General features: G+C 31.4%; 3 protein-coding genes across 3 annotated transcripts; 1 reads left to right on the plus strand and 2 right to left on the minus strand.

Annotated features, from left to right (window-relative positions):
- Positions 1-2,814: 2,814 nt before the first annotated feature.
- LOC134694498 (acetyl-coenzyme A synthetase, cytoplasmic-like) lies at positions 2,815-30,440 on the minus strand. The gene is made up of 16 exons (XM_063555514.1): positions 30,040-30,440; positions 23,230-23,327; positions 21,560-21,663; positions 20,949-21,021; positions 19,793-19,868; positions 18,712-18,841; positions 15,057-15,172; positions 13,590-13,782; positions 12,643-12,776; positions 11,975-12,107; positions 11,523-11,579; positions 11,094-11,177; positions 10,259-10,367; positions 9,374-9,573; positions 8,890-8,935; positions 2,815-8,143 (listed from the first exon to the last, which is right to left on the minus strand). Exons 1-16 carry the CDS (start codon positions 30,354-30,356, stop codon positions 7,944-7,946), a joined length of 2,070 nt encoding a protein of 689 aa, XP_063411584.1. The 5' UTR covers positions 30,357-30,440; the 3' UTR covers positions 2,815-7,943.
- Positions 30,441-37,600: 7,160 nt separating this feature from the next.
- On the plus strand, positions 37,601-47,926 carry LOC134694509 (RING finger and CHY zinc finger domain-containing protein 1-like). The gene is made up of 8 exons (XM_063555525.1): positions 37,601-37,781; positions 39,550-39,669; positions 41,582-41,700; positions 42,363-42,441; positions 44,154-44,257; positions 45,830-45,859; positions 46,647-46,791; positions 47,374-47,926. Exons 1-8 carry the CDS (start codon positions 37,707-37,709, stop codon positions 47,653-47,655), a joined length of 954 nt encoding a protein of 317 aa, XP_063411595.1. The 5' UTR covers positions 37,601-37,706; the 3' UTR covers positions 47,656-47,926.
- A 10,694-nt stretch (positions 47,927-58,620) lies between these two features.
- On the minus strand, positions 58,621-71,804 carry LOC134711525 (cytochrome P450 10-like). Its single transcript, XM_063572160.1, has 12 exons — positions 71,530-71,804; positions 69,169-69,292; positions 67,916-68,104; positions 67,211-67,407; positions 66,512-66,702; positions 65,868-66,088; positions 64,916-65,056; positions 63,899-64,065; positions 62,586-62,664; positions 61,040-61,199; positions 59,612-59,655; positions 58,621-59,042 (listed from the first exon to the last, which is right to left on the minus strand). The coding sequence occupies exons 2-12, from the start codon at positions 69,289-69,291 to the stop codon at positions 58,929-58,931; spliced, it is 1,626 nt and encodes a 541-aa protein (XP_063428230.1). The 5' UTR covers position 69,292; positions 71,530-71,804; the 3' UTR covers positions 58,621-58,928.
- Positions 71,805-72,089: the final 285 nt, after the last annotated feature.

Genomic DNA, 72,089 nt, shown 5'->3' on the forward strand with positions numbered 1-72,089 from the left:
TGCGATATTTCTATTCCATCTAATTTCATGTTTTCTTCTTTTAAATGGCTATCTTTTACCAAAAGAATAAAATACCAACAATCAATTTTAATGTATAAAATTGTAAATGGGCTAACACCTGATTACTTAGAAATTCTAAATATTGATGATGTGCAACGCCACAACTTACGATCTGTCTCTAATAATGATCTTTTTGTTCCAAGACCAAATACAAATTTTTATAAAAAATCTTTTCAATACTCTGCAACCAAAGTATGGAATAATTTACCACTCGAAATAAAAAAATGTCCTAATGTGGAATTATTCAAGAAACATAGTTATAATCATTTTCTTGAAAATTTTATGCAAGTCAAATAATTTGGTTTTCTCTAACAAAACTATATCAAATATTGTCATTTATTACCCTTTGTATATTTCAATGATTGAATTGTTGATGATGTATGGGTTTTTTCTGTCCGACTATCCTGTTTGGGTATTGCGGACTTTCTACTTATTGTCTGGTTCTGTTGACCGTTTTGCCTTTACTTTACTTCTAGGTGTGTGATAAGGCGTATCTGGCCGTTCTAGGATCAAAAGAGCTGATGTAACTGCCTCTGGAGATGGCATCAATAGTGGCGATGTGTGAGGTGGTGTTGTCCGGAGCAACTCGGGATCGTCTAGGTCGAATCCCTCGTCATAGTCGATCCGGCATCGCTTGCCCCTGTCTTTGGTTGGCTGGAGGTAGTATTGGCGATGGCATGCCTTCCTGGGGTTGTACGGACTGGTGACAGTGTCCGTCTTGATGCAAATGCCCTCAGGTTCCCCTTGATACTTTGTGGGTACTATCTCCCTGCTTCCATCTCTAGCTGTTGTGGCTTCTGTTTGTTGGTTCTGGTCTACCTTGGTGGTGTGTGGTAAGACCTCAGCCGATGTCGCAGCAGTGCTTTTGGCCTGCACCCACTGGTTGTAACGCTTGGCGTCCCTTCTTTTGGTGGATGGGGGTTTACTTTTCAGGGCCGGCTTGGCTTTACTGGAGGATACCTCTAGTTCCGTAGCCTTTGTCCACGTTAGCTGTACAGTCACCTGGTCAGTGCTTGCCGAGAACTTCCAGGCAGGTACCTTTCCAGTCAACTTCATGGCTGCTAACAAAGCATTCAATTCATCAGGTATTTCCATAATTATTGTCCAAAAAGTGAGTTAGTTGTGTTGAGCTGAGATCTGTACGAATACTTCAAAAATTGAATTGTTGTATATACTAGTAATATATATGGTAATTTAATGTATCGATGTTAACTGTGTGGTATGCATGTATTTTGTTTGAGGGCCTCAATGAAAATTAGACTATTTCTAATTGAGTTACCCTCTTTAAATAAAGAATTTATTATTATTATTATTATAAGCCAATGATCACACGGCACCCGCAAGCTAATGATCGCAAGGCACCAACAAGCTAATGATCACATGGCTCTCACAAGCGTATGATCACAAGGCATCAACAAGCTAATGATCACATGGCTCTCACAAGCGTATGATCACAAGGCATCAACAGGCCAAATGGCCACAAGTCGCCCACACAAGCTGATGGTCACAAGACAATACCCACAAGCTAATGATCTCAAGGCACACATCAACTGATGATCACAATGCTATCACAAGGCTCCGACAAGCTAATAATTACAAGGCACCCACAAGCTAAAGCCACATGACACCCACCAACTATTGATCACGAGGCTCCCACAAGCGGATTATCACAAGGCATCCACAAGCTAATAATTACAAGGCACCAACAAGCAAATGATCACAAGTTACCAACAAGCTGATGATCACAAGGCATCTACAAGCTGATAACAAAGCACCCTCAAGCTATAGATCAAAAGCTGATGGTCACAAGGCACCCGTAAACAGATGATCCCAAGGCACCCGTAAACAGATGATCACAAGGCACCCACAAGCTAATCATCACAAGGAACCCAAAATATGATGATCATAAGGAACCCTCAAGCTAATGATCACAAGGCATCCACAAGCTGATTATCACAAGGCATCCAAAAGCTATGGACCACAAGGCATCCACAAGCTAATGATCACAAGGCACCCACAAGCTAAATATCACAAGGCATCCACAAGCTGATGATCACAAGCCAATGATCACAAGGCACCCATGAGCCAATCATCACAAGGCATCCACAAGCCATTGATCACAAGCCAATGATCACAAGGCACCCATGAGCCAATCATCACAAGGCACACACAAGCTAATGATCACAAGGCATCCAAAAGCTATGGATCACAAGTCACCCACAAGCTAATGATCACAAGGCACCCACAAGCTAATTATCACAAGGCATCCACAAGCTAATGATCACAAGGCACCCACAAGCTAATTATCACAAGGCATCCACAAGCCATTGATCACAAGCCAATGATCACAAGGCACCCATGAGCCAATCATCACAAGGCACACACAAGCTGATGATCACAAGGCACCCACAGGTTAATGACCACAAGTCATCCACAAGTCAATAATCACAAGGCACCCACAAGCCAATGATCACAAGGCACCAAAAACCTGATGATTACGAGGCACCCACAAGCTGCTGTTCACATGGTAATCACAAGCTGCTGATCACAAGGCTCCCACAGGCTATTTCTAAGTTATGCTTGAATTATATGATACCCATGTCTATTGAAAAACTGGACAAATACTGCAGATACAAAATGGAAGATGATAGAAGTTCCTGGTGACATTTATATCCTGTGGAGAAATATTTAACATTGTGAATAAACTGGGACACACTATGCCAAGTGTCCTCTTTCAAGATAAAAGTAACACAATTCTTTGTCATAATTTATTTGCATAACTAAATAATCAAATATTAGTTCTTAACTAGGTGGAGACAAACAAATATGAACCTTTTTATTCAGGGACTAAACATACACTTTTGACAGCTTTTAATTCATCCCTCAGTCATTCTAACCATTTGTTAATTTTGAAACGGTCAAAATCTATATCTATCTAATCAATTGATGGTTGTACAGAATCAAACTAAAAACAATAAATAGCTGGTGTTAATTTCTACCAACCAAAAATTAATTGCAAGTTGCCACGATTATTACTTTTTCGAATTTATCAGTAAAGATCACTATATTTATTGCACTATTTAACATAAAACCAATAAAGATATGTAAGTGTAAGGTGTTAAATATGAATGCCAATTGACTCTTTATTGGGAATATTCATTGATTATTTTTTATTTCTAAAAACATTTTTTTTAAAGCTTCTTATTTTTGCAAAATGCCATTTGTATAGAATTATATGATTAACCTCATTTTGATATGTGGTACATGAATTAGATTTGCAATTGAATCAACAATTCCAAAGGGAAACAGATGTCTGCAAAAACTTGATGAACTCAAGACAGTAGAGTTGCTAATAAACTTTTTTTTTATCATCAACATATGGTTTTTGTTTTCGATTCAAGATGTATCAATATGAAACAAATTCAATATAGATAAATAAATAAAATGATGTCACATTCTTTACAAAGTGTTAATGTTATTTCACTAACAATATTTAATTAGATAGAACACTCTAAATGCCAACCTTATTCATTGCATATATATTCCAAGAGTCTATACAGTTTCAGATGAAATAAAACCTATTTTACATACCTTGTGTTTTAAAAATTAAAAATGCGTCTAAAAAATGATTTTTTTTGTCATTCCAATATGAAACTTTATTTAACAAGAATTTTTCTTCTTCTAAAACTGGTATTTTTTGGCAATACAATTAAATGGAAAACTCGAATTAAATTTGTTTCAGCAGAGGAACATAGAAGTACATGTTGGTAAAACTGGTTTGTTTTAAAAAAAAAATTTATTGAATTTTGGTATAACACGCCAAACATGTACTTTACCAACATTTCAAAAAAGAAAAAAATCTGCCAAAAAAAACTAATATATATTCCCAATTTCAATATAAATGCAAAACATTTCATTTGTACACAAGGGAGGATTAACTTTTACTTTTTAGCTTCTCTGTCTGTTGATTGAATAGGACAAGTTCTCACAAGCAAAAACCTTTAATAGTTATCTCCCTTGATAGTAGCAACAGGACATTAAACTTTAATAGTTATCTCCCTTTATAGTAGCAACAGGACGTTAAACTTTAATAGTTATCTCCCCTGAAACTGTATCAACTAACCTTTACATATTAAAACGCTTAACTGATATGTTACCCAAAAGCATAAATATCATTTAATGAAACCAAAGTACTGCACCCAACTCTAAAATTCAAAATAAATAAAAATCTAAAGTACTAATTGAAGCAAGTTATCAATTTAAGCTGTTATTCCTGTGCAATATATGTGCTGTTAACAGTAACAGAAGATAGATTTCACAGATTTCTTTACAATTTACTTCAAACCAGATAGACTGTATCAATGTAAAGATATCTTATCTTGTTTTAGAGAGATAGACTGTATCAATGTAAAGATATCTTATCTTGTTTTAGAGATACAATTGATCAGTAGACAAAGTGCCTTTATGCAAAGAATTCAGAAATACATATTTCATTTTATAATTTAGATTTGATTTGATAACATGCACTACCATTTTAATAAATAAAATTAATACATCAGTTCACAATTATTTCCACAATTAACTTTACCCTATCAATATATTAATGTCTAAATCCACTTTCTGAGATTTGCAAAAGAAGGTACATACAATTGGTAAAATCTATTTTCAAATTATTCAAAATGTCCTCCCTGTGTACTATATACCAGTATGTTTAGATTAAACAATCAAAATTATAATATATAAAAGGTGTCGATACAAAGTGAATATATAGTAAACACAAACATATATTGTTCAACACTAAACCATGTTTACAAGAAATACCCTATCCTCTAATGCAAGGTAAGATAAAAATCTGCATTAATCACAACCAAAATAAAACTGCTTTCAGAATCTGTACCCATTTCACAATTTCAATTCAATATTAATACCCATTATAGAATTGTGCAAATAGATCAACTGAGAGAAAAAAATCTAGGCAACACATTGTAATCTCTCAAAAAATTGCAGGATTTTCATCAAATAAATTATCATTTTTAAGGTATAAAAAGAACAGTCAAAACTGTTGTCCCAATGATTGCTTATAAGTATAATATACATTGTGTACAAAGAACTTCATGTCAAATAACAATTTCCAAGCCTTCAAAGTCTTTGGCTACCTCTAAATATGTATAGTAAAATAAATTGCACTGAACAAAAAAAAAGTACTTTGAAAAACAATCATTTATAACATAAGAATATAACAAAGAGCATAAAATTACAAAGATGAAGAAAATACTACAATGGAATAATTCTTTATAAATAATTGAGATTTTATCATAAGAAAGAAAAAAAGACAGACTGACATACCTAAATTGAACTTCATCTTCAAATAGATTTAAGTTTTGTTTGATTTTTTTCCCTATCAGTATAATTTTCCTCTAGTACCAGCATCTATTTAAAGCTGATAATTTATTGTGAAATTCTGGGAAATACATTTGTTTACTGTATAATAGGCTAGTGAGTTGGATAAATCTCTTTTCGCACTATAGTTAAAGATTAGATTTTAATTTTTTGGATTAAGCATGAATGCTAAAATCTTAACCTAAATTTAAGTAAAACTTGAGTGTTCAGTTCAGGGGGAGATAAATCATGCATAAATATATTCCATTCAGGGGAGATAAAAGTGGACGATATTGCATCCTGATTATTGTTATCAGTTCTGAATGAAAATGAAAAGAACATACCCTATGCCTTTTCCTTTTTGTTAATCCCTTCAAGTGATCTAACTTATAATCTACTGAAAAAAGTAATATCAATTAAAGTAAAATATTATTTTATTCACTGTTTTTATTGGACTAAAGTGACTTGGGTATACATTTGTACAAAAGAAAATTTAAATGCATAAACTCTTTCAAAGAGATTCAAAGAAAAGTCATTATTTATGATTATGATCATAATTTGTAATTCATAATTCATAATTTTGAAATTTCAATCTTTCTTGAATTAAAGATTAGATTAATAAGGTTTCAACATAAAACTATATAAAACAAATGGTTAAATATGTTGTGTAATATATTTGTAACAAAACAGTATATTATAATTTAGTGAGTAAATAAAGTTAAGATTGTGCAAAACTTAAAACAAAAATAATAAATATTAATTTCTTATATAGATATAGGTTCTAAAAACAAGCAAGGCACAAACTCAAATGACAGTTGTTTTATTCTGTTTTCACTTTATGTCTTCCAAACTTGAGCAGTAGAACAGTTTGAGATTCAAAAGAAACAATGCCATTTTATTTTGCTGTTCAATTTTCGTAAAGAAAATTAAAAACAAGAAAATTAAAAACCAACTTTAATTTCAGTCAAACTTTTTCCTAAAAAAACAAACCATTTCTTTTATATTTTGATATATGTTCATATATGATAAGAAAAAAAAATAATACACAATTAATAATAAATAACAAAATTTTAACAATAATAGGTGACTTTCCATTTTGATGTAATAACCCTTCACCTATTATAAAAAAAGGTTTCAGTACAATTTATTTTATAAGCCCTAGATAAAATTACCATGGAACAAATTTAGATACAATTTGATCAATTTCATGAGACAACATTACAATTATTATACTATACTCCACATTTATATGTACCTACAGCAAAAACCTTTCTGAAATAACGAAAATGCCAAGAATATTTTAGAATTCATAAAAGCACTTGTAAGTCCAAAAGAAGATTTCTGACAAAAATTTTCAACTACCTAAAGGTTTAAATTTTCAATACATCTGAAAAAGAAATTACATTTTCATGTATTTTTTTTTTTATCAGAAATATAGGCAAATATATTGATACGTGTACATATTCTAAATGTAACTCTGTATTAAAAAAAAACTCATAGAAAATAACTCTGACAAACATATCAAGAACATTACATAACCTATATCTAGCTTTTTTCTGGAGTATTTAGTACATTTTTCAAGTGTAAGTAAAATTTTAACTTTGGAACTTTTGACTCAAATAGAGGTTCTGATAAGATAAAGACTGGTCGCTCGTGTTGACCAATTGTCACTCTAGCTCTGTTGGAGATTTAGGAATAGTACATTTGTAATGCAAAAAACCTTGCCAGTTTAAAAAATGTATTGAGCAATATCTTATTGAAATTATCAAAACATGAACAATAATAATTTTTTAATGATAAGAATTTGAAACATTGAAATTATTCAATATATAAATAGATTCAATGATTTATATACCAAAAATGACACCATAGATGATAATATTGCACTAAAAAAAAGCGTTAACAAAAAGAATAACATTTAAAATACAAAGGCCATAAAAAATATATTTGCTTCTGACATGATTATTAGCACTTAATTAAACAATATCAAAAGATGTCAGACAAAAATATATTAACCAATTTATTACAATTCAAGAGACAATGTTGATAGAGATATTTCAATGTAAAAATACATTTTTGATAAAAAAAAAAGTAAATGGCAACAACTTTATTTCAGCAAAATTAAAACAAGTCACAACATTTCTGTTTGGAACTTAACCTTAACTAAACTTATAATACAATAACAGAAATTATAATGCACATATCTGAAGTAATTTTAAACCATCATTCAATTAGAATAGGTTATAAGACAAGTATTGACTGACATAAATGTGTCATGTTTTTGTGAAATAGAAATTTAATGTTATATGGTCTTACGGTCAATAAAGGTTGACAGTCTTTGAAATATTAGAATTCCTTCAATATATAAATGTTAAATTGTAAAAATATCAGCACTTGAACAAAATCAATGAGTCCTAATTCATTAAAAAATCAATTTACATAGATGTATTATGTCTATAATTGTTTTTGTTTATTTTAATTTTTCCATTCATAAATGAATAGTTTTATGCTTCCGGAGGACGGAGTTGGAATAGTTTATCTATGACAGTTTCATCAGCCATGGTTGTGATATCTCCCACATTTTTGTCTCCCACAGCTATTTTCCTGAGTACACGGCGCATGATTTTCCCTGATCTTGTTTTTGGCAGTCCAGGAGCATTCTGTACAAAATCTGGTTGAGCAAAAGGACCAATCTTCTTCCTCACTGAAAAATAAAGAAAAACAGATAATTTAGTGCTGAACAAATGAATGATTGATTGATTGTGGGTGTTTTGACGCCACTTTTAAGCACCATTTTTGGGCTATTTCCTGGTAGCCACTTTTGATTTGTGAAGAAAGCCAGAGTGCCCAGAGAAAACCACTGACTTTCCATAGGAAAACTGATTACCCTAATCAATTAAGATTGGAGTCAAGTGCACCCACATGAGCAGGGTTTGAACTCACAATATCAGTGTTGACTGACTAGTGATTATAGTAGTAACTATGAAAGAGATATGATGCAATTCATAATCAATATGGGATAAGGCTGTTGTCATAAGGAAGTACAAAGATACATAAACTGTTGACACATGAGATATGTCTAGCCTATTGGCATTCAGGATATGACAATCTGATGGACAACAACATTGCTTATTAATTCAATTGCTTGACCATGATCTTATAAGCAGGGCCTACAGATGGTAAATAAACTGAGATCTACAGACAGTATTGTAACTTTATAGAAAATATTGTTGTCTAATGTAAGTAGATCCTATCAATTTGAGCAGAAAAGTGAACATATAATTTGCTTTTAATTCAGTCATTGAACCTTTAGTTTTTCCAGTTTTAATTATAGTTTTGAAATAACAGTAGTGTATTCCATTCAAGCCTATAAATATTACATCATAGAAAATGTAATTCACTAATGAAATGACTTCTGAAATATTATATTTTCATTATTTATGGTCTTACCTCTATCCATGAGTTCTTTTACCAAAGCATCTGAAAACTCTTTACCCTGAAATATTTAGGATTCTAATGTTAATTTATTGTTCAATTGTAGGTAATGCTATCTTCATTAATTTAGTTCAACTTAAAGTTGTTTTCGTATGGCAACAATATGTTTGTTTTGAATTTTCTTTTCTTTAAATTGCTTTGCCAATGGTTTTCATTGGTGAAGTTACACTTAAAATTTAATTATTTTCCAAATACAAATTCATATATGCATGATAAAGAATTTGAAAACAATGAAATCAAGTATCTATTTCTTTTTCTCTCAATCCACTAAATTGAGTTAACATGAAAAATAATAAATTATTTCACAGTATAAGATTGTTTCTGTAGTTTGCCAGATACAGTTTAAATAGTATTGAAGTTATGTATTTCTTCATCTGGTTCTTTTAATGATAACTTAGTCTATCTCAGTCTATATTCCTTCACTCTAAGTAAAACATACCTCTTTCAAAGTGACAAAACAGTATGTACATTCTCCTTTGATCTTATGTGGATGAGAGACGACAGCAGCCTCAGCGACAGTTGGATGTTCTACCAGAGCAGATTCTATTTCTGCAGTACTAAGTAGATGGCCTGACACGTTCACCATATCATCTATCCTTCCTGTTACCCAGATATAACCATCCTCATCTCGTTTGGCTCCTATAAAAAAAGTTGAAATATAAACCCACTTATAACCACCTTCCTGTAACGTAGATTTAACAAGCCTTTTGTTTGGATCCTACAATTTAAAATATGTTAAAATATAAACCAGCTTAGACTCTGTTTGTCTCCAATTTTTTGGTCATTTTGTGTTAATTCTAAAGATGTTTACCCCCTTTTTTATTTTTATTCATAAGATTAGATAAGAATTTTATTAATCTAATCAAGAACCCTAAAGGGCATAATTCAACAACAATATTATGCGCAATATAATTGGAAAAAATCAAAACAAAAACCCAATACCTACTATAAAGTTATGGACAAGATCAGAGCCTAACACAACATGTGTCTTACATAACTATAACATCAAATCTCATAATAATAAAATATTATTTCATATACATTTTGTGAACATCTGGATCTTATTTCTAAACCTTTAATAATCTAATTCCTAGGCACATACATAATTTTCAAAGTTTTAAATCTGTTTGAAATTTTTCAGATTGGAAGACTCTCGTTCACTAGTTTTTATCGGAATGGTTTTTTTAAAGGATCTATCTGGGTGGTTTTTAACAACTTTGACTGGCTGTTAATCTCTCACACAGTCAGTTATTAAGTATAACAACTTGCATTTTCAAAGTTTTAGCAGGAAAACATCTTTCTTAGAGGTCAAAGAAATACTTACCGTCCCCTGTACAGTAATAACCAGGGAATTTCTTAAAATAGGTTGTTTCATATCTCTCATGATCACCATACACTGTTCTCATCAGGCCTGGCCATGGCTGTTTAAATACCTAAAATGTATTCTGACTTTAGTATATATTGTAACCATCAAAATTTTCAAAGCATCTTAATTTCAGTTATGCTGATCTCAGCAAGTTTTCACAGATTTATAATACAAATATAATATGATAAGCATTCAAATATACAAGCTATTTTTAAGGATTTTATTCTGAGTATGATATAGCAAAGTGTGGCACCCAATGAAAATCAAAACTTTCATAGAAATTCTAATTTTGTATGATATTTGAAGATAATAAATCTGTATTTTAAATAAACAACATTTAACCCAACACCAAATCATTTGGGATGACTGGTGATGTATTTAAAAACATTGTGACTTAGACTGTTGAGTGATTATGCATTATATCAAGTAGTAAAATAGGTGAAATGGAACATATATAGCATACCTAGCTTTTAAATGACAGTAAAATGATTACTATAAAAAAGTTTTTTCATGGTATAAAATTCTATGCAAACGCAGCAGAATAAGTTTCAATAAATACAAGTTGAAAATATTCCATCTATTATTTCATGATCTGGATAAAAACTTGACAAATAGTTTCAGAGGATATCTTAACAATTAACAAAAGACATACAGCTGGCAAGTGTCTCTGATTCAGGAATGCTTAAAAATCAATATTGCTCATGTAAAACATAATATCTATTTATCAACTAACAATACAGGAGTTTGAAATAACAATCCTAATACTATTGGGTTATCTACCATGTCTACTCACCAGGTAACCTTCTACATTCGGATCTGTGATTTCTACTCCTTCGTCAGACATTATAACAGGTACAATTCCAAAGAATGGGAATGTCTGCAAATATATATTCAATAATTACATTTTATACTATGTACACAAACAATGTATGGTAGTTTTGCTGTCTGACAATGAATATTCAACATGCTTTAATTCTTGTTTACAAAAATCTCCATCAACAGACAGTAAAAATTGAACTCTAGAAAATAAGACTAAAGAGCTCTGCATATTACACAAAAGACTTTATATCCAATATCATTTTTTTTTACCTTTTTCAAGATCATATGGATACCTGATGAAACTCATAGACTTTGTTAATTACAAATTATAAAAAATACAAGAGAATTATTTTGTTAAATGAAATAATTATTTCTTTAAAGGTTTTTAAATATCTTTACTTACTGCTGATCCTGGTTTTGTTGGTGTGGCCCCTGGTAATGGTGTAATTGTGTGTCCTCCCTGAAAGTAAATTAATATATTTTACCAACAGAAAACTATGCTCTAGTGTATATCAAAACATTCCTTTTAAATATAAGTATGCAAAACTTTTGACAAATTAGAGCACTTAGATGCTTAAGGTTTTTAAAATTATTGAATATTGTTGAAGTATCTATTCTCAGAATTGCCTAAAGATTTACTCAGCTTTAAATTTACACATAATGACTGAGCCTTTTTTTTTGTCTTTACATTTACACTGATTTAAAACTTTTTTTATGGGTAAGTAGATTATATATGACTTAGTATTAAGTAACAAGACATTGTTTAAAGTAATACAAGTGATGAATAACCAAGTTTATATGTGGTTTTTTTATAACATATATTGTCTAAATGTATATTTCTGTGTATTGACTTACTGTTTCAGTCTGCCAGAATGTGTCTACAACAGCACACTGTTTATTCCCTACAACATTGTGATACCATAGCCAAGCTTCTGGGTTAATAGGTTCACCTACTGTAGCTAACACTTTCAAAGACGATCTGTCATATCTAAAATTTAAAAAAAAATCAGTTGTCATCTATCTACAACTGATTCCCACTCTTATAATAGTCCTTTTCATATATACAGCGTTTTGGACCTTAGCTGTAGAAATCTATACTTACAACTGGTTTGCAATGTGTTCTTTGTTCTTATCTGTATGATAAATATTGGTTTATTTTACAGAAAATTGCACAGCAGCTTGTTTGACTGAGGTTCTCCATGCATAGAACATTTAAATAAAACAAAGAGCTAAAAATGCTACCACAACATCTTATAGATTACCATAGTTATCAAGTCTTTGATATCTATATTTTCAATTCAAATATCATTTTTATCAACTGTATCTGTCAGAATTGAGATAGTCCTTTGCATATATAGTGGAGTACTGCTTGTTGGAAATTTCTGATGTAAAGCATTACTGGTAAATTTTAGCTTTCGTGTCTAGATAGATTTATAATTTCTAAAATGATAATTTCTAAGAATTATCAATAAAGACAATATAATGAGGTTTTAGGTTTCATCTCTAGAAACCTGAAGACTTACTTGGTGACATATTCATCCCCATATCTCATCAGAGCTCTAATGGCTGTTGGTGCTGTGTAGAACTTAGTCACTTTATATTTCTCTATGATGGCCCAGAATCTACCAGCATCAGGGAAGAATGGGGTCCCTTCAAACTAATTAAAAAAAAAACATCATTTGTTTTGTTAGAAACAATACATAAAACTTTTAAGAAAGAAATTCTGGATAACAAACAAACCACTGGCATATAACTTCAAAGTTTATATACCAGTCATATTTCATCTTATGTAAAACCCTCTGCTGTGATCTTAAAATGCAAATTTGTTTCAGGGGTTTTTGCACACCAAATGATATCAGCAAATACACAAAGGATGTCACCAACATTTGTTGTATTCACAATCCTTTTTTTCTTTTCATATACTTCACTCAACAAGACTATAGAACAGAACTTAGGTTATAGGAATCCTAACTGATTTCATTAGTAATAAAGAAAAAGTTTACCCTTTCTCTCACATAGTGGTAAGTGCTGTTTTAATTTCCTTATTATTTAGTATTCTGTGAAAATTCTAAAAGTTTGTGTTGTCTTTTGAAGCTGGTATTACTTGTATTTCTATGAATAATGTTGGCATCTGTATTTTCCTTCACCAAGAATATATTTCATGTTTTTGAAGTACATTTGAGGCCAACATAAAATGTTTCCTAATAACTGTAACCATAATCTTACTATAATACTGGTAGCACCATTATTGAGGGGACGATAAGCTACATAAGTATAAAGTTCTTACTATAATACTGGTAGCATCATTATTGAGTGGACCATAAGCTACATAAGTATAAAGTTCTTACTATAATACTGGTAGCATCATTATTGAGTGGACCATAAGCTACATAAGTATAAAGTTCTTACTATAATACTGGTAGCATCATTATTGAGTGGACCATAAGCTACATAAGTATAAAGTTCTTACTATAATACTGGTAGCACAATTATTGAGTGGACCATAAGCAACATAAGTATGACCAGTAATCCATCCTACATCAGCTGTACACCAGTATATATCATCTGGCTGATAGTCAAAGGCATACTTAAATGTTGTAGCAGAGTATAACATATATCCGCCTACAGTGTGAAGCACTCCTTTTGGTTTACCAGTGGAGCCACTGAAAAATAAGGTAAAACAATGGTTGTATTTAAACAGGAAAAGCTTAATATTGTATTTTAATAATTAATTAAAACATATCTCCAGATTTATTTGGTACTACTTTTTTTGCCCTTATAGAAATCTCTTGAAAAATTGTATACAATACAAAAGAATTTAGCTTAAAAAATAGATTGGAGTAGAACAATTACTTTATTTTAGAATTATTCTTTGAAAGTTACACTAAAACCTATTCACTGGTTTTTAAAAGATACAAGAAACTGGCCTTTTTTCCATAGATATGCTCAATTGCATATTCTGCTATAAGAAAACCAAATATGAAAAAGCAGGTGGACAATGTAATAAACTCATCATAGATACCCTGATTCAAATTTTGAATTTGCGGCAGACACATGTTTTGTCTACAAAAGAGTCGTCAGTGACTAGGGAATAAACAAGTTATAAAAAAGACAAATAAACAAGATAATAGAGAGTCTCTTAAAGTTCAATGAATTCTAGTCAACATTTAAAAGGAAATAAGTGTTGATGGAGGAACTTAAACCATGTATTGTGCATTTTACTACATTGGATATTAAAAACATGCATTCGTTCCTTTTTCAAAATCTTGAGCAAGATTTTTTTGGCTCCATCTACTCAGGTTCAAATTCAGATATTATTCCCATGACAACTTGTAAACCTAGTATACAACATGCACAGTGGATCTTCTGCATCCATCCACTCAGGTTCAAGGTCAGATACAGTGACAACTTACCTAGTGTATAACATGAAAAGTGGATCTTCTGCATCCATCCACTCAAGTTCAAGGTTAGATACAGTGATAACTACCTAGTGTACAACATAAATAGTGGATCTTCTGCATCCATCCACTCAGGTTCAAGGTCAGATACAGTGACAACTTACCTAGTGTACAACATGAACAGTGGATCTTCTGCATCCATCCACTCAGGTTCAAGGTCAGATACAGTGACAACTTACCTAGTGTACAACATGAACAGTGGATCTTCTGCATCCATCCACTCAGGTTCAAGGTCAGATACAGTGATAACTTACCTAGTGTACAACATGAAAAGTGGATCTTCTGCATCCATCCATTCAGGTTCAAGGTCAGATACAGTGACAACTTACCTAGTGTACAACATGAAAAGTGGATCTTCTGCATCCATCAACTCAAGTTCAAGGTCAGATACAGTGACAACTTACCTAGTGTACAACATGAACAGTGGATCTTCTGCATCCATCCACTCAGGTTCAAGGTCAGATACAGTGACAACTTACCTAGTGTACAACATGAACAGTGGATCTTCTGCATCCATCCACTCGGGTTCACAGTCAGTGGACGCTGTTCCCATCACATCATGCCACCAAACATCTCGACCATCTGTCCAATTTATCTAATAAGAAATTAAAATTTTCACTTAATTTCTATTGAACAATTTTCAAAACATTTGAGTGCCAATATATGATGCTAGTGTCATAATTATTAATAAAAAAGAAACTGCTTTTAATTTTCTATTCATCATAATGTCAATCAGTGCCTTTATTTTTTTTATTTTTCAAAATGTCTGTTGCCACAGGAAAGCTTTTCCTTGTTAAAAATTTCCCACATCTAAATTGCCATGCCTTCTCATAACAGATGCATAAAAAAGATCACAAATTCACATTCCATTCTCAATTTTATTCACCCATCAGAAAAGCAGTTTTGTTTTCTACTCAGTCTCAGAAATAAACTCTATCCAAGAAATGGAATTACAAAGTCTTGGCTAATAATCATATTATCTCAATTTGTCACTATTTTAAAAGACTAATAAAGAATTAATTCAGGCTTTCTTACAATTCTGCCAACTTTGTGCAGTAAAATTTTTATCGGTTAATGATATTACAATATATAACAGCTCTTTCTTCAAAAGGCATATAGGTTCATAATTGTACACAAAATGATACCAAATGAAATTATATGATACCACAATATCTCATTAGAATGAAGATCTGTTTAGTTTAAAAGCCAATATATTGTCCATATTTTTAGATGTTTTATGGCCTTCTAGATAATAAACAGGCACTTTAACCAATGGCTTTCCCAGTGATAGTAGACTATGTACAGTACTCTTCAAAAATATCGATTCGATAACTTTTTTCTCCGATTTCCGTGTTTCTCGGAATCACACCGAGTACCGCGGATTTCACTCCTAAAATCCTCCAAAGATTCTCTCCCAACACCGCGTGGCTGTTAATTGGTTTATTGCCCATGGGATGTACTTCAAATTAACGACGCGTGACAACATAATTGGATTACCCAGATAATTTACCTTTGAACATTTAATCGATCTTGGTTGCACAGGTGTGCTTTAAAATCACGGTATTATAAATTGAACAAATGTTTTCCTTTCTTTGACAGATAAAGATGTGACAATATCATATAGAATAAGATAATTATTATCTTTTATATTTGTGTCTTATGCCGTTATCTTTAAAATAGAACGTACATACGAAAAAGTATGAAGAAAATTGTTATTTTGTGTTTCTATTACAGTCCGGTCAGGTCATACATTGTGTTCTTTCAGCAAGGACGATTTTGCCACAATTAGTTTCTTTTATAACTTATTCAATAAGCAATATCAGCGCATTAATTGTTCATTATTAAAAAATCAACTGGCTAATAAAATCATGTTTTTTTTCGGTAACCCGATTCATCGGATCATCAAGTAAACTTAATTTATGGAGCAATGTAAAATATGATGTTTCACCACCTCGGTACATTTATACAGACTTGAATAATTCAAATTACGAACAGAAACTGTTAAATGACAACTCTGTTGACAAAGGAAATAATTTCAAGTGATATTGATAGTGCTCGTCATTTTCGCATTTTACGGAACGGTTTTCAAATTGACGAAAGTATTTATATCAATTTCGTCATTTGAATTTGGAAAGTGAAAAATATTTTCACATTAATTATATTATAAATGTACTATAATTCTACCGGTGTTTGACAAGTTTATGACGCTCAATCATTTTACGTTTACAAAAGATGTTAAAAGTTGTGATGATAAGTAATCCGCTTATCGCTATCCGATAGGTCACTAATCCTTTAATTATTAATAAAATTTATCAAACCTCATAATTGCCCATCATAATATTCTATTCCAGTTAAATCAGTCATCATTTTATTTTCAAAATTTCCCAACCGCCTACAATTGGCATTTCTTTATCGTATTATCATGATTATTGTCATTTGAATACAATCAGTCACCCCGGACAATTTCCATCATAATTTCAATTAATACATCACCAACTGTAAATCTATATTATTGACCATGGACATATAACTAATGTACTTTCTTTTTTGAAAACATTAAAATTCAAATAGTTAAAAATGTGTTCACGTTTATTCGGATAAGAATTATATTTTCCCGATAAATCAATTGTAAAAGGACCTTCTGGAGCCTCAATACGATTGCACAAAAATGTCGTTCTGCAACTTTAGAAACCTTGAATGGACTTTCCCACGGTCGGCCAGAAAGTTCACCTGAGTTTACTAGTACGCGATATTTTTTCCCGCCCTTTAAAAAACTTGTGCTGTGGATAACATTGATGTTAACTATTTTTAGCATTTAACATTGTTAAGTAAGTCAAGTTCAAGTTCAACCCAAACTGTTGATAACTGAGATGTGTATCGTGGAATTGTCTTCGCACGGCAAATAATTGTTTTTAAAATCTTTTGTTGAAAATACACAAATTTACATTCATTGTGCGAAAGTTAATATTAAACAAAGACGAATTAATGCAGCTGGAAGTATTCCTGTTGTAACGGAAATGTATTATTATTCTGCTGTACCGCCAACAAATCGTAAAACGAAAATGCCGTAATTGTTAAGCCAAGGAGGTTATTAAGCATAACGAATGGTGAATAATATTTTCCTTTTTACTTGAATATACAAAACTTTCAAACACGTAATTTTATTTAACTGCTCAGATTAATTTAGCGAAAGTTTCCGGTTATTTTTACACAAGTATGCTCATTTCGTAAATAAAATATTAATTCACTGGTGAAGACATCGAGGTCAAGATTAAGTAGTTTTCATTTTTTATAAAACTTAAATACAATTGAAAGAATTAACAACAACATTTTGCTTTTAAATCTTTTATTCATTCCAGCAATTAGATAATCGTAAAAAGAAAATGCCGTAGATTTACACAATTAATACGGAGCAATCATTTGGTCTAATGAATGGTGAATAAATTTTCCTTTTTACTTGCATATATAAAACTTTTAGACTTATAATTTTTAAATAAAGACTTTAACTTTGAAGTAGAATATTTTGTTTTTCACATATTCCGCTATATTTTATAATCGTTTTTTTTTTTTAAAGCAAGTACATTAAGGTTAAGATATTTTTAGATGGGCTAACAAAAAATACGAAAATATTTTGACTTTAGTTTTTATTACCATAATTAGTATAAAAGACATTTAAAATTATACACCTGTTTGACACTTAAACTGGTACAGTAGACCGGAAATATAACTCTTTATTACTTCAACCTTTACCTGTCAGGTAATCCAATTACCCATTCAGTCTTGTGCTGGTATAGATCAAAGTAGGATAAGGGCAATTAATTCCTCGGTGTAGAGAGTGAGCTCGTTATCACAATAAACATTTACCTGATTTTGGGAGAGATTACTCCCAAATTCCTCCCAACATTTTGGGAGGAATATCGGAGTTTGTCGGAGTGGCTCCGACATTTTCCTCGGTGTAGGGTGTGGGAGAGTTGGTACTCTTGAACTGTACTGTATTGTTCAAAGTGGTTTGTTTTTATAGATATTTTTTGGAGGAGTTGGTCAATGGATATTGTCTGTTGAACTGTCTTATATTTTTGGTATTTACTGTTTTATTTTTTGTGCGTGGTAAAGTTCTAAACCATCATCAAATACCTTTAAACTACGAGTTGGTCTTTGGGCAGGTTTTTCCTCTGGATAGTCTACGCAATCACCATTTTGTTGTACACTGTGCCCCTTTGGTAACAAATGCTTCACAATAAAACAATGTGATAACTTGTGGTCCCTAAAAAAAATATACTTATAAATAAATGTCAGTATTTTCTGTACTACAATGCATTTTATATTTCTATGAATGACTGAAATATTTACACATTAAACCTAAAGTTTAAATTGTTGACATTTTCAATAATAATCAAATTTCAGTCGTTTGATTTTATAATTAAGAATGAAAATATTTTCTTCTGAACTGTCTGCCCATAGATGGCGTTTTAGGATAAGTGTTTTGTGTATTTTGATTAATTCAATCTGCATGACAGGGTCTACACGATAGTTCACGTTAATTTTTTTTTACATGCTATTTGCTACATGCTTTATGCATGATATTTTGTATCATGCATAAAGGTGGTACCTATTACACATTGACTAAAATTAATTTGGCTTGTTTAATTTTCATAAATTTTTTACAAGGTATTTACTTTGACCCAATTGACAAAAAAAGTAAAATTTCAAAAAACTTGAACCAAACACTTTATTGGTTGACTTACAGACTATATAGCAGTTTGACAAACACTAACTTTGATCATTGAGAAGCTTCATATTTTCTTAAAAATAGAATGTGATTAAAACTAACAGCTGATTTTACAGAGTTATCTCCCTGTAGTGTCCTGTACCACCCTAAGAGATTGATTGATTTACAAATGATTGTGTTTATTGTGTATATATGACGACTTTTTCTAGCTGATTCGTAATTAGTATTTGATAAATATTATTAAATGTTTGTTATTAAACCAGCCCTTGGCACTATCGTGTGGTATTGCACATTACTCTCCCTTTTCTTTGTTATCTATTAGTATGATTATTATCTGTGGTTGTGATAAATGGGTGTTAACCAGAAAAAAAAACCTATGTAAATGCTGATTTTATGATACACCAATTAATTATGAACTTTATGAATTCTGACATGATTAAATACAAAAAAATCAGAGATGTACAATACATTTTTACTGAATTTTACCTTTTAGAACAAATTTCTAATGCAACATCTACTATGGATTTCAAATTAAGTAGTTTACTCCCTCTCCATACACCATCTGTAATACAAGGATTTTATAGAGTACAAATATCAAATGATCAATCACTTACAGAAAACATTTATAATAACACATGCATATCCTTTCATTTCAACTAAAAAGGTGTATAGCTCATATTTACAAGGGAAAATTGATTTCTAACATTTAGTAAAGTTTAATGACATTTCCCACTTAACTCTAAATGGAAGTCACCAATCCTGACCATAACAAAAACTTGTTTTTTGTTACTTTAAAAAAAAATAGAAAGTATTTGTAACTTATGTGATGGGGAAACTGTGCAATATTCTTTTTTTCTTTTTTTTTTGCTGTATGATACCATATCATAATTACAATGTCATTGTAAGATTGCCTATTTTTACATCAGCTGTGAATTCATTATTTTCATTGTGTACTAATTTTAGTGGAATTTGTTTTTCTGTGAAGTAATGCATAAAATACATCTAAAAATATATACTAACATCTTTTGATTCTGTAAGACAGACTTCAAATTAAATACATTTTGTACAGGAGTCAAAATATAAGATTGTATGAAGAAACTGTGTGGTTTTGATTCATTAAGGAATAAACTGTAATTTTTTTTCTGTCTATGAAGAAATAACATTAAAAATGTGGTGCACACTGAATAACAAGCGTAGTGGGTTATTTTACAGTGTGCACCACAATTTTTATGTTATTATGAATAGACAGAAAAAATATTACAGTTTTTTTTATAATTTAATTCTTAATTCCATTTTAAACTAAAGTAAACAATGAAAAAATGTTGATGACATCATGGTCACATGACAAAGTTATGTCTCTGGGCTGATAAACAAAACAATGTCAGCCAATCAGAAAATGTGTTACATCCAAAACTAAATTATAAACAAAAGATTAAATTATTTTGCGATATTAAGAAGTCTACTGTTTATTCAGGAAATCATCAAGTCAGAAGAGCAATTATATATAAGTCAAGGGACAATTTTCATTTTTCTATATCACCATCACTTTTTGACTGACTGAATAAAGTCATCAGCTACAGCACTACATTTATAACACAATTTACTTATGTTTACATTTAGTATTGTCTATAATGATACTTACCAGCTGTTACAATGGCAGAGCACTGACCATCTAAGATTCTGTCAGCAAGAGATTCAGCAGAAAATCCAGCAAACTGAAAAATACATCAATATTATTAACTTTAAAATACCACTGAAGGCATCATTGGGGATGAAAGGGTTAACTTAACTGATTACCTATACACCTCCCACCATTCTCAATGAAATATTTTAAGTACAAATGCTTCTATCATATATATCTTGTGCTTTTATCCTGAATAAGTATATGTATGACTATTTTCTATTTTAATTCCTGTGAACGCCTGTTTCAAGGTATTAGGTTATAAAATAGAGGACAATGATTATATATACCAGTATGTTTAGATTCCATTTCAAGTATTAAGTTTATATAATGAAGGACGGCAAGACCAAGGTCAACACCTCTCATCATGCTCACAAATGAGATCCCTTTTACATTGAAAAGGTTGGCCGGTCTGTTAACTTCAAAGGTTTTCATTTGGTTAACCAAAGAAGGCAATATTTCAAACATTTTTAAGTCTATAAAATTCTTATATTTATTCAAAGTCTCAAATTTGATTTCCAATTTGATAAGTCCCTAACATTAACACTTCAGATTTTTAAAACTGTGCTTACCACTATGGAATGTATTATGCCAAGTCTAGCACATGCCAACATTGCAACAGTAAGTTCTAATATCATTGGCATATAGATGGCTACACGGTCTCCTTTCTTTAAACCTGCAAAAAAGAATGGTTTGGATAAGAAATTCAGCTATTAAGGATGTACTTAGGTGATGTTTTAGAATAAGTGTCAAATGTTTGAACTCTTCAATGTTTTTTCATACAACAAAAGGTAAATTATTTTGCCCCATAACACCTATTTATCTTTTAACATGAGACTTAACTGCTCATAAAAAGTATTTGGCAAAGTTTTAGTAGAGTCTTGATTTTCTTTCTTTTAATTTAAGCCCAAATAATAGCAATGCAGTCTGAGTCAGTCTTTTCCCGCCATATCTAATTATAAATCAAATACATGTATCTCGAAAAGGAGCTCCATGACCTATCTAGATTTTTAGCTTGATTTATTTAATTTCACCTTAAAATCAACTAAGTACATCCTTAAACAAATATTTTGTATGTGGGTTTGTACATTCAACAGAAACTGTAACAGTGACTTTTATTCATATTTATATATATGTATATGTGTAGATGTACACAATAATTTATCTATTCTCATATGGAAGAATTAATATTGCTACCAGTATTACCAGTATGATAAGGTGTATCCATTTATTCAAGTATTTTTTTATTCAAAACAAACTGCTTATAATTTAAATTTAAAAAAAGTTATATTGCAAATATCAAATGAATGTGTATCCAAATATTTGTTCTTATGTTGTACTGTTACACCACTGTCCCTGGTTAGGGAGAGGGTTGGGATCTCGCCAACATGTTTCACCCAACCACATTCTGAATATATGTGCCTGTCCCAAGTCAGGAGCCTGTAATTCAGTGGTTGTCGTTTGTTGATGTGTTACATTTTTAGTTTTTGTTCATAAATTGGGCCATTATTTTTCTTGTTTGAATTGTTTTACATCCTCATTTCGGGGCCTTTTATTACTGATTATGTGGTTTGGGCTTTGCTCATTGTTGAAGCCCATATGGTGACTTGTAGTTGTTAATTTTTGTATCATTTGGTCTCTTGTAGAGAGTTGTCCCATTGGCATTCATACACCATATCTTCTTTTTTATATTTCCAGAACAAAATTTCAGATAAAACATGGCATTTGATTTGTCTTTATTTCACTTAGACACTATGAAAAAACTTTACCAATCATCAACAATAACCATGATAACACAACAGTCAGTATTCTATTCAAACTGACTAAGGATTTTGATGACATTCAGTAATAACAAAGTTTTCATAAATTCAAAACTACTGTTTTTGTTTGTTTTACAATTCTGCCTGAATGACCATTCATTGAACTTGTACTTATTTTAAATTAAAGAAGCTGTCTATATTTTCTGAATATTTATAAGATGAGAAATTTTCAATCCAATAAAATTAATTGAGTATGGAAATCAAATGGGGGATGTGTCAAAGAGACAACAACCATCAGATAGCAGCCTTAGGCCATAAATGGGTCTAGATCTTCAACACAGCAAGAAAATCCCACAACTAGAAGTGGGCTTCTCAAAAATGTGTACTAGTTCGGTGAAAATGGACATCACACTAAACTTTGAAACATATAAATGAACTAAAATTTAAAAAAAAACATACAAGACTAACCAATATCTACTTACCAGATTGCTTTAAAATATTGGAAAACTTGCATATTTTATCTTTTAGTTGTGAGTAGGTTATATTTCCTGAATCATGGTCAGCTGGATCATTTCCTTCCCTAAAAATATGTGAAAATTCACAAATACACAAAATGTAAAAAAAGAAAAAAATATGACATCTTTATTAGTATTAGTAGAAATATCTGAATGTCTAATGGATAAAACTATCAGACTATGTCAAACTCTTTTGGTCTTTATCTGAATTTTGAAGTCAGAAATTTTTGTCTGACAAACAGAAATTTATTTGTCTGAAAATAAAGCAATTAATTTAAGCTTTTTGTGTTGTTAATGTATTTAAATGTACTGTGTTGTTTCATGATGCCATGATGAAAAATACTTGGGGAAAACACCTAAGTAAGAGACAACTATGTCTGGCTATTTATAGACATTTAAAATAAACAGCTGATATGGTAGTGCCATGAAAGTAGTAAAACTTGGTGTATCTATATTAATTTGGAAAAGGGTGTAGAGGGGAAAGGGTTAATTTGTATGGTTATTTTTTTTTGTAATTTAATAAATTTTGGTTACTAAAAATGACCCTGGATATCAGGGAATGTGTCAGCCTGTTTTTAGGGAAAAAAAGGAGGATTTGTCAATGACAATTGATATATGACCAAAGCAATATTTTTATATATATGACATAGTTCTTTCTTGTTTTTAAACAGTTTTAAAGAACTGATTTTGTTTTTAATTGTGTTTATTGTTTCAAATATTTCATATATATATGTTTTGAACACTTTTTCTTGTTTAACAATTTGTTTTAATGATTAATTACAGATGTATATGTCCTTTTTATAGCATTATACTTGAATGTTTTAAATGAATCTATTTTATAGAAATTGCCTTTTTATGTTAAGTAAGTGCCCTAAAATTGTTGTCCATCGCGCTTAATGTGCCCTCTGAGCTAACAATTACCCTGCCCTTTTTAAAAGCTGCAGGAAACACTAGATGATATTCATGGTAAAAATTGCATTTGCCCTTTTTGTCATGACTGCTTCCAGTCTGTGCCAAACTGTTTCAAGTTTTATCTAGCCAGAAATTTTTTTTTATGTTTTCTTCAACATGTACATGTATGTTCTATATAAGAATTGCATGTTTCTTAAATTTGTAACTTCATTGGGGTGTAAAAGTGTTGACCGAAGTACATTATGTATGAAGCACACAGTCAACGCTTATACAACCCTATGAAGTTACAAAAAAAAGCATTCAATATTTATAATTACATTTTTTAGTTAGATCATGAACACACGATTTTTATCAAGTGTTTATTTAATTTACCTGTGCACTTTATTGTTGGAACTTGTGTCATCATGAATGATAATTTCATTGTTTAATGAAGTTTATTTAGGAATCACACAAGATTTGCAGTTAGCCCATCAGAATAATGTATTAAAATGAAACATGTATCAGGGCTCACACTACTTCAGAATTATAGGGAGAAGTGACTTCTCTTTTTGAAACTGATAGGGAGAAGTGGTGAGATTTGAAAGAGAAGTGCTCATTCGCGCGGTGCGCTACAATGTTTGGATTTTACTGTAGTATAAAAGGTCATTTGTAAATAATGTTCTTTTTATATTGTTCAATTCATATCTGAGTATTCAATTAAAGTAACATTTCAAATTAAAAGTTGCTTAAATTTTTCTATGGTCCTTGTGAGAAACTACCAACTTAATGTCTAGCACTAAAAAAAAAGTAAAGAATTTATAATATATCAATTACAATTAACTTAAATTAAAAACTATCTTGTGTATGAAATCAGTGTTTCTCATCAAAAGATTTATAAAGGTATTTAAGCTTGGCCATAATATATTGATATTAGTGTAATAGTCTAAGAGTTAAGCAACTTTACAATAGTTTACAACAATCCATATAAATTATAGGGAATTATATACACCAATCAATGATGAGTTTATTTAGATGTAACCAAGTCTTTTAATGCGTGTGGAATGCGTAATTTTTCCTTTTGGGATCAATATTCTTCTGTCAGCTGTTCCATCCGTGTGTTCGTAGTAATTTTTGTAAAAATACGGATTTCGGTCATACATGTCATAGTTGGTCCGTTTCCGATCCGTAGTTTAGAAATTGGACAATGGCGGACGATTGCAAGAAAATTTACAAAAATAAAGGATGTTTGACAAGTTATTTGGAAAGGATCATGAAGTTTTTAATGCAATAAATGGATTGAACATTTACTTTGGGCAACTTATATCAAGTTTAAATGAAGTAACAAACTTATTTTGCAACCGAAAGTTAGGTTGATGTACGTTTTAGAGTAACAAGCACCGGAACTTCCGGAAGTGCACCAAGTGATAACCAGATGCTCCGCAGGGCGCAGCTTTATACGACCACAGAGGTTGAACCCTGAACGGTTGGGGCAAGTATGGACACAACATTCAAGCTGAATCCAGCTATAAATTTGGCTTGTGATTAAATAGTTGACACAGCATAGGTTTCTGACACAGAATGAATGTGTTCTAATGAACTTAAAATTTTTGTTTTCTCTTAGAGAAATTCACTATGCTGTTGAATATTAAACCTCTCAAAAAAATGTTTGAAGAAATTTTCTTTTTATTTTTGAAATTTCAAATGAGAAAAATTGAACCCAATTTTTTTTTTCACATCCCACTTTCCCTTATTCCAAAACTCACTGTGCTTAAACGGCCGTGGGTAACTTAAGTTACCCACAGCCCAATATGGAGCAGCCTGGCTTCGGTTAAGAAGTTTGCTCCTATATAATTACAATACCATGAATACAAAAGAAATGTTCAGTAATTAAAAAGTTATATAAATCTGTTAGGGAAACTCTGCAATGTAAAACGTGGTTTGTTACTACAAAATAAACGATTACAGCACGATTTTCCAAAACACTTATGATGTCCGTAACTTCAAAACAACTTGTCCGTAACTTTTTTCCTTATACCAATAGGGATGTCCGTAACTTTAGCATGATGTCAGTAACCTATAAAGAATCTTTATTCGTAGATGTAATTATAAAAAAAAGAAATGATAAATAACAAATATACCAAACTCGTAGGAATATTCAAACGTGAAGTCCTTTATGGAATGACAAAGCCAAAAGCTCAATTTAACACACCAAACGAATGGAAAACAACGGTACCATTGACACATTTTTTTCCTTAGCAGTAATACATAGATGAATCAGTCCAAAACTCTAAAGAAGACATGTATGATTTGATACCCGATCTTATTGAATCCCTGAGGTCAATGAAACTTTTAGAAATTTTAAATCTACTTTTATTGCTATGATAAACTGACACCTGTTTAACAATATAGCCTTCCATCTATTCCTAGATATTGGCATTTTTTTTTCTCACAATCAACAACACATCACACTAGATATATTGAAGAGACCATACTTTTTTTGGCTAACAATTCAGAAATTATTTAAGGGAAAGGATATCATTTTTTTCCGCGGCTACACCGTCCAAGGACTCATCAGTGAACAATCTATAAAGCTAGAAGAATGTTAGATAAATTTCGCCGTACCGCAACGTCCCGTTTTATCCCGGGAATAATTTTTTAAAATTTAACGGAAAATCCGTGACACTCTGGTTGTTTAGTTTGAAGCATATCGTTATTGTATAAATATATGTAATAATTAAGGGGTTTGATAGTGTTTATTAACCTTTAAGGGTTGAAATCGTTTATCTTACAATTTTGAAAAAAAGTTACCCACATCCGAAAATAAAGTTACGGACAGTCTGATTATTTTTAACTTATAAGTTACGGACATCTTATACATTTTTTAAAAGTTTGCCTTGCGCTAAAGTGAAGTCAAAATTAACAAATTTGTAGTGATGGTAAGTGATTTATTTATTCAAAAGTCCTATCAATATTGAAATAGATCATGAAAAACCTTGCAAAAAGTAGATTTCGTATCAACTATCATCTCAACAAGTTTAGAGTCCTCCATCTTGGGCTGTGGGTAACTTAGGTTACCCACGGCCGTTTAAGCACAGTGAAAACTGATCTCAATTAAAATTTCTAATGGAGGTTGCAACAATAACCACTCATTTAAATACATCATAAAATATTAAGATGTAAAAAAAATGCTTGTTATCACTGAATGGTAAAGATTGTTTTAATTTATAAGTTGGTAGTAAAAAGTGAATATACATTGTATATTGTATATAAAAAAGATTTAAGTTGATTCTGGACAAAGATAGATAACTCCAATTAAAAAAATTCTTGATATTTCACAATATTGTGCAATTAGATATTTCTTGCTTACTATTCTGGACAAAGAAAGATAACTCTAATTAAAAAAAAAATTGCTGCTATTACACAATATTGTGCAATTAGATATTTCTTGATATTGCGCAATACTGTGCAATTGAAAAGACTTGCTATTGCACAATACTGTGCAATTGAAGATTTTTTGCTATTGCTCAATACTGTGCAATGGAAAATTTCTTGCTATTGCACAATACTTAATATAATAATTTTGAATCCTGATTTGGACCAATTTGAAAACTAGGCCCATAATCAAAAATCTAAGTGCATGTTTGGATTCAGTATATCAAAGAATCGCAAGAATTTTTTGTTTGTTAAAATCAAACTAAGTTTAATTTTGGACCCTTTGGACTTTAATGTAGACCAATTTGAAAACAGGACCAAATATTGAGAATCTACATACACAGTTAGATTTGGCATATCAAAGAACCCCATTTATTCAATTTTTGATGAAATCAAACAAAGTTTTATTTTGGACCCCGATTTGGACCAACTTGAAAACTGGGCCAATAATAAAAAATCTAATTACATTTTTAGATTCAGTATATCAAAGAACCCCAAGGATTCAATTTTTGTCAAAATCAAACTAAGTTTAATTTTGGACCCTTTGGACCTTTATGTAGACCAATTGGAGAACAGGACCAAAAATTAATAATCTACATACACAGTTATAATAGATTCTGCATATCAAAGAACCCCAATTATTCAATTCTTGATGAAATCAAACAAAGTTTAATTTTGGACCCTTTGGGCACTTTTTTCCTAAACTGTAGGGACCAAAACTCCCAAAAGCAATACCATTCTTCCTTTTGTGGTCATAAACCTTATGTTTAAATTTCATAGATTTCTATTTATAAATACTTAAGTTTTATTTTGGACCCTTTGGGCCCCTTATTCCTAAACTGTTGGGACCAAAACTCCCAATATCAATACCAACCTTCCATTTATGGTCATAAACCTTGTGTTTAAATTTCATAGATTTCTATTTACTTCTACTAAAGTTATGGTACGAAAACCGAGAATAATGCTTATTTGGGCCCTTTTTTGGCCCCTAGTTCCTAAACTGATGGAACCAAAACTCCCAAAATCAATCCCAACCTTTCTTTTGTGCTCATTAACCATATGTCAAAATTTCATAGATTTCTATTAACTTAAACTAAAGTTATAGTGCGAAAACAAAGAAAATGCTTAATTGGGCCCTTTTTGGCCCCTAATTCCTAAAATGTTGGGACCAAAACTCCCAAAATCAATCCCAACCTTCCTTTTGTGGTCATAAACCTTGTGTTAAAATTTCATATATTTCTATTCACTTTTACTAAAGTTAGAGTGCGAAAACTAAAAGTATTCGGACGACGACAACGCCGGACGATGACGCCGACGACGACGCCAACGTGATAGCAATATACGACGAAAATTTTATCCAATTTTGCGGTCGTATAAAAAGTTGTATTTTGCAAATAACTTGCTACACACTGCAGAAAACGATATTTCAACCTCATTTCATAAGATTATTAATCGTTTTTGTCAAAATTTCTTTAATTATCAATAAAAAGTTGATGTTTCATCAACTTGGTAAAAAATTGAAAAAGACCGATGACGGAAGCGACTGAAAGCGAGTATCGTAAACAACAGGGCAACTTGTCTTCGCTTTTGGGGGTCGGGGAAAGCGAAGTGACGGTTGGGAAAGCGACATCTTCGCCTAAGTCGCCTGGTAGCGTGAGCCCTGTGTATACATAATGTAATTATATATAAATGCAATAATATAGTCCCACAACATACACCTGTACAAGCTAGTCCTTTAGTTTGTTGACTGAGGTTGTCATTGTAAAACATATCAATGTATGTATGTACTGTAGATTCCTCCATTATTTGGAGCACCCCTCGAGAGCTGTGAGGGTAAAGTGGAATCTGTGTACACTCCCTTTCAGGATTAATTGAGATGTGTCACTAACGTATTTAAAATGTGCAATATTTACAAGGACAATCCCCACCCCAACACAAAGGGAGTGCAAGGACACCCGGATATCTGCTATTTATATGGTGGAGGAAGCCGAAGTACTTGGAGAGAACCACTGGGACACTCGGCAGAAACAGACAAACCAAAGAGTTATAAGTAGCGGATTGATCTAAAGTTCAAAGCAGGGGACAACTTTGACCAACCGAGGCCCCAAAAGTACCCATTCTAGTTTGAACTCTGGTCTGGGTACCATCTAGATGTGTGTGAGAGGGTGGAAATCACCCTTCTGATGTACTGTTATTTTAAGCATCCCGAGTCAGAATCAAACTCTGGACCTTCAGCACTGTAGCCATCGGTCTTAACCACTAGACCACAAACTTATTATGGTGGAGGAAGCCGAAGTACTCGGAGAGAACTACTGGGACACTCAGCAGAAACAGACACACCGGAGAGATATCAGTAGCTGATTGATCTCCAGATCAAATTTGGAGATTTTATTAAGAAAAGACTTAACAATAAAAATAATTATATGGACTACTACAGACTACAGTACTACCAACCAGAAGAAAGCAATCTTGTCTCCTTGTCCATTTTTTATATGACGGTCTATAGCATTGTAGCAAATGTTTGTTTTGGCACCCTCCATCCATTTGATAGATATTCTACCTTTTCTGCAGTCAAAATTATAATCTACAAATTTTCCTGTGGGAGGAGATGCCCAATAAAATTGCTTGGCAATATCTCCCCAGAAACCCTCCGGATCTTCCACTGATCGTTTATACATTTCCTTGTAGTCATCCATGGATTTAACATGAGATTCATTGCGTAGTCGATCAGGAGGAGGGAAAAGACACGGTGTCTCGTCAGAATTATCCATTTCTTGTAAAGTTTTGCCACAAAATTATCAAAAGTGAAAGTTGTCGGCGGCTTTTGGTAAACGGCTTCGTGTAAACGCTTGAAAGGTGTCATTCCATAAACACGGAACATCAGCTCGTCCCCACTTTAAGTCGGCCTAAAATAACTTCATGGCGAAACATTGACATATATTGACAAAGGTGGTGTCATTGTGGGTAGGAACATAAAGATAAGCTATATAAAAATTATCTCCATTTCTGGAAGGAAAATATAAATAAAGTTTTACAATCAGATCAAGGTAAAGTTACTACCTATTTTTCCTTTAAAACTCTATTTTGTTTTGAAAAATATTTGGATCTAAAAGATTTTAGATTAAGACAATCAATCTGTAAAATTAGAATAAGCGCTCATCCATTAAGGATTGAGACTGATAGATATGCCAAACTTTATGTAAATAGGACACTGAGAAAATGTTTATACTGTACTTAAAATAAAGTTGAATATGAGATACACTTTGTAACTGAATGTCCACTACATATTGATAACAGAAATGAGTTTTTTACTAAAATTTTCTCTAAATTGTAATACAATTTTTCAAAGTTTTCATGGCTATTTACACAAGAAAATTTAAATGTCACGGTATAAATGTTTAGGAAAGAACTTATCGAAAAATATACAGATAAGGAGAAGTTCAAAAATAATAAATGTAAATTAGCCACAAATTGGGCCTATACATATTTTTGAGTGGTATATGATTTTAAATGGTATATTTTAAAGATATTAATATAGATTCTTACATTGATACCAGTGGATTATTGGATTTATCCAATCGAGATAGTTAAATTGCGGCGAGGACTTTAAAATTTATAATTTAACTATCGAGATTGGATAAATCCGATAATCCACGAGTAACTATGTAAGAATCTGTTTCTCTAATGATTAAAAAGACATTTTCTTTTTTTGTTAACCGAAAATCCCCCTCGAGTGCCTTTCACATTGCGAAGTTGTCAATTTCATTAACACCTCATTTTGATTCATCTAGTTAGCTAAAAAGGTCATGACCCTTAAAATCATACGATGATCTTTTGAGATCACCAGCAACCACACGCTGATTAATTTTTTTTATACAATGGGTTCGGAAAGGGATAAATTTCCATAGAATTAGAGAAATTGTATTATCTGGTTCTGTCCTGGCCTTTTATAGCATTTTTAGTAGTATTAAACAATGTTGTTTTCTTATATGTCTCTAATTTATGTTGGGGAAAAGGTCACGGAATATAAGTCACGGATAAAAAAATCATTGGAAAAAAGTTCACAGAAAATAAAAACACAATTAGAATCGTTGAACAAAACTTGGATGATTATAAAGAGAATCACTGAAGCATAACTGAACCAAGCCCCCTCTTAGGCAGTCAGTGCCCCATCCCCTTATGGGCCTGAGTGAAAATGTCTGGATCCGCCACTGTATACTGTTTGAATATTAGATATACGTGACTTCGGTAATATTAATATACGGTTTCATCTACACCTTTAATGTGCATATCTTTAATCTGTGTATGCAAAATTTAAAATACAAATGTATATTTTAAATTATGAATGTATTTACCACGGGGGATCTCAACATGGGATTTTAGGTACAATTGTGCAGCTGGGACCCCCCTTCTTCATATCTGACCATATCTGCATAATTGTGAAATCCGTACCTATACATAAATTTCACTGCGAAATTGTAACCCTATCATATATTTATCAGCTCAAATAGTACCTATATAGATATAAGAGGATGTGGTTTGAGTGCCAAAACTAATGAGACAACTCTGCATCCAAGTTACAATTTGTAAAAGTTAACCATAATATATAGGTCAAAGTACGGTCTTCAACACGGAGCCATGGCTTACATCGAACAGCAAGCTTTAAAGGGCATTTATATGCATATACAATCTTATTCTATATTAACAACACTTTTCCGAATTATATGATATAATTTGATTTATATGAAATATTGAAAATTTATGACCCATTGATCTATCACAATTGGTTCATTGCCACCTAATGTATTGATTTATTTCCTCGGTAAAATTGCACCTGTCATTAATATATTTGACCTATCAAATAAGGCATTCCAGAGGCACAGTTGTCTTCTAAATCATTCCGGTTTTTTTTGTGGTTTTTTTGTGTCTGTTTTTTTTTTTTAAATACAATGACCCCAATAAAGACGAATGTTCGGTGGCTTATATCGTCTTAATGGTTTCGTGTCTAAACAAAAGTTGTGAACTGAAAAAAAAATCTGAAAATTTCTTAACATATTACAATCAATAATATTACAGTCAGTTTCTTGTGTGTGTACAATTTGGAAATTAGTATGGTGTTCATTATCACTGAACTAGTATAATTTATATTTGTTTAGGGGCCAGCTGAAGGACGCCTCCGGGTGCGGGAATTTCTCGTTACATTGAAGACCTGTTGGTGACCTTCTGCTGTTGTTTTATCTATGGTCGGGTTGTTGTCTCTTTGACACATTCCCTATTTCCATTCTCAATTTTACGATCAATAACAATGTTCATTAGAACAAAAAATAGCACAATTTTTTTTTATGTGATCATACTTTATTGATAGATTGACATTTGTTAGTGGATACATCAAATACCGTTACCTTAAAAAAAAAATAGCACATTAAAGAACGGTAACAGATCAAAGACTTTACTGTGTAATTACACAAAGGACCACACAACGCTCTTTAGAAATTCAGATGGAACTTAACGACTTCAGTATACATGCAAACACACTTTCAAACAAAAAATCTATACTACGCTCTATAGTCAAGATTCACGTTGATAGTAAACATGCATATTTAGAGTAAAAATATGGTATTTTGTATATTTATGGTACAAATAAGTAATACATATAGAACAATCTGAGATTTATGATAATAAGGGGGAGGGACTATATGATTTATCATGTTCTACAAGGTCATCCATGGACTTATTGCAATCCCATCACCAGTCCACATACCATCAGATACTAGAACAAGAAAATTACATACTCAAACATTTCGGCACCTCTACAGACAGCTACAAATGGTCATTCTTTCCGCAAACAATCATCCAATGGAACTTGTTGCCACAAGTTGTGGTAGCATGTCAAACCATTGAAACCTATAGAGATCAGTTGACACCAACTGTTCTCCACAACATAATTTAATTCTATAAATAACAATGTACTTTTAATCACTTGTTGTTTTCTTTCATGTAAATATCACCAAGTATTCTACAAATTTAAAAATGAATTTTTGTTCATGTATTTTAATCATATACTCCGCGCATGCAACAGTTCGTAATCTTCATGATAATGAAGTTGTAACTGTATATCATCATCAGAAGAAGAAAAAGATTCATACAAGATCCTGTCCTCAAGCACATTATAAAAGATTGTCATAACTTTTTTTTATCCATCTATTATCTCTGCCATTGCTCCCAAAAACTATATATGTTGCTATTGCCTGGTCAAAACTAGATAGTTCTTCAGAAGACAGCTGGTACTGTGATAACTGATCCAACAATTCCGTGATATTTCCATCCCCTATGGCGTGTGGAAATCTATCAGAGGCTAGATTTGAAACTGAAAAATATTTTCTAATTTGATTACTCGATTATAAACATGTTAAATGCTTAATCAAATTGTTCTCCCGTCTTACATGTATTTTCATGATTGCAACATAGGGTGCATAATACCAATTGGTGTTATATCAAAATGATTAAGTGTCCAGTTGGAGGTTCTTGTTCTTGTTCAGTGTTGTGTTGATGGCTTGAAGCCCTATTAGTGGCATTGGGCTGTTTTTCTGATCAATGCAAGGACCCGTATGGATTTAGTGGCGGGACGAAACTGTTGGGCCGAAATAACTTCATTATGGAAGCGTGTAAAAGATTCAGATTGCAGTCAGCTGACTAAAGTTCTCGTCAATTTATTTCCCTGGGAAACAATTTCCCCGGGAAACAATGCAATTTAAAAAAAAAATCCATACGCACAAAATAGTTCAACATACTTCTATTTTCGCAGACACTGACTCTCTGTATATGCATACTGGTTACATTACGTAACACAAATCACAGATAATTAATTAATAATGTTTAAATTCTAAGAAAAGGGGTCATATTCATTTTTCATAGAATGATTAATTATTTTCTTAATGATTCTAGTATATAGTAGGGGAAACATTGTTTATGTGAAACAAGTTTGCATTTACTAGTGATCACTAGTTTGTCATTCCATCCGTCAGGACAATTTTCCAAACATTTTATCCTCATGTTTGAATATATTTATTAGATATGAACTATGAACATTTCATGATATTTTTAAGGGGTTGGGGGTCATTTTTTTGTGTGTTTCCAGTGGAAACATTTTTTTGTGTTTCCAGGGGAAACATTTTGTTATGTTTTCAGGTTTGTCTAAAAGAAATTAACTACTTAATTTTTTTTACTAACATAAGACCGTTAGTTTTCTCGTTTGAATTGTTTTACATTATCTTATCGGGGTCTTTTATAGCTGACTATGCGGTATGGGCTTTGCTCATTGTTGAAGGCCGTACGGTGACCTATAATTGTTAATGTTTGTGTCATTTTGGTCTTTCGTGGATAGTTGTCTCATTGGCAATCAAATCACATCTTCTTTTTTATATTGTCAATGTTTTCTTCCTCCTAGTATGGGGTTATCTTAGACAATTTTCATGTTTCCAAGGAACCCATTTCTTCAGTACTTCCACAGTTGTCTAGTAATTATTTTTTACCATCTTGTTAATTTATGATTATGTCGCCTAGCATGGGTTTTCTTAGGAAAGATATCATTTTTATGTTCTCAAGGGACACATTTAATTTTCGTGTTTCCAGGAAAAACATTTTTTTTGTGTTTCCAGGGGAAACCTTTCTTGTTGGTGTTTCCAGGGGAAACATTTTCTTTTTGTATTTCCAGGGGAAACATTTTTTTTTGTGTTTCCAGGGGAAACATTTTTTTTTGTGTTTCCAGGGGAAACTTTTTTTTGTTGGTGTTTCCAGGGAAACTTTATTTTGTGTTTCCAGGGGAAACATGTTTTTTGTGTTTCCAGGGGAAACATTTTTTTTTGTGTTTCCAGGGGAAACTTTTTTTTGTTGGTGTTTTCAGGGGAATCCTTATTTTGTGTTTCCAGGGGAAACATGTTTTTTTGTGTTTCCAGGGGAAACATGCTTTTTTGTGTTTCCAGGGGAAATTTTTATTTTTGTGTTTCCAGGGGAAATTTTTATTTTTGTGTTTCCACGGGAAACATTTTTGTTATGTGTCCATTTTTGTCTAGTTATTTTTTTTCTAACTACTTAGGAAAGATTTCATTCCATGTTTCCAAGGGACAAATTCAATTCTTATTATTTTTGGTGCTTCCAGGGGAATCTTTTTTTTTTGTGTTTCCAAGGTAAACATTTTATTTGTTTTTTATAAGTTTCCAGCATTGTTTAGTAATTATTGTTTAACTACATGTCAATTTATAATTGTGTCGCCAAGTATTAGTTTCTCTTACAGGGGAAGCATATTGTCAAAGTTTCAAGGAAAATTTTAAAACTAACGACACTAAACCAAATCTGATTTGTATTTTATCCATTGATTGGTACGCTTTTTGGATAGCGCTTCGGTTGTCTACAATTATTTGTTTTAATGCTTTCTTGAGTAGTTTAGCTATTTCATAGATTTTTTTTATAATTATAAAAGCATTATTTTACTTCCATTTTTTAAATTGACATGTAGTTAAACAATAATTACTAAACATCGCTTGAAATAAATAAAATATTTCCCTGGAAACAACAAATTAAAATGTATCCCTTGTAAAAACAAAAACAAAAGGTTCTCCTGGAAATACCAAAAAAAAAATAGAATTGAATGTGTCCCTTGGAAACATGCAATGAAATCTTTCGTAAGTAGTTAAAAAAATTATTACTAGACAAAAAAGTAAACATAAAACAAATGTTTCCTGTGGAAACACACAAATAAAAGTTTCCCCTGGAAACTCACAAAACAAATGTTTCCCCTGGAAACACACAAAACATGTTTCCCCTGGAAACACAAAATAAAGTTTCCCCTGAAAACACCAACTAAAAAAAGTTTCCCCTGGAAACCCCCAAAAAAATGTTTCCCCTGGAAACACAAAATAAAGTTTCCCCTGGAAACACAAACAAAAAATGTTTCCCTGGAAACACAAAAAAGTTTCCCCTGGAAAAACACAAAAAACAGTTTGCCCTGAAAACACCATAAACAATGTTTCCCCTGGAACACAAACAAAAATGTTTCCCCTGAAACACAAACAAAAAGGTTTCCCCTGCAAACACAAAAAAAATGTTTCCCCTGAAAACAAAAGAAAAGAGTTTCCCCTGGAAAATCAAAAAAAAATAGATTGCCCTGGAAACACCCTAAAAAAATGTTTCCCCTGGAAACAAAGAAAAAATGTTCCTCCTGGAAACACGGAAACTGATTAAAATTAAATCTGTCCTTAAAACATGAAAATGAAATCTTTCAGAAGCAGAGAAACCAATACTACACGACATCATTATAGATAAACAAGTAGTTAAACAATAATTACTAGACAAGTCTGGAAACACAAAAAAAAATGTGTTCCCCGTGCCAAACACATAAAAAAGAATGAAATGTGTTCCTTGGAAACACTAAAAATTTCTGAGATAAATTAGGAGGGGGGAAACATTGACAATTAGTTAAAAAAAATTCTAGAGAAACCCTGGAAACATAACAAAATGTTTCCCCTGGAAACACAAAAAAAATATGTTTCCACTGGAAACACAAAATATGACCCCCTCCTAGTAATATTATGAGTGTTCATAGTTTATATCAAATATCTAATAAATATATTCAAACATGAGGATAAAATGTTTGGAAAATTGTACTGACGGACAGAATGACAAACTAGTAATCACTAGTGAATGCATACTTGTTTGACATAAACAATGTTTCCCCTTCTATATACTAGAATCATTAAGAAAATAATCAATCAATCTATGAAAAATGAATATCACCCCTTTTCTTTTTTTAAACATTATTAATAAATTATCTGTGATTTGTGTTACGTAATGTAATCAGTATACAGTGTCTGCGAAGATAGAATAACGGTGCACTATTTTGTGCGTATGGTTTTATTTTTTTTTTAAATTACATTGTTTCCCGGGGAAATTGTTTCCCAGGGAAATAAATTGACGACAACTTTAGTCAGCTGCGATAGGCAGCAGTCTATCTACATTCTAAAATTAAAATCGGACTCTAATTTTTAATGTTCCGGTATTACTAAAAGAAAACAAAAATGTGTGCTTCTCATTTGTAGAAATTATTGATTTGTTAAAAAAAGACAATGTCCACTGAAGAGCCTCAAAAGCCTAATGATGATCTTGGTTGTCAGCACTACAAGAGAAAGTGCAAACTTCTTGTAAGTCAGACTTCAAGTCGAACAGAAATTAACTTGTCTTGTATTGGCTGAAAAAGTTTACCCCCATGTTGATACCCCAAGGCATATGTGCTGCTCAAAAGAACTGTTGTAATTTATGTTAGTGAATATTTAACATATGGTGTACAGATCCCCTGGCAATAGTAATGTTGTTTTTATTAGTAAAGTTTCTAAACTTAACAAGGGCATTTATGAACAGGATGTCAGGTCAGAAGAATATGGTTAACAACCAAGGGCGTGACACCCTTCTCTTATTTGATATCGAGACCAAATCCTGGTCTGTTTGACCAAAAACATGTTGGTGCCCATTCACGTCTGCCCCTATCATATTCACACCCATATTAGCACCTTTTATTGGTTTTGTGTCAAATAATTTTGTACTTCAGATTTGGTAAGCGTATTGCTATAAATATTCTTTTTCATTGTTTCAAATTAAAATAAAGTGAGATTTGGACAACTTTTTTAATGTTGTTGAAAAATCTGAATCATGTTTTATTTGATTTGACTGTATTGGTTAAAAAAAAAAATCAAATTCTATGAGATTTCTCAACATATTTTTTGTGCTGAATAAATCTTAAATTATGTTTAATGTTTAAAACTTCAATGTTTTACTATCATGACTATACCAAGCTAAAACATGCAGTATTTACATCAAAGCAAGTTAAAACAAAAATCTTGATTTTCAAACACACAACAATAATACAAAATATTTACTGTGTGAAAATACGGATAAGCAGTTATAGACTAGGACATAATTATCATTTAATAATTAAATCATCAAATTAAAAAAAAAAAGAAAAAAATTTCATATGATAAATCCTAAAATTTTATATAGGAATCTAATTTGTTTTTCGGGATATTTACATGTACATTAAAAATATCTAATAATCCAACCCGAATTCGAATAAAATCTGGTGTGAACATGTCCAGGGTTCTTGGCATCTTGCTTAGGAATTTTAAAGGCGAGTCCAGGGACTCATCATTTTTGGCCATGGCGAGTCCAACAGTAAGAAGAAGATATATCAATCATTGCAAAATTATTTATTATTTAGTCTCCATGACTTTAGATATAGGAAGATGTGGTGTGAGTGCCAATGAGACAACTCTCTATCCAAATAACAATTTATAAAAGTAAACCATTATACATTTGTAGATCAATGTACAGCCTTCAACACAGAGCCTTTGCATGCATAATAGAGCAAGGAAATGGCATTCAATTTAGATTATTTTTCAACTTACAATAAATACATACAGCTCAAGTTTGTATGTTATTCTGATTGACCAAAAAGTAAAATAACAAAAATTAACATTCTTAACATTGTCATTAAGGTTGATATTGTCATGTTCTGTTAAAAAAAAATATATTAAATTTTATTTCCACAAAAAAGCTATTTAATTATGAACAGTCTTTATACTAAGTTCTACATTTGATTCTTGTTTAAATAATATGTTTCATGCACACATTGGTTGAACAAGGATGTTTTATCAGGAAGGGAAATTCTACCAATAAATCTGGAATTCCTAAGTTCAGGTTTTCATTTGTGTAGTGTATATGTACAAAAAATGTACGTAAAGTTTATTTTTTATAAAAGAAACAGTAAGTACATTTTGTAAGCACCAATTAAACAAAAACCTAACTACTGTAAAGTACCAAAATAGACATCTAGAAGTCACCATTTTGTATTTTGTTGTTGGACATGTTTATTTGGTGTAAATTTCTTGATTAAAAATGTAGATATATATTTTGCAGGCACCTTGTTGTAACCGAGATTATTTCTGCCGTATTTGTCATGATGAGAATGAGAACCATGTGTTAGACAGACATTCAGTAAAGAAAGTGGTTTGTGCAAAATGTGAAGAAATACAAGAGGTATTATAGAAGAAAAAAAATATGGGATTATCCGATATGATTCAAATAGCAACGTTCAATTAAAGAAGCTAAATGATTGACATACAATTTGATGCATTTCTGAGCAGATAACATCCTCTCCACCATAAAAGGTCATTATGACCAACATTTATTGGTTCACTGACTTGAATAACAAAATTAGATTTCACATAAAATTGTAAACTTTAATTATATAAAAATGTATACAATTCCTCATATCAGCATTCCATATAAGGTAATGGAGAAATTCACATTAATCACATATAGACATGATATATATAAAGTTAAAGTTTCTACCAAGTGACCTACCATATCACAACTTTATATAAAAAAAACATGTTATATCAACATGATCAAGTGTCCAGTTGCAGGATGTCCTTGTTCAGTGTTGTGTTGATGGCTTGAAGCCCTATTGGTGGCCTTGGGCTGATCATTGGTTGGTTTGTTGTCTCTGACAGATTCCCTGTTTCCATTCTAAATCCTATTTTACTTGCTGTGATGACACATCTATGTGTGTCTGATGGTTTCTGACAATCGGATGAGAAAACATTGAATTTGGCCCAAACATTGGACTTTGTCTAAAAACATATATTTTACATTGATCCTTAATTTTATATACATTGTCGATTAGTTAAAACTTTTTTCCTTTTTGCACTTTGTTTTAAACATGTTAAAAAATTTAAAAGCTTCTAAAGTATGGTATTTTACAAGTTTTAGGCCCAATCTATGTATTGACGTGTAATACCACCATTGATTTTCCCCTATTAGTCTTTGTTAAATTTGCACAAAAAATTGTGCAGAATTTATCTTTATTTCAAATTTCAAATAAAGAAATACTGTATAAACATTAATTTTCGTGGGGTTAAAATTTCGTGGTTTTGTTTCCAAAAGTAAGTTCGTGGGGATTAATTTTCGTGGTTTTTAAGTTTGGAAAAAAATATATAAATGTCACTTTATGATTGACAATACTCTATATAACTGATTTGAACTTTCACCGTTTGGAAAGATCAATAATTGCATTTCATAGTAACAGTGAGCACTAATCAAGGGTCGTAACCTGCGCACGCTAATTGGCTTTTTCACACCTTTGATGTTTTATCCAAGGACAATGATTGTGTAATAAAGATATTACAACTTTAGGGCATTACAGACACATTAGACTGTTAAATGACATTGATTGACAGTTATTGATGATTATTGATTACTGTACAAACAAAGGATTAGGATTATCATCTGACTTAAAGAAACCTTTGAATATCGATGTCTAATTAATTAACCTATTTATTTCATTTTCTGCATTTATGTTTATCAATTACATGTATGTAATGTCAATAGGATTTTGTCAGTTAAATTTTCGTTAAGGTTTTAATTTCGTGGATAATCCACGAAATAAACGAAATTAAATCCCCCATGAAAATTTCTGCTTTTACAGTACATGGCATGAGTAAAGTTTTATCCTGTCCAGTTCTATAGAAAAATTTTCTCTTAAAATTTCATTGCATTTAAGAAAATAACAATCATTGAAAGATAACCAATCAAATTTCTCCCCTTATTCTATCTATAGATGTACAAGGTTTAGTCACCATGTAACCTCAAGATAACATTTTATTTTTTATAGAAATCACAAATAAAAAATAAGGGTGTTTTTAAAACACCCAAGACATATGTTTATGACACAGAAATAGTTTTACTGCAATAAAATGTAGGATTAATTTCCTACAACGTCAATTTCAAGGGAAAATTTTTCTACCTACTTTTGTATACAACCGGATGGGACATACCATGATTTGGTGGTATTACACCTTGAACAATGATGAATTGGAAACCTAATTCGTTTGTAATGTTTGATGTATTACATCTTCATCTGTATAATTTGTACGTATTTATTTTGTAGAAACACGAGAAATGTACTAAATGTGATATAGTGTTTGGTAAATACTTCTGTTCCTTTTGTTCTCTGTTTGATGATGAAGACAAGAAACAGTTTCACTGTCAAGGTTGTGGTCTCTGTAGGTAAGATTAACTTTTGATTAACTTTATGTTTTGTGCTTTTGTTGTGTTCACATAGTTAAATGCAATGGCTGCTTCATTCTCTTGGAAGAGCCCTTTCAGGATAAGATATAAACATATTTGACAACTTGCCAATTGTGTTATTAAAAGGATGATTATTGTGAGGCTAGAGATAAGTATTTTTCATGTCATATATTTTACTTGCCAATGGAACTAGTACACTACAGTATTTAGCTTTACTTACCAGAGAATTACAAACCCTGGCTTTTATAAAAAAAGAAAATTACAACAATCAACTTTTCAGAAAGCTTTCTATTAAATCATTAGTGAAGTAAACAAAATGAAATGATAGAACAAAAGTGTGTACATTTTGACCAGTTGGTGTTTTCACCTTTTTTAATGCGTTTATTTTAGTTGCTATGTCAGTGATATGTATTTTTAGTGTTCTTTAAAATTGTGAATGAAAGGGCAACTGTTTTTTGATAGACAATGTAAATGTATTGTTTTAATCACAATGGATAAAAATTAAGCTTATAAACATTAAGCATACCATGTGCCTATGCCAAGTTTGATAAAAGATTTGTCTGTTAGAACTACATACATTTTCTTTAAAACTAACGTTCTCTCTTTATACATAATTAATGAGTAATTGTTTTATTATATAGAGTTGGTGGCAGGGAGAATTTTTTTCACTGTGAAACATGTGATATGTGCCTGGCATTAGATTTGAAAGATCAGCACAAGGTAATATTTATGGTTGGCTGCCTGGCAACCGGAAAAGTCAATTATATTTAAGTGATTTGTTAACATTTTGGAGTTTTATGATAATTGAGCTATAAAGAAACCTTGATTGTGCATCTTTCTGCTATGTGCATTTCTTTAGTCATATAGGATAGGTCTATTATCTACATGTACAAGCATAATTACAGTAGAATGGATATTGAATTTTATTGAGTTATCTCCCCTTATTTTATTTTTTGCAGTGTTTTCAAAACAGTAAACACAATAAATAAAAATACCTATTTCAATTGTCCTCCATGTGATGTGTTGAGGGAGATATAGAGATACCTGGTGTGTCTGTTCTTGTTAGAGCTCTTACATGTACACTGTTTGTCAGTTTTTTTCATCAAATTTTATATCAAAAGTTATATTCAGTAATTTCTCTGCCAGGTTTGAAAATCAGTGCTGATCAACTTTTTTAAGGAGTTATAACCCTTAGAAATAATAATTTTATGGAAAATTGCATTATAAGTGATTTCAAGCCTACATTTCTTTTTCAAAGGATATTTACACAAAAATATTTTCAGTTATTTCCCTTTGGACAGATTATTTTATTCTTAGTAAATCTAAGTTGTTTTTATGCATTAATTTTTAGCATGTTTTGATAAATTTGACAAACAAAGATATATAAAACACCTTGTATAGTAATTATAATATAAAATTTAATCTTAGAATTATTTTATAAGAGGTAAGTTAATAATATACATAATGCAATAGTCATAAAGCAATGGTAAGGTGCTTTACACATGTGATAGCCAAATGTGTGTGTATCTCATGTACAGGCATTATCATTTGATCATTTTATTACAATGTTTTGTGATATATACTTGTGTTACTCACAGCTTTCATAACCACACGACTTATACATGTTAGAAATTAATATTTTGTACCACATTCAAAGCTTTATTTATTTAATGGTAATTTACCTAAAATGATAAGTCTACATAGCAGAAAATATAACACACTTTGTTCTTGACGAAATGACATGTACATGTTTTTCACTGCCAAAAAGACCACTGAAAATGGCTTCAAATAATGGACCATATACTAAATTGGAAACTTCATTTAATACAAATTTAAGAATTTTGATTTCATTCATCTTTATAAATGTTATTTTCATTGGATATTATTCACCGAAATATTTCAATTTAAGTATTTTTTTAGAAGATCAATAACATGTGTAATTTAGGGTGTAATAAAAGTTTGTAAGATATGTGATCTTTGTGATCTTTAAATGTCAGTCAGCAATTCTCCTGCTTGCTAGGAATAGGAATTTTTTCAAGCTGTTGCAGTATTATAAAAGTTTTCATTGCAAGTTTGGTCGCTAATGGATAGGATTATCACACATATATGGTTGTGAAGACATGTTTTCTGAAAAATAATATTCAACTGTATGTGTATATTTACCTTTTATTGTTTGGCTGATAATTGTAAATAAAAATCAATGGTTTTGAATTCATGCTTTTTAACAGGTAGGCATCTGTAACAATTAGTAAAGTTACTTTATAACTAAAAGATTGTAATATAAGTATGATCTAATGATCTACTGCAATGCCCATAATGAATTAATTCACCAAATCCAACTTAATGTAGTGAAAAGAAGAAAAGATAACAATTTTGAATGTTTCATTTAGTAATTTACTCACTATAATAAATACTGGTTACTTTTTTTTTAGTGTATAGTAAAGTCTTCACGTTCTAATTGTGCAGTATGTTTAGAAGATCTTCATACTTCTAGAATAGAGGCTCATATACCTCAATGTGGACATCTCATTCACAGGTAATATTACTTATCAAAATGTGGACATCTTATACACAGGTAATATAACTTATCAAAATGTGGACATCTTATACACAGGTAATATTACTTATCACAATGTGGACATCTTATACACAGGTAATATTACTTATCACAATGTGGACATCTTATACACAGGTAATATTACTTATCAAAATGTGGACATCTTATACACAGGTAATATTACTTATCACAATGTGGACATCTTATACACAGGTAATATTACTTATCAAAATGTGGACATCTTATACACAGGTAATATTACTTATCAAAATGTGGACATCTTATACACAGGTAATATTACTTATCAAAATGTGGACATCTTATACACAGGTAATATTACTTATCACAATGTGGACATCTTATACACAGGTAATATAACTTATCAAAATGTGGACATCTTATACACAGGTAATATTACTTATCACAATGTGGACATCTTATACACAGGTAATATTACTTATCAAAATGTGGACATCTTATACACAGGTAATATTACTTATCAAAATGTGGACATCTTATACACAGGTAATATAACATCACAATGTGGACATCTCATTCACAGGTAATATTACTTATCACAATGTGGACATCTTATACACAGGTAATATTACTTATCACAATGTGGACATCTTATACACAGGTAATATTACTTATCACAATGTGGACATCTCATTCACAGGTAATATTACTTATCAAAATGTGGACATCTTATACACAGGTAATATAACTTAAAACAATGTTGACATCTTATACACATGTATATTACTTATTACAATGTTGACATCTTATACACATGTATATTACTTATTACAATGTGGACATCTTATACACAGTTAATATTAGGTATCACAATATTGAAATCATATAATCTTATAGGCAATATTTCTTGACCTTATATGGACATTGCAACCACAGGAAAAACTACCCTTGATGGGAATATCTTGTTCCCATATATATATATATATAAAACTCGATGTGGACAGCTTGGTCATGTTATATAAATAGCCTCAATGTGAACTTATTCACAGATTATATTGTACTGGCCACTGATCATCTTAGTGCTGGTGCACTCAAACTTCATGAGATTAGGATTATACATTTTGGGCAGATATTTCTCCACAACTGGTCCATAATGGCTGATCATCCAGAGACAAATATATACAGGTTCTAAAATGTGTTATTGCTGCTACCTTGACAGAGATCAACCCAAATGTTTTAATTATATTGAAGCCTTAACTCCAGGTCTCCTACAATATATTTGATGTGGATGTGGAGTTTTAGAATGTAAATAGTCACAAATTTCCTGTCAATATTTTGAATTTCCCCGAAATTACAAATTCATGTTTTAATTAAAATATGAATTTTATAGATATAAGTATTCTTATTTCAACAACAACTTATGTAATTCTGCCTAAGTTCAGAAGGATAGTGAATGTAGTAACAATAAATCATATATAATAATAAGTCTTGATATGAGCTACATTAGGTAATGTTTGATGATTTATAAATACAAAATATCACCTTATAAATGTAAAATTGTGTATTTTGTAGAACTTGCTTCAGAGAGATGATAAAAACAGGGTAAGTATAGTATGTAGTTTCCAGTATCTGAATATGTTCTACATCTTAAAATGTTAATTGTCTTGACTGCCTGTTCTATCAAAAATAATATTGAATGCATTAAGAAAAACAGTTTATCTGAAACTTGAACAGTTTTTGACAACCATTTGACTCATTGAATTAAAGTGTAGCTTTTGCAACTTACTAGTAAAAGTAATTGACATCTACTAAAAAGTTTAAATGAAGTAAATAAGGAAGAGAACTGCAAGTTATAAAAGAAATTGATATAAAGGGGTTTGAACTTAATTTGATTGAATATTAAGGGGGAGAAGTCCCCTATTTTGGTAGAAAAATCATAATTAAAAAATCAAAAAAAATCAAGAAAATTTCATTTTACTAATGATCTCAAAATCATTCATTTTTTTTTCAGACTTTTTTGTTTTCCCCCATCTGTGCAGAAATCTACTTCCTTCTTCGGTTCTTGTTGTCATGAGACTTGAGAAGTCTAGAAGAATATAGGAACTCAAGCAACACTATACCAATTTCATTTTTAATAATTCTTTGTCCTTGAATTAAATCCCTAACAACAGAACGAAATTGAAAATGTTACAGTATTTCCTGTTCTTTTTAACAGATTTTGAAGTTAAAATATGTCTGAATTTAAAAAAAAATAATTCTTACAGACTTCGTCTCCTTTCAAATGCCTGCCTCATATTATTTGTTAATAAAAAAACCCGGCTGTATGAATAAAACGGTTCAGTATATCTTGACTTATTATTTATTGTTATCATTTTTATGTTAATTTTAGTAATTATGCCTGTCCAATATGTGGTGAATCAATGTTGAATATGAAAGAAATATGGGAAAATTTAGATGAAGAAGTTGCTAACTGTCAGATGCCTGATGAATATAAGGATTATCATATACAGATTCTGTGTAGAGATTGTCATAAGGTTTGTCCTTGAAAAATAAATATGCATAATAACAATAAGGTTGGAATGATTGCAAATGAGACAACAATAATCTCGAGACAAAATGACATTGATATAAGCAACTATAGATCACTGAACAACCTCTACCCATACCCTAAAATAACATATGACATACCGGTACTTTGAGTTCAGAAATTGATGAGTGCATTTGCTAGTATTTAGAATCTTTGACCACTGTCACACATGAAATTTAATTGATCTGAATCTAATCTGATGTGATGCAATATAATGGAAAATCACAACTGAAATTATGAATGAAAGTTTTTATTATTGCGAATTTAGTACTCAAGCATTTTTCTCATAAATAAAAACATGACAATAAATTCTGAATATACAGAAAAACTTGAACAGAGAAATACAGATCAATTTGAATTTTGGTCTGCCCTGATGATTTTTTGAAGAGTTATGGTCCTTGGACTCACTCATATGATCAGTTTTCCTTGCTTTCTTTTGTCATGCTTGAAGTTATTGACTTTATATTTGTTGTATAGTTAACACCATGATAGGCCATAAATCAAGATAGCTTTTATTTTTTATTTACAGGAAAGTAATGTAGTTTTCCATGTGTTGGGATCAAAATGTTCTGAGTGTGGCTCATACAACACATGTAGAACAGCAGGACCAGAAACTAATAACCCAAATGTAGTATCTGGTGCTAGCAATATCAGTGAACCGAACCAGGCATCTAACAATGCACCAGAACCTGCTGCAGCTAACCAGCCATGGTTAGAGATGTTAGAATCAGAAGATACAACAGAACAAAGTGGTCAAACTTCAGATGAAAGAAAAGAGTCAAACACTACAAATGATCAGAGGTCAACCTAACTGACATATAAAAAAAATGTTACTTTTAAAAATTATCATTTTTGTTACTGTAAGTAATAAATAGGTGTATTCTGATTAGATTTGCTACCCAGTGATTGAATGCAGACAATGATTGGTCATGTGATTGTTATATACCGGTAGTTATTTATTAAGTTTTTCAGGCCTCATTGTATAAACACAAACCAGCTTGAACATTCAGATTTTCTGTCCCAAGAACGAATAAGGAAGATTTTTGTTGTTATTCCTTTTACCTATTCTATGTGTTTTAGTATTGTATTGTTTAGTGTCCTTTTTCATGAGGAAAAGAAAAAAAAAAGGCAGAACAAATACTGGTATAAATCGCTTACACTTGTCTTTGGGTACAATAATTTTAAAATTTTTATTGGAAATATGTCATTTTCACAGTTAAGCTGCGTTCAGGCATAAATGATCTACATTTTGCATTTATTTATTCTTATCAAGTTTCACTAGTATATTTAATGTTCAAATTTATGTAGTCTTAACATCAGGGATATATCAATGGTATTCTTAACAGGCATTGTCAAGTACTGGACATATCATTGGGAAAAGAACAATCTGCATTTTGAAACTTGAGTGACCTTTGATAACTTTTGCATTTTCCTTCAAAGTGGGCATTTTATCTGATATATATAAGTAATATTTAATCTGGGTTCAGCATTTATAGTACCTCCTTTGTATGTGTGTTTTATTGAATTTTAAGCTATCTGCCAAAATTTAGTTATCAAAATTATTTACATTGATAAGCAATATGGTTTTAAAAAGATGCCAAAATCATATCTGTTGTTTTCATTTTTTTGAAAATTTTATATCTAAAAATATTGTTAACCATAGTTTTGTTGACTGAATGATACATTCATAGTTACATTTAAGAATATTTGATTTGTGTATAATAATTTTAAGGAGATGATAAAGGGTCTTGAGGTATCTTTTTATCATGTGTCATTTGCTTCTATAGAATATACAAAATGAAATGATGGTTTTACACAATTGATTCTGATTTATTTGAAATTTAACAATAAAGTAGTGAGTATTAATTATATATAAATCATATGTTATAAATATTTAAATTTGCTTTGAACCTACCTCAAAGGTTCTAAAAGCGAACATTCATTTATAAATTGATATTAAATTTTAGACACTGATTTTTTAACAAATGTTATTTAGATATAAATGATGGAAAACATTCGTTAATTATTTATTGTACATGGCATTAGAGACACTTCTTCAGGCATTAAACTGTTTGTTTTACACTGCCAACCGTTTATTGATACAGTGAATTGCTTGCCACATGGAGCAAAGTTCATGATTTACAGAGATTTTATTTAAATTTATGAATGGATTAAGAGACATTATTCTGAACGAAAAGTTTTCTTACATGTATTTATCTTTTAACCTAAATGTTTTACACTATTTCGCTTTGACTCATATATGCTTGAAGAGTAAGGTTAGCTTTTGCTTGCATTTATAAAGTAAATTTTACTTTAAGGAAAATATGATGATATTAAAAAAATTGACCAACTTAACATTCTTGCAAGGTGAGATATTAGAGAAATAATTTAATATTCTGTCACCAAGAGAACACCTTTTTTAAGAGATTGCACCATAATGAATTGAATTTAAAATATTTGTATTTACTTTCTTAAACTGATGTTGCTGCATGAGCTGACTTTATTTGTTATTGTGTTCCCATTGTGTACCACCCTTGTTAAACTTTAAACAAACATAGAATATTTATATTTATATTAACATTCAGGCTGCATTTAATATACTGTGTACTTCTGACAAAAAGGAACATGATATATTTCTGTTGTTTTAATATGGAAAATGTATCAGCCTTAATTAATAAAACATGTTACAAAAAAAGTTTAAATTCTTTTTTAAGCTGAAAATTCCAGAAATTAACAATGAATATGAAAGTAGTTGAACATTTTTCTGTACATGAGTTTTCGAAAGATATGAACTATTGTTCCAAGTCTGTTCCTAAGACACCAACCTCCAAAAGCTGAAATATACTCCATATTTCTCATGTCTGTACAGTATATATGCACAATTGAGTTGTGAAAAAAAATGGATATATTGTTGAACCAGTTAATTTAAGTAGGTAAGAATAATGATACAATACCAGTATGATTGACAACTGCCATGATCAACAAACTACAGATTGGGTGGTGCCTTGATAATGATATCCCACATCCTTAAATGCCAATCATATTGACTACGTTACTGATCAAACTCAGTCTTACATAATTAAACAGACCCTTCATTATACACCACAATACACAGATACATGACATAATTATTGAATACACCAATGTATAGCTCAGATGATATAAAGGAATGATAGATTAATTTTACATAAGGAAACACCTGTACAAAGTCAGGAATATGACAGTAGTTTTCCATTGGTTTGATGTGTTTGAGCTTTTGGTTTTGCAATTTGATGAGGGCTTTCTGTTTTAAATTTTCCTTAGAGACAAGTTCTGTATTTTTGTTATTTTGCTTTTTTGAAGGTTAAATAAAATAGTGTTGGAGAGCATCTCAGAAAATTTGTACCATATTAAGATAAGGCAATGCTTGTTATAAGGAACATTAGTGTTTAAAAACAGTTTTTGTCTTGCCTTGACGGAGTCAAAAAGCGAGACATAGGTATGCTGTTTCCGGCGTCGGCGATGGCGTCAACAATGTATTAGTTTGTGATTAGCTCAGTTTTATGGGGAACCACTAGTGGTATGTCAATGATAATTGGTATGCAGATGTATTACCATTGCCACATCTCATTGCCATGGAGATTATTTGGCTCGGCCCCCTCAGTCATGGTCTATTGACTTTGGATGGTTTGCTTACTTTACATGTATTAGTTTGTGATTAGGTCAGTTTATGAAGATCCACTTGTGGTACGTCAATGATAATTGGTATGCAGATGTATTACCATTGCCACATCTCATTGCCATGGAGATTTGTTGGCTCCCCCCTCAGTCATGGTCTATTGAATTTGAATGGTTTGCTTACTTTACATGTATTACTTTGTGATTAGGTCAGTTTATGGGGATCCACTTGTGGTAGGTCATTGATATTTGGTTTGCAATTGTATTAGCATTAATTGGCACAATTCATTGCCAAAATTACAAAAAGGCGAGACATATCTCTGTGATAACAGTTTATTTTTTTACAGAAAATGAATATATCAAAGATATTACATGTCAACTCAAAAGTGCTTACTACTTAGCTGGTTATACCATTGTGGACTAGACTTTCTCCAGTAGTTACATTGACACTAGGGTTTTAAAATGGCAATGACTACAATAACGTTGAAATGTAACAATAACCACAAAGGTATTGTCACATTAAGCAATAACTTTTTATGCTCCACTAACGATAGTAGAGGGGCAAATATTTTTTTCTAGGCTGTGCCTCCATTCGTCCGTGTGTCCGTTCGTCTCGCTTCAGGTTAAAGTTTTTAGTCAAGGTAGTTTTTGATGAAGTCAAAGTTCAATCAACTAGAAACTTAATACACATGTTCCCTTTGATCTGATCTTTCTAATTTTAATGCCAAATTAAAGTATTGACCCCAATTTCACGGTCCACTGATCATGTAAATTGATAGTGAGAGTGGAGCATCTGTGTACTATGGACACATTCTTGTTTTTATTATTGTTGCATTACAACTTAATCGTAGCCAGTGCCTTTTAAAATTTGTCAACATAATCAACATACCAAACTTTTAGTTTGGTGCGCCAGACGCTCTCTACCGTATTATGTCTACTTTAAACTCAGCAGTGGTGTATTAAAGTTAGAAAGCCAAAACGAAACGTCCGCCGTCAATGACTTGTCAAAGTGGTTGTTGAAACGGATATTTCATGTTAAATTATAACTCCTGCGTTGATGTTACATACCTACAGCGAAAACCCGTTTATAAAATACACGTTACTCTCCACAAATTGACTGGAATTTTTTATAGCTCAATCAGAATATCGTTAAAAGCAACTACAAAATCAAAATTCAGTCGCATACCATTTCCGATTCAATCTCTCTCCCTTGATTCTGATCGTGAAGTTTTAAATTGAAAAACATTTTAAATTCACTGCTTCCTAAGGCTTATTAATGGATTAAATACACTGTTAAATTTATTTCCATTAACATCTCCTTTTTAACATCTTAAATCGGCTAATATTTCGTGATTTGACACGTGCTGCATAATACTCTGGTTTTACCTATACAACTTTAGAATACAACTTGAATCTTCTATCCTTGATAGATTAATAAAAGTAAACTTCAGCCACAGTGGAAATGTGTTTAATGGATTCCATGTTAAATTGCTGAATGTTGTTCATAACGTCATCACGGTGTCTCTACCAGAACATGAACAAACTACCCTTTAAGCGGAATATACCTGTAAAATTCTAAACCTGATACTGTACCCCTTCCATTTGAATTCCAGTGGTCAGTTTTAAGCGGTTTTGTAGCAATCCGACTATTATTTTGTTTAAAATAAATACTTCTTTACAGACACATTGTTTATCTGATATATTCTCCATAATTGCTTACAGAAGACGCACCGTCGTGATTTTGATTTGACAATATGCTTTAAAAAGGGCAACAGTGGAATATCGCTGTTCAATAGTCATTAACCTATTGAAAGAAAACAAATCCGTGCTACAAACTAAAACCGAGGGGAACACATCTATAAGAGGAAAATAACCGAACAACCGAACAACAGAAACACTGAAGTGCAACAAAAACAAATGCGAATGCAACATACATAGAAACGAGCTATTTGACTTAATACAGGAAATTCTTAACGGCAATGTTAAAAATACCACTAAAACGACAACATTACATGAAAGGAATACAGTACAAATAAGTGCAAGAATAATCAGTACAGAGAAATGCCTTAACATATAATGTAATAGAACATTTCGACATGTAAACCACAGAATAACAACGAGCACCTTGAATGAATTTATGACAGTAAACAAAAACAGCAACTCAGCGTCACACAAAGTATCAACGCCACAAAGAGTGACGTCAAAGGTATTTTTTTTTTTTTATATAAATCGGGGTTAAGTTTGGAATGGTGTTATTTGATGTATCTTATAAAACAATTACAAGAATATTAAAGTTGAATTGTGCTTGTGAATGTGAACTAAATAAATTGAATTATCTCACTATGTCGGTGCATATAGTTACTTTTTAAAACTAAAATCATATAAATAAACTAGGTCATTAATTATCTTTTCTTTTACATACGAATAAATAAAATAGAATTATAACTACAAACGACAAGACATAAAACATTATTTAAATATATGAATATTGGATGTATAAATACCGATACATGTCTTATATGCAATGCAAAGTTCCCACATAAGCAAAACAGTCATATTTGGGAATAAGTCACGTTCGGCCCTTAAAAAAACAGACGTCTAAACTATTAATTATTAATCATTTTACTAATTAAAGATGACTTTAATATCAAACAATGCTAACAGAAAACCCTGGCCGTTTTTGGCACAACTTTTTTGATCTTTTGGTCCTCAATGCTGTTCAACTTTGTACTTGTTTCGGCTTTCAAACTTTTGTATCTGGGCGTCACTAGAAAGTCTTGTGTGAACAAAATGCACTTCTGGTGTGTGTTTCTTTGTCAATTGTGTTCGCCTATTTATTTATATTGAAGTCCTGTAATGTTGTGTTGTCATTTTAATGTTATATTTCACATGGCCATAAAAGAGGGAGGTTTGGCATGCCACAAAACCAGGTTCAACCCACCATTTTTCCTTTAAAAATGTCATGTACCACGTCAGGAATATGGCCATTGTTATATTATAGTTCGTTTCATGTGTGTTACATTTTAACGTTGTGTTTCCGTTGTGTCGTTTGTTTTCTCTTATTTTTGAGAGTGAATTCACATTACTATAAGACGAGTCACGGTACTTATCTATCCCACATTCATGTATTTGGTTTTCTTGTTATATTTGTTGTTCTCATAGGATTCTGTCTAATTCTTAGTCCGTTTCTGTGTGTGTTACATAAATGTTGTGTCGTTGCTCTCTTCTTATATTCAAAGCGTTTCCCTCAGTTTAAGTTTGTTACCCCGATTTTGTTATTTGTCTATGGATTTGTGAGTTTTGAACAGCATTATACTACTGTTGCCTTTATCTAACATATAAAATTAATTAAAAAAAAACCAATGAATTTCATGAATCTAACTATATTTCTACAAAATGTACTTTTCCATTCTCAATTTTATTTTGTTCAGCATTCTATCATTATCCGTTATGTTTTTGTAATTTCTTTTATTGATGGTTTTACTTAATGACTCGCTACAAATAGAAAAACAAATACACGAAAGTGATTATTTCCAGAAATATCATTCTATTGAAATGCACTGTTTACTTCTTTAATCGGCTTTTATCTCTCATACTGTGACATATGCTTCACATATATCTGTATTTAAATAAAACATCTTTGTAGTTAAATTCAATTAAGTCACGTAAGACTTCATATGTGCAAGTGTGTTTCTATTAGCAGATTTATATATAGCAAGTTATGTTTCACACCCAGCTGTCAAAGAAACAATGTTTGTATTGCAAAACAATAAACCGATGGCGGGATGATTTCAACTTCACCACTTGGAACTCTTGATTCAAAGCAATCTTGTGAGCAACGACCCTCTATCGAGAAAATCATGATTGAACATTTAAGTAGATATAAGAAGATGTGATATGAGTGCCAATAAGACAACTCTCCATCAAAGTAACATTTGATAAAAGTAGAAGGCCTGGAAAATCGTATTACTTTGGAGATTAATACTCCATATACAGGCGCTGCTTAAATGTTGCTACATAGAAATTGACAATATACAATCAAGAAGCTGAAATCATCTCTTGTATGTTAGGTTTTGAAGCAGAACAAACTGTATCTGTTGCATCCTTTATCTTAAGTTCGATGGAATAGATAGTCATCAAATCCTAAACTATTTTGTGAGAGAACATCTTTTTTATAGGATTTTTGAAAGGATAACTTTTTTTCTATCTTTCTAGGAAGTTCGTGTATGGATATAGACAACAGAAGTATACACTGAGCAATGCTCATAAATAGATTAAGCGAAATCCGGGTCACAAGCTAACACCGAGAGAAACACATCAACTATAAGAGGGTAAATACGGAACAACAGAAACATTAAGTCAGCCTTAAAGAGAATACGTGTGTAAAGCGTGAAAAAGTCAATGTTTTTATGATTTAACAAGGTGAGAAAGTCTTAGATTTTATGTATTCTAAAATATTTATGGAGTTTTTCACGCCACATAATAATGAGGTAAAATTGAGAAAAGGAAATGAGGAATAAGTCAAAGCGACAACAACCCGATCATAGAGTAGACAAGGTAGTTTCACTTGGAAGATCGGCTAAGTGGTTTTGATGAGCACTTTGAAAAAAGTTAAATAAAAAAACTGAACTTAGAGGAAAATCAATTCGGAAAGTACATAATAACATGGCAAAATCAAATAACAAAACGCATCAAAAACGAATGGACGAGAACTGTCATATTCCTGACTTGGTACAGGCATTTTCAAATGTAGAAAATGGTGGATTTAACCTGGTTCTATAGCGCTAACCCTCTCACTTATAATGACAGTCTCATCAAATTCCGTTTATTTACGTTTATGCGTTAAACAAACAGACACATTAAACAAAATAGTCAAAACATGGGTACATCAGTCATCATCGTATAACCCAGCAATATACTGTAAATAAAGGCAACAGTGGTATACCGCTGTTCAAAACTCATAAATCCATGGACAAAAAAACAAAATCGAGGTAACAAACTAAAACCGAGGGAAACATTGTCTGATTTAATTGTATTGTTAAAAAACTGTAACCTTGTTTGTCAGGACTCTTATGTAGTTTTGATATCCAATTCAGTGATAAAATTGAGAATGGAAATGGGGAATGTGTCAAAGAGACAACAACCCGACCAAAATAAAAAAACACAACAGCAGAAGGTCACCAACAGGTCTTCAATGTAGCGAGAAATTCCCGCCCCCGGAGGCGTCCTTCAGCTGGCCCCTAAACAAATATATACTAGTTCAGTGATAATGAACGCCATACTAATTTCCAAATTGTACACAAGAAACTAAAATTTAAATAATACAAGACTAACAAAGGCCAGAGGCTCCTGACTTGGGACAGGCGCAAAAATGCGGCGGGGTTAAACATGTTTGTGAGATCTCAACCCTCCCCCTATACCTCTAACCAGTGTAGAAAAGTAAAAGCATAACAATACGCACATTAAAATTCAGTTCAAGAGAAGTCCGAGTCTGATGTCAGAAGATGTAACCAAAGAAAATAAACAAAATGATAATAATACATAAATAACAACAGACTACTAGCAGTTAACTGACATGCCAGCTCCAGACTTCAATTAAACTGACTGAAAGATTATGATTTCATCATATGAACATCAGGCACAATCCTTCCCGTAAGGGGTTTAGTATCATACCATCATAACATATATGAGAAGAACATAACCCGTGTCATGCCAACAACTGTTTTTAGAATAAATGTGTTTAGTTCCGACGCAAAGACCTTATCAGTGACTCAATATTAACGCCAAAATATGCAATCTTTAATGACTTGACAACAGTATCGTAATTATATCCCTTCTTAATAAGTCTATTCAAAGGTTTTGTTAGTTTATGAGGTGAATACTGACACCTTTGTGCTTTATAAAGAATATTTCCATAAAAAATTGGATGTGAAATACCTGAACGTATAAAAAGTCTGCATGTTGAGCTATATTTACGAATGATGTCTTTATACCGATGATAAAATTTAGTAAATGTTTTGACTAGTTTGTGATACCGAAAACCCTGGTGTAATAATTTTTCAGTAATACATAAATTTCTCTCGTTAAAATCTAAAACATTGTTACATACACGAGCGAATCGTACAAGTTGAGATATATAAACACCGTAAGATGGTGACAAGGGAACGTCACCATCTAAAAACGGATAATTAACGATAGGAAATGAAAAATCATCCCTTTTATCATAAATTTTAGTATTCAGCTTTCCGTTAGTGATATAGATATCAAGATCGAGGAAAGGGCAGTGGTCATTGTTAGTATTAGCTTTATTTAAAGTGAGTTCACCAGGATAAATTTCATTAATATACATACTGAAGTCGTCATTATTGAGAGCCAAAATATCATCCAAATATCTAAAAGTATTATTAAATTTGTTTATCAGATGTTGTTTTGATGGGTCTTTGCTTATTTTTGTCATAAATTGTAACTCGTAACAATACAAAAAGAGGTCCGCAATAAGTGGTGCACAGTTAGTCCCCATTGGAATTCCGATAATCTGACGATATATGGAATCCCCAAAGCGAACAAAAATGTTATCTAGTAAAAATTCAAGGGCATATATAGTATCAAAGCATGTCCAATTAACATAGTTTTTTTGTTTATTGCTACTAAAAAATGACCTAAAAGAGTTTGAACATATATATTCACATTCTGATTTTTTGAATGCCCATTTAATTAGGTGTGTGAATTTTTTCTTAATGAGAATGTGAGGCAATGTGGTATACAGGGTAGAAAAATCAAAACTTTGAACAGATTCAAAATCACCAATATAAGCATGCAATTTATCAAGTACTTCCAACGAGTTCTTGACACTCCAAAAGTAATTTATTCCACTATTTTCGAAGGCCTTATTTGAACAATTTATTATAAGGTTTTTAATTGTACCAAGTGTGCTGGTAAGAATAATAGACAATTTAGTAGTTGAACAATGATTTGAAGACGAAATAAATCTATATTTGTAAGGGGTTTTGTGTAGCTTCGGAAGCCAATACATAGTTGGAACTTTCATTGTATTTGGCTCTGCTTGTAAAGCGGAGGCTAAAAGTTTATGTTTGTTACAGATTTCGTTTTCTGAAAATGGAGTCAGTTGGAATGTTGGTGAATTGGTGATTTCCTTTTTCAGAACCTCGATGTAAAATTTACGTCAAACAATAATAATATAGAACATCAAGATCTTCATCTTTGGTCGAAACTCCAAAGGAAAATTGATCCGAATTATGATTATCAAGGAATTTATCTTTATTAAGTGTCTTGGAGAAGATGGTGAGTTTCCAAGTGAATTGTGAATACCTAATTCATTAATCAATCAGCTTATGTAATGTGTTTTACACAAAAAATGCTGTTACGCGATTTATAAACGTTATTTAAGGAGATGTAATATACTAGTAGTTGCCTCTATAGTTCTATAGTCAGCTGTGCTGTTTTGTGAAGTTATTATAATGGTCTGCATTCTTGTCTCCATTTAAAAGTTGTAATAATCTTTAACTTCGTATTTGATGAGACCATTTTAAACATGTAATGATCCAAACGCATCTGATGAGTCATTTGTATACGAAACGATAGTCCGGTATAATACATTATGAGCTTTGTATCTTTACAATTAGTTTTTACAATCGCATGGTTGATGAAATGGTGGTGAAAAGTTAGCCCCGTTGGTATCACAAGCATAGTAGCCATCACTCTATGCAATATCATTGAAACTGTCATTTTCACATGTAAATGTATTGTTCCGAAACACGTAGGCAGATGAACTGTGACAGATTTGGCACAACTTTATGGCATATTGGTTATTCAAGTTTTGTTTTCTTTTTCTTTTTGACTAACTTGATTCGAGCACTGATGAATCGTATGTAGACGAAATGTGCATATGACACAGAAATTAATAACTATAGGTCACCGTACTGCCTTCAACAATGAGCAAAGTCCGTACCGCATAGTCAGCTATAAAAGGCCCCGAAATGACAATGAAAACTATTTAAACGAGAAAACTAACGGCCACATTTATTAAAAAAAAATTAACGAAAAACAAATGTAGGCTAATGGGATAAAGACTAGAAGTACGTAGAACAAAACAACTCTGTGTGATCCGAAGTGTTTTATTTTCAAATTTCAAAATTTTGTAGATGTGTATGCATATGAGGAGAACTATGACATTGCTTCTGTCGGGGAAGAATCGTTCATCATCATGATACCATTAAAAGCGCAGTCAACAGATAAATATGAATTACATTCAAAATGATATTTATTAATCTTTTAAAATTGCAAGACAGGTTGAAAATTGAGCATGCTGTAAATTGTTTAATGGATTTTGTGTTGATACTGAATGAAGTAAGAATATCACAATGTGAGCTGAATTGAATATCACAGATTGATTGTAGAGCATTTGAATTAGACAGAACGAGGTATAAATTTCAGCCTGAGTGGTCTGTCGGGTGTCATAACTGTGTTCAGAACTGGTTCGATATCCTCGTTGTCATATTCAAGTTTAAAATTCTGAACAATCTGGAAACAAACATTGAGAAATATCAAATATATGTTATTCTTCAAACTTACTACTAGTATTATATGTAAATCGAACGCATTCGGACAAATTTGAGTGGTCTTTATGGATTCTTTGAAAAACAAATTAAGAGTAACTGTATTTCGATAAAGAATACATCTGTATATTTGGGGTCCAACAGCTGTTAAACTTGTGAACGGCTATATAAGCGCACCTTTTGTACCTCTATTGCATTTCATGAATTATTATTTCAAATGTGTACTTGCCATGAGCAACATGACAGATTCCACAAGTTGAGTAGGATCCGCTAACCATTCTCGAGCACCTGCTATCCTCCGTAGTTTTGAAGAGATTCGTTTTGCTCAGTCTTTAGTTTTCTATGTATCGTTTTGTCTAAATATTGTGTATGTGTTAACGTATGTTGTATGTTGTATATATATTGTATTTGTGTTTTTGTACATGCAGTTGAAAAGTCGAGCTAAATACAGCAAAGGTAGACACCCCACCCAGCGTCTTTCAACAGTTGCAAAATATCTGATATAAAATTCTACGTTTTATAACAATTGATTACCTTTGTTAACATTATATGGATTTCTTGCTCTGCAAATCTTCTACCTAAAACATGAGTAAATACACATTATGTACATTGTATAATAATTCCAAAATTGATATCTTTTCTTTATATGCATATCTCAAGGTGGCTCGGGGCCTATCAAAAGTTTCTATCAGAAGTGCCGTATTTTTTGTTATTTTATTCTTTACAGAAATTAAATCAAATTGGTCGGGAAAAAAATAGGGGGTCACGGACCATTTAAGCTCACAATTTTACTTTTAAACAGGTATGTAAAAGGGACCATTTTTCAATGAAATGATAGGGAAAATAGAGGTGTTTACATAATTTTATCGGATTATCAAGAAAACGTTCTATAACACTTGATCCAAAAATGTAATATAAAAAGCTGAAAAATAGCTCCAAAGAATGAGCAAATAAAAAAAGTAGGTCACCGATAAGGTAAAATTTTTTTTGCCTTAAAACCCAAATTTTGGCGGGAAATTGGTGAAAATGGGTGAAATGTCATTTTGACAATTTAACAAATACGAATTATAACGAAATTATTCTATTATTCACATAACTACAATGATTTAACATAACTAATCAATCAAAACATTAAAAAAAAAAAATAATATCGAATTTACGACAAATACTTTTGTAAATCATGCGTGAAATTATGCGCAGTCGAATAGTCCCGAGCCACCTGAATCAGAATAAGCAGATATGCTCCAACGTTATGTTGTTGATAGAATATATGCTTCATCCTAGTAGTTAAACGATAGTTAGCTTAAATCCGTCTGTGTAAAAAGAACATATGAATAAGCCCTTTTGTATAAACAGTAGATATGCGTTAGTCTCTTGTTTAATTTCTTATTGCTACAACCATTCAAACAGTCAGTTAAATTCAATGCAATTTCTACATTTTATTTAATCTGTACTTTCATTTTTATCAAACATATTGATTTTGACCTTCACATAATTTAGACCATTTTACACGGGGGAAAATATTGTTCTGTAAACTACTTTATTGTTTATGCAAACACTTTTTTAACTGATCAATGCATTTATTGTGTCCAATTTCTCTATTTGTTTCTGAAGGAATACATAACGCGTTTGAAATAATAATAAAAAAGCTTCCCTAAAATCATGTTTCAGAGCTTACCAAATGAAATTAATTATGTTAAGTATTAAATGTTTATTGCACCTATATTTTACGGCAATAAATCAATTATCTGTACAGATTGAAATATTTCTTCTGTCTCTACCCAAGCATTGTTTTTGTCAGAAATTTTGCACCTATTGGTATGCAGGAAGATGTTGTTTTCTTCTTTTCTAGATGCAACGGTAAATAATAGAGAATGCAGAGACATGAATTTCTGCGGCTATGAATATCGCCATAAGTTGATAAAATATATGAGTGTTTTGGTTTCACATAATTATGCTTACCTATACACATTCTAGCGCCATGACCCCAAACAAGATTTGATAGGGACTTTAGAGTTCTATCCATTTCTCCCTGTAACCACCTCTCTGGCTTGAAACTCTCTGGGTCTGGGTAGAGTACAGGGTCATGGAACATTCCGTATAAGTTTGCTTGGACATGTGTCTACAATGAAATAGTTATACTTATGCTAACATGTGTTGGTACTTGAATAAGTACATACAACAAGGAATGCATTAAAGACAAAAAACGTAACTAAATTAAAAAAAGAAAAACATTTCAGATTAACACAAATGCAACAATAGTCTCCAGCTTATAATTTTATCTATTTTCTGTAGTTTCTAAGTAAATACAGTGAAGGTCTGTTAAATATTTCACGACAAATGGTATCTCGTGTACTTTAAAAAGAACTATGTCAATTGGACATGCTTCGATTACATAAACCGGTTAAAACATTTACTAAATTTTATCACCGGTATAAGGAAATAATTCGTAAATATAACTCAACATCCAGACATCTTATACGTTCAGGTATTTCACATTTCACATCCAATCTTTTATGGTAATTTTCTTTACAAAGCACAAAAATGTCAGTATTCACCTCAAAAGCTTACAAAACTTTTAAACAGACTCATCAAGAAGGGATATAGTTACGATACTGTTGTCAGGTCATTGGAGATTGCATATTTTGGCTTAAATATTGATTCACTTATAGGGTCTTAGCATCGGAACAAAACACATTTATTCTAAAAAAAAACGTTGTTGGCATGACACGGATTATGTTCTTCTCATATATTTAAGATAGTATGATACTAAACCCCTAACGGAAGGGATTGTGCCTGAAACTCATATGATGAAGACATAATCTTTCAATCAGTTTAATTGAGGTCTGCAGCTGTCATGTCAGTTAACTGCTAGTAGTCTGTTGTTATTTATGTAATATTGTCATTTTATTTATTTACTTTAGTTACATCTTTTGACATCGGACTCGGACTTCTCTTGAACTGAATTTTAATGTGCGTATTTCTCTGTGTTTACTTTTCTAAATTGGCTAGAGGTATAGGGAGAGGCTTGAGATCTCATAGACATGTTTAACCCCGCCGCAATTTTGCGCATGTCCCAAGTCAGGAGCCTCTGACCTCTGGCCTTTGTTAGTTTTGTAAGATTTTTAATTTTAGTTTCTTGTGTATAATTCGGAGTTTAGTACGACTATTACTGTACTAATATACATATTTTTTGGGGCCAGCTGAAGGACACCTACGGGTGCGGGAATTCTCGCTACATTGAAGACCCATTGGTGGCCTTCGGCTGTTTTCTACTATGGTCGGTGTGTTGTCGCTTTGACACATTCCCCATTTCCTTAGTCAATTTTATTTAGTTAGGTGTATTTAACAACATTACTCATAAAAAGAAAATCTTCAGAAACAACTATTTCTTAAGTAAACTAAATGGGTGACTGAATGTATACACTAATACATTGATAAATGAAAGCTTTATATCAGGTATAAACCATATATAATTATCTTAAAAATATAATTTGAAACTACTAACCCCAGCTGGAAGCATATATCCACCAACTTCTAGTTTGTCCTCTATATGTCTGCTGGTGGCAAATGTAATGGGATATAATCTGAATGGAAAGTTTAAAGTATGATTAAAGTAAAAACTGTTATTTTAGTTATCGGGACCGAAAACTGGAGAAAATCTGTACTTTAAGGCCTCAAATAACAGTCGCTGTAACTATTATATTGAACTCGTCCTGAACATGCATAAAACCTTTGCCACTGGACGTTAAGCAACCAACAATCAATCAATATTATATTGCACCATAAGCTCATTGCTAAAATAAATGTCTCTTCACTGATTCTCAAGACCAACTCATTTGAAAGAACATGTTCCTCGTCCATATCAAGGAATGTGACATCGGACGTCAGGTTATTTAAAAAAACGACTATGTGTGCTATAGAGAATAAACAACACCACTGTTTGGAGTCAACCAAATACAATCATTTTATGTACATGGTCTGAAACTAATGGGGTGCGTTTCAAACATGTTAAATGCGCACAAAAATACCACAGAGTTTAAATCAATACAATGCAACCGATGATGGGAAACCTATTTGGGGATATATACAACAAACATTATTGTCATCTTTCCATGTGCAAAGTTATAGGCGTACAAATGACTAATTCGGCTTATCAAAGAATACGAGCACAGCATAGGACCCTTATCAAAAGTATTTAGAGAACAAACAAGAAAACGTCGAGAAAAGAGCAACAATACTTATGTTATAACTATACCGAACCAAAAAGTATGACGTCAATCCATAACCACGAAAAGATACGCGAAACAAAGTATACTGAATTCACTTTTGAAAGGCATACACCATCTAGCCAAAATTTTAACAGGACATCGATGAAGAACAGCGAAGAGCATGCATATTCAACAGTTTCGTCCCCGAGGGTATCACCATCCCAGTAGTCAACAATTCGGTGCTGACATGAATATCAATAATGTGGTCATTTTAATAAATTTCCTGTTACAAAACTTTGAATTTATCGAAAAAACTAAGGATTTTCTTATCCCAGGCATAGATTACCTTAACAGTATTTGGCACGACTTTTTGGAATTTTGGATCCTCAATACTCTTCAACTTTGTACTTGTTTGGATTCATAAATGTTTTGATATTAGCCCCACTGATGAGTCTTATGTAGACGAAACTCCCGTCTGGCGTACTAAATTAAAATCCTGGTACCTTATTTCAGATTCCAGTCCACGTTATATAGTTTATAATAATTGGAAGCTCAATATTGTGATCTTTAATTAATTACTAGTATTTATTATGTATGTCCATTAACTTACCTGAATGTCTCTTTTACTACAGCCTTTACATAAGACAACTGGCTAAGTTTTTCAGGCGTTATCGGCTCGTTGTCCTGAAGTACATTTTTTGTTTCTCTGTAAAGTTTTTCTTGCACCTCTGGGTTCTTTGCTAAGTTATATAAAACCCATAAAGAACCAGTTGTTGTCTGCAAGATATGAGAATACATATGTGATATATAATTAAGGATATTGTAATATAAGGGAAGTATCATCACAGATTTATACCTTCATTTTTTTAATTCGATTTACAATATTATAGATTATCAGTCTTGTAACCTAACTGACATCTAGAAATAAACAATGATGTTCCCTTGAAATGAAAACTGTACGAAAAAAAGGATGAGTTCAGTTTCAGTTCTAATTCCTATTTGGCAATATTTCAGCATAGCTTGAATATGGAGTATATATCCCCCAGTCCCCAAGTTGAAACGATATCATAGGGCCTGTATTTCATATCATAATTTCTTTTAAATATGGTTGCTGCTCACAAGGAAGCTATTAAACAAAGACTTTTATGTGGTGAAGTTAAACTCATCTCTTAGTAAGTTATACAGAAACCATCACGATTTTGTTGACCGTACTAGAAGATATATTTTTTTACAGATGACGATGCATATGATCCAATTGTCGGAACAGCAGTCCCTTCTTCTATTCCATGAATATGACCTAATGAATTATACTATCACTTGAAAAGCAGAATCTGCTTACTCTTCCGAAGCACCTCCGATTGACCTCGGTTTTTGTAGAGGTTCGTGTTGCTCAATCGTTAGTTTTTATGTTAAATTTTTGAAGTCTTGTTTTCTTTTTTTACTTTTTCTCGTTTTTTTTTTGCTATGACATTATCAGTTTATTAACGACATATGAGTTTGAATGTCCTTTTGGTATCTTTTTGTCTCTCTGTTGAAAGATCATGTGCATGCCATCTGATACAGGAGCATAGTACAGACAAAATGTCACTAAAGTGAATGCTACAGACAGAAGAATAAATTCCAATACCGTTTCTGTTGCCCCGACTAGAAGATCAACTGCAGTTGATAATGCCTCGTCTGGAGTTAAAGATTGCTGGGATAGCAGGTATGTCAGAAATGATACACGATCATCATCTGGTGTGCCTGCAGTCTGAAGCTGTGCAACTTTCTGAAAAATTAGGATGTTGACATGTTTATATAGATTGTTCAACATTATCTTATTGTAAATTTGAATGCAATAAAATTAAAGGTACCAATTATCTTGCACCAGATGCACATTTCGACAATACATGTCTCTTCAGTGATGCTCGTTGCCAAAATATTTGAAATCCAAAGCTTATATAAAAGATGAAGAGCTATAATCCAAATCATACAATTTATCCATATACGACTTTATATTTAAAGAAAATTTCTTGCTTACATCCAAAAGCTCATTATCTTTTACAACCTTTCCAAACAGGCATACAAGCAAAACAAATATTTTTTCTTTGACATTTAATAATTGCAAACCAGTAGTTGTACAAAATCAAACTCTCAGTTCAAAAAACCGACGCTCCACGCACTACTCATTTTATCTAAATTTTTAAACAAACAAAAACATGCTTTCATTATAAACTAGTACGTTTAAAAGCCTTCATAGCGTGTTCATAAATATATACTTTAGTTGGCACTAGACAATACACAGCAATCAATAATTCTTTTTCGCTCATTGACAACTTAAACATTTACAACTTTATCCAAATTTATTCATATTTACTGGCTTTAATCTCTTGGATTAACTAAACAGGAAATTTACCGATAAACACTACAGATAACAACGCTGAAACTATACAAATATTTGTGATCGAAAACTGTATTTAAGTATGTATAGAAAGAACATACCTGGTCAACATTTGAGCGTCCTATTCTCAGAACATTGATAGAAAATATAACTATAGGTAATCGAAAACTTGATTTTAGTATGTATAGTAAGAGCATACCTTGTCAACAAACGAGCGTCCTATTCTTAGAATATTATCTGTATACTCTTCGTATTGTCTCCATGTTTTGGTGGGGTAAATTTTGTATAAGGGAATATTATACATCAATGGTTGCATCAACTTAAAGAAGCCTTGTAGATTAACGATGAAGTCCTGAGCTTGTGGATTAGTTTTTTCACCAAGACACCCAATTCGTTCTTCAAATAAAAAAGTGCCTATAGCTGAAAAGAAAATAGGTTGCAATTATATAATAAACAGAGAATATTTTTTAGTGCACATCCTTAAATTTCTAAATGTATTTTCACTTTATATTCTTGCTTCTTTATGCAACAAGCATTATTGTATGTTATGAAATATCGTATAACGAATAGCATGAACACATTTGATACGTTAATATAGGATGAAATAGCAAATTACATTTACCAAAAAAGAAAAATAAGAAATGATGAATCAATGCCCTAAGGGCAAACTTACTAAAGAAATCAATAGACCTATACAAGTTACAAATTCTGATACATTACAACTTAACTGTTCATTAAGATTAAATAAATGACAAAACTTAGGAAAAGTTATCAATAAAGCGTTGATATAACTAAGAGATAAACAACATCAAACAGAAATATTTCCGGAAACTTGATTCATACATTCCATGGCCCATTTGAAGATGTCTGTTTCAAGTCCTTGGATCTCATGGTGGTTATCTCGTCTCGATGCGAGATGTTGCATGAAGTCGTCTGCTACTGTATCCATTTCACCACAATAGTTCAACACCTCTTTCATTTTCAACATTTTCTTACTGACTACTGTTCTGTGTTTATGCCATTCTTCCCCTTGCCTTCAAAAATAAAGCCAATTTTGTGGTTTTACTAGGATGTTCATTTGTGTTTTCGTTTTTCATTCTATAACGACATTTTATTACTATCAAAAAGTAAAATCACAAAAAAAACTATGAGGAAATTCAAAACGGAAAGACTCTCATCAAATGACAAAACCAAAAGCTCAAACACACCAAACGAATCAATAACATCTGTTATATTCCTGACTTGGTACTGACATTTTCTTATGTAGAAAATGGTGGATTAAACCTGGTTTTATAGCTAGCTAAACCTCTCACTTGTTTGACAAACAAAATATGTCTACAAAATAGTCGAAAAGTTCAAATTATGACCATAAATAGGAAACAATCAAATGATATTCAACAAAACAACAAGTAGGTTGCTAAAATGTAAAATTAGCATATAAATAATATTAACTCATGCAGACATTTCAATACCGGTATGTTAAATTCATCACAATACGAGAAATATGTGTATTTTTTTTTTATATCTAAAATGTATACCTACGCATTAACTAGTCCTAAACCCATGTTTCTTTTCCTTCTATAGTGTGCCATTGGTTCCATTTCTCTTCTGTTTGGATACTTGCGTTCTGCACGAATGACCTTGTTATATTCCAAAGGATCACTTATAATTACTGATGATATTGGACCTATTTTCTCTTTATATATTGGCCCGTATTCTATAGCTCGTTGTCTGTATGCCTATAGATAAATAAACACCCAAAAATTTAAATCAGTATTGATGAGTTCTTTATTTTTATAGCCAAAAAGAAAATATAGAAGTTTTAAAACTTTAAACACGTCATGCGTAATTTTTTTTATTGCGATTTATTTTTGCTTAATTTCTATTTTTTGGTGGGAGGTTAGAAATGAAGGTTGGAGGGTCGGAAAATGTTTTGTTTTTATTTTTAATAAAATATGTTTTAAAAATGAATCTGAATTCTGAACGTAGTTTTTTAAACACCAAATGTTGTCATATTTAGTTTTTTATTGGACTTTTATTCCAAATTCGAAATATAAGTCATAACTAGAAATTTATTTTTGAAAACATAGACTTATAACAATTGTGTTGCGTTCAAAGCTTTTTTCTGTATTAACATTCAGAAAAAGTGTAATAAGATGCGGAATGAATCTGTTTGAATCTGTTTGAACTCTTATGATACTCGGGAAAACAGAACGTAAATATTGTCTGTTATAAAGAACAACTTACCTCGAACATTTTGTTGAACCTCGGTCCATCTTTCTTGAAGTAGTCGAATAATGTACCTACGATTGGTAACCCTTTTGGTCCTGGTACATTTTGAAAGGATTGTATTTCACTTTTTGGTATTACAGCTTTTATTTCTTCTGTTGGTCTCAAAACGCTTTCAATTTTGTCCAGTGATTTTCTGAATGGACACTAGAAAGGACAATTGATTTGTCATTATGCATAACTGTTGGTGTTTAGTTTGAACATATTAATTTTAGCAAAATAAATCATAAAATGGAGTAGTAACAAGTTAGTTTGAGATCACCCCCAGTTTTTGGTGGGGTTCGTGTTGCTTATTCTTTAGTTTTCTAAGTTGTGGCATGTGTACTATTGTTTGTCTGTTTGTCTTTTTATTTTCGATTTATGAGTTTGACTGTCCCTCTGGTATCTTTAGTCCCTCTTTTAGTCCAACTTTTATTGTCTTGTACTAAGATTCAATATTAATCAATAGAACTGTCAATGTGAAATAAAAGTTTCTAAAAGAAAATTAACACTTGTTTTATTCAAATTAAATTCCCGAGTTTGGTTTAACTCATAAAGAGGTTACTTATTTTTATATTTAATTGTAAATGTGGAATGGTGTTATTTTCCAAAGTGTTGTATACGTCAAATGGGGGTGTAACCTTAATTAAAAGTTCGCGACATATATGTTTGATGTTTTCCCACTCAACAAAAGTGGTAATTCAAATTTGTTGCACCTCAATTCGTTCGACACATTTTACAGATTTATTTAGAATTAAAATTATCCATGCCCTAAATGCATGAAATGTTTCCTCTCGGATGACAGTGAATCAAGGATCTTCTTCTTTTAGGTTTTTATATTGAATTTATATGAAATAATCAAATATATGCCACATCCAAAAAAAACCTTATCGGCATTAAATACAGTTTTGAAAAATATTCACATCCAAAAAGCCTAAAACACTTGTGTATGTTACTAAATCTTTAGTTTTCAATGTTGTGTCATGTGAACTATTATTTGTCTGTTTGTCTTTTTTTCATTTTTAGCCCTGTCGTTGTCGGATTTTATTCGATCTATGAGTTTGACTGTCCCTCTGGTATCTTTCGCTCCTCTTTTAGATATTTCAACATTTTGAATTATGTTTTTGAGAAAAAAACATATTATTCAAAACATGCTTTATAACTTTATTATTCCTTGCATGATTGTGATGTTTAAAAAGAAGTTAACTTAATACTCTGTATATACGACGTACAGTTTGTGTTGTTACTTCATCAATCGTTAGTATTTTTGTGCTTTGTTTGCTGGCTGCTGTTGTTGATACTACCCGCTGTGAGTTCTTTGTTATAGCTTGAATAAGGTTACTTCCGTTTCTCATTCTATAAAATATGCATTTTTCAAAAGAACTATGATTATGCTCAAATTTAGGCAAATGTATATATGGTTTTATTTTATTTTTTGTATCTTAATATTGATGTTATAATAATGGTCATTGTATGAACTGTAAACATCATCGTATGGGTGTTATTTGAATTAAAAAATTAAATAGTTAATGTATATATATATAATTCGTCTTAACATCAGCCCAACAATGTTAAGTCTGTAAATTTACTTTCGCTCATTTTTTGTTCTTTCCTCGCCTGGATTCGTACTTATGCTACCGGGATATCGCGGTAAACAAATATTTATATAAAAGAAGTTAAAACAAAATAATTTTGTGCTTGTGTTGACTATATTAAATTATGTAATTTTGTATTAACAACTTTTTATATAAAGAGCTGTACATAATATTTCAGAGTGAGCAATTTAGTATGTGAATAAAGAGGCAGGAGCACTGGAACTTTTTTTCCTTTTAGTTCTTTAAAAGTTTACTCAATTCTTTGGAACTTGGATCCTGATAGACAAAACCTGTTATAAATTGGTTTCAAATACTGATCATTGTATTCTTGTTGACAGAAAAATAAGTGTAAATGAAATGACAATGTTAAGCGAAATAAAAATTATTTCAATATTTCCAATTGATCGAGGAGTATTGGTCTGTGTGAGTCGTACATGTAGCACTTCTTTTATAAAGTAATATTTTGTTTGACGAAAAAGGAGGAGTTGAATATTTTTTTTATATACAAAACAAAAGTTAAAATCACAAATATACTGAATTCAAAGATATATTTAAAACGGAAAGTCCCTAATCAAATGGCAAAATCAAAAGCTCAAACACATCAAATGAATAGACAACAACGGTCATGTTCCTGACTTGTAACAAGCATTTTGTAATATGTAGAAAATGGTGGATTTAACATGGATTTATAGCTATCTAAACCTCTCACATGTATGACAGTCATGACAGTCACATAAATCCCATTCTATTGTCAACGATGTATGTACAAAAGAAATCCATATTAGGTAAAATGTAAAAAAAATAGGGGTAAAGCAGTCAATACTGTGATTTTATCTTCATCACTATAAATAAAATCATCATAAATTTTGTATATACGCCAGACGCGCGTTTTGTCTACAAAAGACTCATCATTGACGCTCGAATCCAAAAATGTTAAAAAGGCCAAATAAAGTACGAAATTGAAGAGTATTGAGGACCAAATTTCCTAAAAGTTTTGCCACGTACAGCTAAGGTAATTATGCCTGAGGTAGAAAAAGCCTTAGTATTTCAAAAATTCAAACTTTTGTGAACAGTAATTTTTTAAATAAAACCATATCAATGAAAATTCATGTCAGCACAAAAGTTCTGACTACTGGGCTGGTGATACCCTCGGGGAAATAAATCTCCACCAGCAGTGGCATCGATCCAGTGGTAGTAAATAAACTCATCATAGATACCAGGACTACATTTTGTATTAGCGCCAGACAATTTTTATAGTTATTAGGATATTAATATTACGTTGAAATTACTTGTAAACAAACATTTACTATTGCATTAAAACACAATGGAGGGATGTCAAGCAAAACATAACAATAGCAGGAAATGAAATCCTTACAAAGCTTTCCTAATCATTAGTAACTATTCATCGATACCTTACAATTACTTTCTAATCTAATTAGTTCTATATAAGGTATATTAATAGATAAAACGTTTGAAACAGTGCTGTCAGTTGGTTCTCGCCATGAAGTTGTGCCCGATTGTATTGCTGTTTTACAACCCCTCTTTAACATTTGATTGCGACGAGGTATTGCTCTAATTTATCATTAAAATATTGTTTAATACTTTATTCACTAATATCAATTTCTGTTGATAATATTGTTGACCATAGTAAACGATGTAATACAGTGCAAGGGTTGACATTATTAAATACAAATAGTTAGTATAATAATAATAATAATAATAATAATAATAATAATAATAATAATAATAATAATAATAATAATAATAATAATAATAAAGTATCTAAAAAGCTCCTAAATACAAATATTCTTATGAAATAATAGTTAAAGACAATCTAAAATAAGTGATTTTAAAAAAGAACGTATTCGCCGACATTGCAACAGGGGTAGACAAAACATCATATTGATTATAGAAATGCTTTTACAAAGTTTGCAAAAAAAAATCCGTTGAGACAATAGAGAAATCAAACAATAACGATATCATTATACATTTACTTACATTGCTGTTTCTGTTTCTTGTTTTTTTTTTTCTTATTGTACAGCGGGTATCCAGCACTTTTTGATGTTACTTTTATCGAGCACTGAGGCATCTTTTTAATGTTCGTTTATAAATGAAGTCAGTGAGATATATGACCATTGTGATTGGTCAATATCCACAGCTCCTATCTGAATGAAAACACCTGATCACAAAGTCTATCGCCTCCTGTGAAAATCATGTAAGTAGATTTACCATTGCTTACGCCTTCAGAATGAATATCAAACCCAAGTGTCTAGAATTCACAGTTGGCTACTTGACGTCAATGAACAACTGATTATAAAATAACAGATTATAAACACAATATTTTTATTTCTTTTCGTAGAAAACAAATATTACCAGTTATTCAAAGCATTTCTGGTTATATAAACAAATACAAAAAAAAAGAAATATTTTTTTATGCTAAAACCCATTTTACTGCATAAATAGGCCTCGGTAAATTGGGGGAAAATCAAAATGTATTTGTATAAGTGTTATCATTTTGAATAATCATTTAAGAATAAGCTTACAAGTCTCATTTACAC

This window comes from Mytilus trossulus, chromosome 1 (genome assembly GCF_036588685.1).
Source record: "Mytilus trossulus isolate FHL-02 chromosome 1, PNRI_Mtr1.1.1.hap1, whole genome shotgun sequence".
NCBI lineage: Eukaryota > Metazoa > Mollusca > Bivalvia > Mytilida > Mytilidae > Mytilus > Mytilus trossulus.

Coding starts and splice junctions, on each gene's coding strand:
- LOC134694498 (XM_063555514.1), bottom strand. CDS start 30,356: ATGGATAATTCTGACGAGACACCGTGTCTTTTCCCTCCTCCTGATCGA. Junction 23,328..30,039: donor GACAAGATTGCTTTCTTCTG/GTTGGTAGTACT, acceptor ACATATTTTTAG/GGAAGGAAATGATCCAGCTG. Junction 12,777..13,589: donor ATTGTGCTACCAGTATTATA/GTAAGAACTTTA, acceptor TTTTTTAATTAG/TTTGAAGGGACCCCATTCTT.
- LOC134694509 (XM_063555525.1), top strand. CDS start 37,707: ATGTCCACTGAAGAGCCTCAAAAGCCTAATGATGATCTTGGTTGTCAG. Junction 37,782..39,549: donor AGAGAAAGTGCAAACTTCTT/GTAAGTCAGACT, acceptor TATATTTTGCAG/GCACCTTGTTGTAACCGAGA. Junction 45,860..46,646: donor AGAGAGATGATAAAAACAGG/GTAAGTATAGTA, acceptor TGTTAATTTTAG/TAATTATGCCTGTCCAATAT.
- LOC134711525 (XM_063572160.1), bottom strand. CDS start 69,291: ATGAGAAACGGAAGTAACCTTATTCAAGCTATAACAAAGAACTCACAG. Junction 61,200..62,585: donor GATATATGCTTCCAGCTGGG/GTTAGTAGTTTC, acceptor ATTTCATTGTAG/ACACATGTCCAAGCAAACTT. Junction 59,656..61,039: donor TGGCGCTAGAATGTGTATAG/GTAAGCATAATT, acceptor CTCATGTTTTAG/GTAGAAGATTTGCAGAGCAA.